The sequence below is a fragment of the Dermacentor silvarum genome, chromosome 1 (genome assembly GCF_013339745.2).
Source record: "Dermacentor silvarum isolate Dsil-2018 chromosome 1, BIME_Dsil_1.4, whole genome shotgun sequence".
Classification (NCBI taxonomy): domain Eukaryota; kingdom Metazoa; phylum Arthropoda; class Arachnida; order Ixodida; family Ixodidae; genus Dermacentor; species Dermacentor silvarum.
In genome coordinates this window covers 336,709,637-336,781,725 of record NC_051154.1, presented here as the reverse complement: position 1 = coordinate 336,781,725, position 72,089 = coordinate 336,709,637, and the positions used below count along the sequence as shown (strand labels likewise).

Here is a 72,089-nt window from a genome sequence, read left to right as displayed (position 1 = left end):
TACTAAGTAAACTTCCTAGATAAGGCATACGAAGGCAAGCCCTTCAGCTCATAGAAAGGTACCTAAAAGATAAAAAACTGTGTGGCATATGACTCAGCCTTCTGAAACATAGAGCCTACCGTGTGGTCAAAATAAGATTTACGAAAATTTTAAAAATCGCCTTTGGCAGGTACCATAATTCTTATCGTTAAGCTCGGTTATTCGAAGAGGCGGACAATAGTAGCACGAAAATTCGAAACATATTTTCAACTCATTGCCAAAAGTTGTCTAATGAACTTCTTATTTAATTATTTTACGACACATATTGCAGTTTACGAATTGTAGCCGGTGAGGTTGCAAGACGCGTCCACTTGAAATGAATTTCCAGAATAACACCAGTTTCGAGATAATATTTCTCAAATTGTGGGACTAAATACATGGCCGACCCGCCGTGGTTGCTCAGTGGCTATGGTGTGGGCTGCTGATCGAACACGAGGTCGCGGGATCGAATCCCGGCCACGGTGGCCGCATTTCGATGGGGGCGAAATGCCAAAACATCCGTGTACTTAGATTTAGTTGCACGTTAAAGGGCCCCAGGTGGTCCAAATTTCCGGAGTCCCCCACTACGGCGTGCCTCATAATCAGATCCTGATTTTAGCACGTAAAACCCCATAATTTATTTTAAATACATGGGCCTCCCACTTTTTTTTTCAATGTATAAAACAACACATTGGTATAAAAGTAAGTGGAACAACAGTGCATTTTTACGTCGAGTTTGAAGGAGCATATCTCCAAAGTGGTGTCATTCGGGAAATTCATTCCAAGTGGATACGCGTGACAAGCTCACCGGCTACAATTCGTAAATTGCAATATGTGTCTCGAACTAATTAACTAAGAAGATAGTTAGTGAATTTTTCTGAATTAGTTGAACTTGTTTTTTGATTTTTCGTGCTACTAATGTCTGCTTTATCTAATTAGCGAGCTAAATGATAGGAATTACGCTATCTGCCACAGGCGAGTTTTAAAAATTCCGTAAAGCTTAATTTTGAACACCCGGTATATTAACGCGCGTGCCCCAGGGTTCGATCTTAGGACCACTTTATTTCAGTACATAATTAATAAAGCCTCTATCCCACGTACACACAAAAAACACTCCTAAACGCAGCGCTAACTCTCTGAATGGCTAGATAGAAATGAACTAAAATGTAATACACATAAAACAAAGCACGTCCTTTTTAAAGCTCGTAAAACCATCGCTAAGAATGTTTCCTTACATTTTCGCAACAACGTGATAGAGCCGTATTGATTCTATTAAATTCCTAGGCATTTTTTTCAAGAAAGCCTGAAAGGATAACACAAATTACCTGAAATTAAAACTCTGCAGAGTAATAGCAGCATAGTGGAAAATAAGAAATTTAATCCCTAGGTAATTCAGATGAATTCTTTACTTTTCAATGATTGATTCTGATATTTACTTTTGTCTTGTAATGGGGTACTACTACTGCTTAAAGATTGCAAACATTTTTATCTCACAAAAAACTAATTTAGAGCTCTAGTCAGCTTAAAACATAGCGAAAGCACACCGTCGTTCCGAGACTGCCACGGAATATTGAGGGTAGACATGCTTTACAAACTCAAGCTTCCGACCTACATGCATACAGAAATAAAAATGACCGTCAAAGTCGGAAAGTATCGTTCATGGTAATGAATTGGAATTTCGATCTTAGAACAATAACATATCGAGTACCAAAACTGAGAGCAAATAACGATGAACAAAGTTTAAAATATAAATACCTATACCTTCGAACGAGAATAAGAATCTTAAAATAATTGAACCACACTCGTCAGTAGCTGCTTCGAAGGGTGCTTTGAATGAAGTAACGCTTCTGTAAGATAACTGAACAATGAGTTTTAGACATACCCTTTTGTTTTCATTTTTATTGCGACAGATGCATTTTTGGCTTAATTTTTTTTGTTCCTCATATGCAATTGTGAATTTTTTCCTCATGTTCCTTTGTTCCTCATGTGCAATTAACTGTGCCTGTGTTGCCGGGCGTCTTAAGCACTGATTCGGATTGATACCACGTTTCTACCACCATAAGTTTGTCAGGAGCAAAGCCAAACCTATAGTGTTGAGTGAAAAAAATATGTTCTTCTTTTTTTCGGGCTGACTGCATTAAGACGGATAAAAGATAGCCAGCTCTTATTTTTGCCATATAGGCTGCCAACTTCATGTATTGCAAGATATGATGCATGAATAGCGCTTCTATACATAACGCCATCATTAGCAGCCTTATTACCCCATATCAGCCAATACCCCGTGGTCGCCACCACTGGTGGAATGTCTCCGAAGGAAGCTTCCAATTATTTCAAAACAGCGATTTCTTTAATATTACTTGAAGTCTCCGTAGTAATACCCCGTATAAATAGCAAGCGGACTCGACCCGTTGATCAGGTTTCGACGATCCACGACTGTGCTCGCCACAGGTGTTGTGCTTTAAGGAGGAGGAATAAACTTTTATTGCGGAACCAGCACTTTAAGATGGCCGGGCATAAGCCTTCTATGAGGGGACGTCGAGGGTTGTGCTTTGAGTGTAACTTTCTTTTTTTGGACACACGTTCGCCCAATAAAGAGTTAGATTCATGACGCACAGTTTTGGCTCGACATTGATCTACATAGTCATCACGACATGATAATATGGAGCTGTACGGAAGTGGCTTTAGCACTAACGTTTGTGAAAATTCCCATTTATTTGGTCTAGACTATTGCTTTGTCGCAGACGACGAAAAGCACTGATGTGATTTTCGCATACCGCAAGCTGACTTAAAAATACAGTATGCAGCATCAACATGCCATGCAACATACCACGTGCTGTTACATCTTTATCTTTATGTTTAGGCTAAGAAAACCAGTGTTTACAATAAGGATAACAGAAGGCAATTACTTTCCCCACTTATATGAAGATTCTGACTTCGCCATGTAACTTGGTTATTTAAACAGAAAATGACATTCATGTTCGTTAGATACCAGTCACAATGTTACGAATAATAAAAATCGACCCGACAAGCAATTATATCCCTAAGTGGTCTGTCTATGTGTGGGAGGCTAAGCTGAACACAAATTCACTGCCCGAAAATTTTGAAGCACACATACAATTATTGCAGTCCATCTAAATGTTAACCCCCACACCACCGGTGAAAGATATTTGTGCTACATTAATCTCTGATTGACACAGCCTACCTTGCATACATAAAATTTGTCGCAGATGAAATTATCTTTATAAACAACCTGCCTATACCTATGCCCATAGGTATACGTATATAGCTATAGGTAAATAGGTATAGGTATAGCAGATACCTATAAATGCTTATACGGCATTCCACAAGCTCCATAGCATGCGTTACATCCACCCGCCAGGTACTAAGGAAAAGTTTGCAGAGCGAACAAGTACATGGAAATGAAGGAAGAATACACAAGACAAAGCGTTATCTTCCAAACAGCACTTTATTACAGGAAACAACGACTTGTACAACTCGACGGCAATATGTTACATGTATGCATGGCCTTCCAAGAAATTGATCCTATTTATTGTTCAGAAACACAAAATTGGTGTACACACAATCTGATATAAGTTTCAAAATCGTATCGGCCATGTTTTTTTTATTCCGTCTGTAAGTACGTTACTTTTTACTTAGAATGGTAAATGCATTAAAGGGCCACAGACTTCAACCTTGCTACATTTACTGCAATGGCATGCACGTTTCATTCCGCGCTAGTAGTTTTTATTTTATAAATCCCGAACAACCCGGCGACCTAAGAAGCCACCAAGTCATCCGACTCCAGAAGCCAATGGCGGAGCGCCGCGTGGTCCTCACGGTGCCGACCCCAAAACACTGTCATCTCCTCCCCTGTCGTTTACGTCAGCGCACGGGAAGAAGACGGCGCCCCCACCGCCACCGCCCAGCGGCAAGGACACCTGCCACTTCCCGGCGCTCAAGACAGATGGCGCTGCCGGCGCCCGGGCATCAACGCCTCAACACGGCAAACAGGTGAGCAGCTGGGCTAGGGTTGTCTCCTCCTCCCACCGCCCTTCCTCCTCCCCTCCCACCGTCTCCCAGCTCGACGCGGAATACAAAAAACAGATCGACGTGCTCCGGGCACAAAATGAGCTTTTACTCAACAAAATTAAAAATTTAGAATCAAAATTGTCGCCCGCTGCTCCGAGCCCGCAGAACTCTTACGCTATGGAGAGCGACGCGGAGCTCTCGCCTGCCCTGGTGGCAACCATCTCCGCGATGGAGGAGCGCCTTACCTCCAAACTGGGATCTATCTATGATCGAGACCGCCATGGACCAGATCTTGATTAAGGTCATGACTGCCGTCCCCGCGATGATCTCAAAACACATCATGCACAACCCCCGCCTCCTCCGCCGGTTGGGGCCCGTTAAGGACGTATCGCGTCCTTCAAAATTCAACTGTCTGATCAACGAGTCGAAGAATGAGGACAACTGCCCCACTCATTCTGTCATCACCACCTTGGTGGCGCAGAGAGCTGGCTCTGGGGCAGTCACTTCCTCCTCCTCCTTACAAAATTCTAACCATGGCGAGACACCTTAATCAAAGGCGTTCCCCCACCTCCAATTCGGCCATTTCAACATCAATAACACAATGGAATTATAGAGGTTTTAAGAACCGTACTAAGCGGGCCAATTTCCGCCTCTACCTTGAAACCTTCGAGTCTTTACCAGCCGTGATTGCCCTCCAGGAGCCAGGACTGGGCACCGCACTTCCAAACTACACGACGTTCCAACAGGATCCCGCGTCTTGTCTTCTCGTACACAAAGCATACACAGACAACTTAGTGGATCTCGACCTACAGCTCGAGTATTCCTATGTAATGGTGACTATCCTGCCACTCCGCCGTAGGGACCCTCCACTGCATGTGCTCAACGTGTATTGCTCTCCCAAACTCAAGCGAGTGACTTTTGCGTACCTCTTTTGCCGTGCGCTAAGAGTAACGGGTCGCGATCCTCTCCTGATTGTGGGCGATTTTAACGCTCCCAGTCAGCTGTGGGGGTATCGCAGAGAGGAGTTGCGCGGACGTAAGCTGGCGGAGCTTGCGTCTACGTTGGGCCTCACCCTCCACACGGACCCCGTCCACCCAACCCGGCTAGGAAACTCCGTGACGCGAGATACGTGCCCGGACTTGACCTTCACTCGCAACATAAGACACGCAGACTGGCTCAACACCGAGGAAACCCTCGGTAGCGACCACTGCATCCTTAACACTACCCTATACACACGCCCCCTCAAGCGTTCCAAAACACAAGCCCGTATCCCAGATTTGACCACATTTAGGCAAAACTTTGACACATTAGATAACACACCCATTTCCGAGCAGGGTTACTCAGCATGGTCCCAACACCTGCTGAAACACCTTCACTCACATGAAACTCAGATCCAGCTGTCAGATGCAGCCACGGACGTGGATAACCACCTCCTACACCTCTGGGAAGCCCGTCGCAGCCTCGTCCGCCGCTGGCGACGCCAGAAACATAACACAAAGCTTAAAGCTCCAATTTCCGAGCTCACCCAGAGAGCGCCCGAGTACGCGGCCCAACTCGCCGACTCCAACTGGGTGGATAGATGCAACACGGCCGCGCGACAAATGTCCAGCCGCAACACATGGCGCCTCTTTCGAGCCCTCATCGACCCAACTCAAACACGTACCGAAACACAGAAACATTTGCAGAGAGCCGTGCACGCTTTCCCAGGCAACACAACTCAACTGGCACAGAAACTCCGGGACCAGTATTTGTGCACAGCCCAAGACTCCCGTGGGTCCGCGTACTCTTATGCTGGCAAAGAGAACACGGAACTGGATCAACCGTTCCAGCTCCATGATCTGCGGGCGGCCCTTACCAAAATGAAACGAGGCACTGCCCCGGGAAGGGATAAGGTCACCGTGAAATTTCTGGCGAACCTGCCCGACACGGCATACCAGTCCCTCCTCGACTACATCAATGCAATTTGGCGCGGGGACACCCCCCTGCCAATAGACTGGAAAACGGCTCTCGTAACCTTTATTCCTAAAGCAGGCAAACCAATTGACATAGATAACCTCTGCCCCATCTCTCTCACCTCCTGTGTGGGCAAACTAATGGAGACAATGGTGCGCGACCGGCTATCTGCATATCTTGAACACAAAAATGTGTTTGCGGACACCATGTTCGGATTTCGCCCACACAGATCCGCACAGGATGTCCTCCTGCAACTCAATCGGGAAGTCCTTGACCCCCTCGAATGCCCCTCTAATGACTGAGCAGTACTCGCCTTGGATCTTAAGGGGGCATTCGACAACGTAACACATGACATCATACTCACTCACCTAAATCAGACCGACTGTGGCCTCACCACATTCCGATACATACGCCCATTTCTCACGGATCGACATTCCTACATCCGCATTCAAGACAGAGAGCACGGTCCTTATCTACTCGGCACGCGGGGAACCCCCCAGGGCGCGGTACTTTCCCCACTTCTTTTCAATCTGGCCATGATGCACCTGCCGGCCCAGCTGGGTGGTGTCGCCGGCGTACAGCACGCCCTGTACGCCGATGACATCACCCTGTGGGCCACGCAGGGCAGCATAGCGGGCATTGAAACCAGCCTGCAAACAGCGGCGACGATAGTAGACCACTTCGCTCGCCGCTGCGGTCTTCTATGTTCCCCTAAAAGAATCAGAATTTGTGCACCTCCGACCCTCGCCGAAGTGCACAACTAAAATCTCTCTGTCTCTTGACAGAGGTCCCATACACGAAGCTGAAGAGATCCGGGTACTCGGACTCTAGATCCACAAACACATACGGCCAGATACTACATTGGCCAAACTCCGTAAGGTGGGCGACCAGGTGGGCCGCATGGTCCGCTGTGTTTCCAATAAACGCGGGGGGTTACCAAGTAAGGATGCCTTGCGGCTGGCAAACGCCTTCGTGACCAGTCGAATTCTCTATTCGACTCCTTACCTTCACCTACGGAAGCAAGAGGAGGAGGCCCTTGAGGTCATCCTCCGCAAAATTGTTAAGCGTGCCCTGGACCTCCCCGTCACCACGTCCAACAGCCGTCTTATGGCCCTTGGGGTGGTGAACACTTTCCGGGAGCTCCGGGAAGCGCACCTCACAAACCAATACACACGCCTGTCGCAAACGGAGTCAGGTCGCCGCCTTCTTGCCCGACTCCATATCCAACACACCATTCCCATGGATGATAGATTTCGCATCCCAGAACTCTGGAGACGCGCCCTCCACGTGCGACCTGTTCCAAATAACATGTCACATGAAGATCATAATGGCCGGCGCCTGGCGCGCGCGGAGGCTCTAGCCCAACATTATGGCAACAAAATAGGTGTCTACTACGTGGATGCCTCCGGTCCTCACCACGGGGGATGGTACACGGCGGCGGTAGTTCACAACAGCAACAGAGTTAACGGCCTCACCTGTAGAGCCCGCAATGCAATACACGCGGAAGAAGTCGCCATCGCTCTCGCGGCCTCACATTCCGATTCGAAATACATAATCACCGACTCGCGAGGGGCCTGTCGGAACGTCGAACAAGGTTGGACCCCCTCTCTAGCCTATCATATCTAGAAAAATTGCATACGGGATACGGACCCCGCACACCGTTACCTTATAGGGTGCCCTGCTCATCAGGGGTTAGCAGGAAACGAGGCAGCAGACGCAGCCGCCCGCGCGCTCTTTTACCGGGCAGTTTTCTCCTCCCCACCCGATCAGGAACCCGATTTCAATCCCGCCTATACCTTTAAAGATATTACAATATACTATCAAGATAGTCATCGCCTTTACCCCCGCCCATGTAAAGGCCTTAGGAAGGAGGATGAGCGGCTAATTCTCCGCCTTCTAAATAACACTTTGCTGTGCCCGGCAGTTCTAAAACATTTTGACCCCTCCTTTACTGGCAACTGCCCACACTGTGGTGCGGTGTCATCAGACACCTATCACATGGTGTGGGCCTGCCCCTTCAACCCGGCCATCCCCCCCATCCCCAACCCAACCCGGGAAGACTGGGAGGCGACCCTGCTCGGCTGCCACGACTTACAGGCCCAAGAAGCCTTAGTTGGGCGCGCCCGGGCGGCGGCTGCCGCCACTGGGGTCCCGAACTAGGGACCTCCACCCAGTATTTGTAAGGACCAGTCCCTTATGGGCTGGTCCAAGCATACTGCGAAATAAATGTTTTCACCACCACCCTAGGCCAACGCGTAATGTAACAACATCGGCGTTACGCAACTGCTGATTATCGATACTAAGGACTTCAAAAGCATGTTTCCATTCCTTTCGAGCACAAGAATATTGACACGTATACATGTTTATCTTTCACCGGTGGCCGCTTTCCACCGGCTAACAAATGTTAAACGTTATCGCTCGGCGCAGGACGCGCCTGTATCGGAAGTTTCTAGAACGTTATCGATGCAATCTTTCCATTGCCTGTTTTCACCGACGCTTATGTTATCTGATTGCATCACTGACGCGAATTGTCTAAAACTTTCTGGAAGACATGCGGGCATCAGGGATTAATCTAGAACCTTCGATGACTCAGGTATAAAAGCCGACGCGTTTCGCCGCTGATCAGATTTTCGACGATCGCCGACTGTGTTCGCCGCCCTCGTTGTGCTTTGAGTGTACCTTGCTTTTGTGGGCACAGGTTCGCCCAATAAACAACCAGTTTCGTCGTACACAGTTTTACGACTGTTTTCTTCAGCGTCACTGCTACGTGACATCTGGTGGAGGTGCTAGTGCGTTCATGCAGCGAACGCCCCCGCAAAGCCGCGACCCAAGCCCGAAACCGGAGAACGAGACCAACGTCGCCAAGGACCAGCGAGCTAGCCGTAGGCAGCAAGGACTTGTGCCGGAGTTCGGACTTCTTCCCGAAAAGACCACTGCAATCAAGGCCAAGTCAACGACCAAAATGGCAGCACCAGCGTCCCCCATCCTGCTGCAACAACCTCGGGAGCCCCTGACCTTCCGTGGATCATCGGCTGAAGACCCTGAAACCTGGCTGGAGACATACGAGCGGACCGCGACGTTCAACAAATGGAGCGACGACGACAAGCTGCGCCATGTCTATTTTTCGTTGGATGACGCTGCTCGGACCTGGTTTGAGAACAGAGAGACCACCCTGGTTACGTGGGACCTTTTTCGTGAAAACTTCGTGAGGACCTTCACGAGTGTCGTACGAAAGGAGAGGGCAGAGGTTCTCTTAGAAACCAGAGTGCAATTGCCGAACGAGAACATCGCGATCTTCGCGGAGGAGATGACTCGCCTCTTCCGCCACGCCGACCCCGACTTGTCTGAAGAAAAGAAAGTTCGGTTCTTGATGCGGGGTGTCAAAGACCAACTATTCGCCGGATTGATGCGCAACCCGCCCAAGACTGTCATCGAATTTCTTTCCGAGGCTACAACGATCGAGAAGACGCTTGAAATGCGCGTCAGGCAATACAACCGCCGTGCCCCGACCAACTACGCCGACGCTCAAGCGCTAGGCGCCGACGACCTGCGCGAGACCATCAGAGCGGTCGTTCGCGAGGAGCTGCATAAGCTCTTTCCCAGGTCGCAGCCTCACGTGGCATCTATCGCCGACGTCGTCAAAGACGAAGTTCAGCGCTCACTTGGAGTTCCCGATGTGCAGCCACAATCGCCGCAACCCCAGCCGGAAGCGCTGACCTACGCCGCCGTCGCCCGTCGTCAAGGCCCCCCTCCGCGCTCGCGCCAGGGCCCCGTAACGCCGCAGTTCCGTCGTCCACCGCCGCCGCCGCCAGCACGCCCGCCCGTCGCCCAGTACAGCTACCAGAGGAAGACGGACATTTGGCGCGCCCCCGACCACCGCCCGCTCTGCTATCACTGCGGGGAAGCCGGCCATGTCTACCGCCGATGCCCATACCGCGAGATGGGCCTACGAGGGTTCCCCGTCAACGCGCCGCGTCCCGATAGAGGTGAACGACCGCGCGACATCGCCGACTACCTCGCCGGAGTCCAGTGGCAACCACGACCATCCTCACGCTCGCCGTCACCAGGCCGCTACATCTCGCCGCATCGCTGTCAGTACAACGGTCCCACCCGGGGCCGATCTCCCAGCCCTTACCCGGGAAACTAAAGGCAGCAACCGATGGAGGTGCGGTTGCTGTACGACGCAATGCCGTAGATCCTCCGACGCCGCCGACGACGACGATTCGCGATTCATCACGACGAGATATCAGCACGCCGCCTAGCAACAGCCTTGACAACACTTCGCCGCCGAAAGAAGACCTTCCGACGCGACGTAGCAGCAGCAGAGCAAGCCGACGCAGCCGTGATCCGACGCCACGAATTAACCGCAACGCCAGACGCCGGTCTACCTATCTAGACGTGCTCATCGATGGCCATAACATCACCGCTCTCGTCGACACTGGAGCCGACTATTCCGTCTTCAGTGGCCCGTTCGCCGCCAAGTTGAAGAAGGTCAAAACAGCCTGGCAAGGACCCGATATCCGGACAGCGGGAGGCCACCTAATAACGCCGACTGGAATCTGCACAGCGCGAGTCACGGTAAACAACCGCATTTACCCGGCGAGCTTCGTAATCCTGCAGCACTGCTCCAGGGATGTCATCCTTGGCATGGACTTTCTAAATCAACACGGTGCAGTCATCGACTTAAGGTCCAAGTCGATGACACTTTCAACGCACAACGCGATACCACCGGATACACGCATAAGTTACCATGCCTTGAATGTGCTTGAAGAACAAGTCACCGTTCCGCCTCGCTCCAGCGTAATGATTTCCGTCGGTACCGAAGTGCCTGCAGACATGGACGGCGTCATCGAGGGCGATCATCACTTACTGCTCGACCGTGAAATTTGCGTCCCTAGAGGCATAGCTGAGCTACGTGCAGGGAAAGCAAGGGTGATGCTCACTAACTTCAGCCCCGAATACAAGCACATTAACAAAGGCACCACGGTCGCCTACATCGACGAAATAGTACAAGCCAGCAGTGCTTTCGCCTTCACGGATTCCAGTGCACCTACAACGACGACTATAGCACCTGAACCAACTTTCGACGTCAATCAGAACCTTCCCAGGCATAAGAAAGAACAACTAAAGGCTCTGCTCCTGCAATACGAGGACTGCTTATCGTCGTCGTCAAAAGTTCGACACACCCCTGTCGCCAAGCACCGCATCATAACCGACGAAAATGACCGGCCACTCAGTCAGAGCCCGTACCGAGTTTCGGCGCGCGAACGCGGGGCCATAAGGCAACAAGTCGACGAAATGCTACGCGACGACATCATCCAGCCGTCCAAGAGTCCGTGGGCGTCCCCCGTGGTGTTAGTGAAGAAGAAGGATGGAACCCTACGTTTCTGCCTCGATTATCGTCGCCTCAACAAAATCACGAAGAAGGACGTATACCCCCTCCCACGGATTGACGACGCCTTGGATCGACTCTACAATGCAAAGTATTTTTCGTCGATGGACCTCAAAACCGGCTACTGGCAAATCGAAGTCGACGAGAGGGACCGGGAGAAGACTGCCTTTATAACACCAGACGGACTGTTCGAGTTCAAGGTCATGCCGTTTGGTCTTTGCTCGGCACCTGCGACTTTCCAACGCGTCATGGATACAGTACTGGCAGGCTTGAAGTGGCAAACTTGCCTCGTCTATTTAGACGACGTCGTTGTGTTTGCCTCAAGCTTCGAGGAACACCTCCGGCGCCTTGAAACAGTTCTTCAAGCAATCAAGACCTCCGGACTCACGTTGAAGCCAGAAAAGTGCCGCTTCGCATATGAGGAGCTCTTGTTTTTGGGCCACGTCATCAACAAGTCTGGAGTGCGCCCCGACCCTCAGAAAACTGCGGCCATCTCCAACTTTCCTCCGCCCGCTGACAAGAAGGCAGTGCGTAGATTTCTTGGACTGTGCGCCTATTACAGGCACTTCGTCAAGAATTTTTCACGGATCGCTGAGCCACTGACGTATCTCACGAAGGCCGACGTCGAGTTCAAGTGGGAGACGCCGCAAGTCGAAGCATTTGAAGAACTAAAGCGACGCCTGCAATCGCCGCCAATACTTGCGCATTTCGACGAAAATGCCGATACCGAAGTCCACACCGACGCAAGCAGCGTAGGACTCGGCGCCGTGCTTGTGCAGAGGACTGACGGACTAGAAAGGGTTGTAAGTTACGCTAGCCGGTCGCTATCGAAGGCGGAAGCAAATTATTCCACAACAGAAAAGGAGTGCCTCGCCATCATCTGGGCTACATCAAAGTTTCGCCCCTGCCTCTATGGCAGGCCCTTTAAAGTTGTGAGCGACCACCACGCCTTGTGTTGACTAGCTAACTTGAAGGATCCTTCAGGTCGCCTCGCACGATGGAGCCTGAGACTTCAAGCATTCGACATCACCGTCGTTTACAAATCCGGGCGAAAGCACGCTGACGCCGATTGTTTGTCTCGCGCCCCCGTCGAACCGCCGCCACAAGACGACAAGGATGACGACACTTTCTTGGGACCCATCAGTGCCGACGAATTCGCCGAACAACAGCGAGCCGACCCGGAACTAAGGAGCCTTGTAGACTACCTGGAAGGCAAGACCGTCATTGTGCCGAAGGCGTTCAGGCGAGGATTGGCGTCGTTCTTCTTGCAAAACGACATTCTCCTAAAGAAGAACTTCTCGCCTCTCCGAGCCAACTACCTCCTCGTGGTACCCTCAGCATTGCGTCCAGAGGTTCTGCAAGCTCTCCATGACGACCCAACGGCTGGACATCTCGGTTTTTCCCGCACTCTCGCGAGGATACAAGAAAAATACTACTGGCCTCGCCTCTCTGCTGACGTCGCCCGAGACTGTCAGCGACGCAAAACACCGCCGACAAGGCCAGCCGGGCTTCTACAGCCGATCGAGCCACCTCACCGACCGTTCCAGCAGATCGGGATGGACTTACTGGGGCCTTTTCCGACGTCGATGTCCGCGAATAAATGGATCGTCGTAGCTACGAACTACCTCACCCGCTACGCTGAAACAAAAGCCTTGCCCAAAGGCAGTGCCGCCGAGGTAGCCCGATTCTTCGTTGAGAACATCCTCCTGCGTCACGGTGCCCCGGAAGTCCTCATCACCGACAGAGGTACGGCCTTCACGGCTGAACTAACTCAAGCCATCCTGCGATACAGCCAGACAAGCCATCGCCGCACCACCGCCTACCACCCGCAGACGAATGGCCTCACCGAGCGCCTAAATAAGACCATCGCCGACATGCTGGCAATGTACGTCGACGTCGAACACAAGACGTGGGATGCCATCCTTCCGTACGTGACCTTCGCATACAACACGGCCGTGCAAGAAACGACGCACATGGCGCCGTTCAACCTGGTCTACGGAAGGAACCCGGCAACGACGCTTGACGCCATGCTACCGGACGTCGCTGACGAAGAAAATTTCGACGTTGCCAACTATTTGCAGCGTGCCGAAGAAGGTCGACAGCTCGCCCGCCTGCGCATCAAGAACCAGCAGAGAACCGACAGCCGACACTACAATCTTCGACTACGCTACGTCGAGTACCAGCCCGGAGACCGTGTTTGGGTCTGGACTCCGATACGCCGACGAGGACTTAGCGAGAAACTCTTACGTCGCTATTTCGGACCATATAAGATCATCCGACGTATTGGCGCACTGGACTATCAGGTCGTGCCAGACGGCATTTCGCAATCACAGCGGCGCCGGGCACGACCTGAAGTCATCCACGTGGTGCGTCTTAAGCCTTTCTACGCCCGCTGACGAACTTAGGTACTTTCTTACTTTATTTTTTTTCGTTATTACGCGTGGTTTTGTTTTCGCTTTCACATTTGTTTGTAGCATCGGGACGATGCTTTTTAAGGGGAGGGTATTGACACGTATACATGTTCATCTTTCACCGGTGGCCGCTTTCCACCGGCTAACAAATGGTAAACGTTATCGCTCGGCGCAGGACGCGCCTGTATCGGAAGTTTCTAGAACGTTATCGATGCAATCTTTCCATTGCCTGTTTTCACCGACGCTTATGCTATCTGATTGCATGACTGACGCGAATTGTCTAGAACTTTCTGGAAGACACGCGGGCATCAGGGATTAATCTAGAACCTTCGATGACTCAGGTATAAAAGCCGACGCGTTTCGCCGCTGATCAGATTTTCGACGATCGCCGACTGTGTTCGCCGCTATCGTTGTGCTTTGAGTGTACCTTGCTTTTGTGGGCACAGGTTCGCCCAATAAACAACCAGTTTCGTCGTACACAGTTTTACGACTGTTTTCTTCAGCGTCACTGCTACGTGACAATATATACATACAAGAGGTAGGGGCGTTGCCGCTCTCTTTATTAGGTGCAATGTTTTAGCAGACGATCGCATTGAGCCCGCTTATATATATATAATGGCCGTCGGAAGGCCTTTAGACGCCCGTTTCTGCGTTGAGCGTCGGCGTGCCTCGGCGACTTAACGGAGTGAACGAACACAGCGAGTGATGAAAGAATGTTTCCCGGTAAAGATTACGGTGGCATAAGCTGCAGTTGGCGATAACCGGCAAATGTGTCGCCGGTCTATATGCTATCGTGTCGCGGCTCTGCCAGTCGGTGCGGTGATCGCTGCGAGGTCTCAATGTATCGCGAAATGAAGACACCTATAGTACTGTAGGAGGAACGTGACGGCGGCCGTACGGGTCGTGCCGTCGGGCCCTGCTCAGAAGGGCGAAGGCGGCGAGCCGAGCGGCGGCTGCGACGACCAGCGTGGATAGCTTTGAAAACGACAATGCGCGTGCCGAGCTGGCGTTTCGAGTACGCGCTGCGTTTCTTTATTTTTTCTCTTTGCAGCGCCGACCATAGCGCTCCGCGCTGCGGCGTTGGTGGACGCTACAGTACCGCGCGCATATTTCGCATTAGGGAGTTTCGTAATCGTCGGTGATTTTTTTAAAGAAACATGTCCGTGCAAATTTGTGTAGCTTCACACTACTTCTCTGTTCATAATTTATTTCACCTAATTTAATTTCAGTGAATCGCGAAAATTCTTTACTTTTTTCTTTTTTATTCTCTTCATAAAAAGGTATTTAATAACCTTGTTTTAATTAGTCAGACTGCTCACTTATGTACTACACTCGTTTCTCCTTTCTTTCGTATAGTCCGACTTTTTTCGTTTCTGTTCTTAGAATAACATTTAAAATAATTCCTCTTAATATTGGCATATTTCCTTAGTAAGTACACGCCATAAATGGCGAGCTTCATCGTCGTTACCATCATCATTATCATCCCTATTACGCACGCTCCTGCACGAAACAAAGAAGACGCCGACTCCTTCTGGGCAGCTCATTCTTCGACAACGGCTGATTTCGGGACGCTGTCGGCTCCGCAGAGTGAAGTCGCAGCAAAGGCCAGCCATCGTCGGTGCCCCTGGCTCCGCTTCGGCCAAGCAGGGCCATTCCGTGCCTACGAGGAATTCAGGGCCTGTTCGTACAGGCTGCACACCAGCAGCAGAAGCAGCGATGGCAGTTCCCGAAGAGGCCTCGCATCCCGGCATGGCGGGTGCATCGTTGAGCAGCGAGGTGCAACACTGCTACAAGCGGCGATCGCACGTTCCGCCACCGCCAAGTGCTTTGATGCCGTTCGCACAGGAAAAGAGGCGTTCGGTGGCCGCCATGAACGCGAACGAAAACAACCGGTGCGTTAGCAGCCGCCTGGCAAAGCTGCGGCGTCCTCTGCGCGCCGCCGACAAGGAGCCCCTCCAGCGCAAGGTAGCCAAAGCAGTCGCCGTCCACCGAAGGAAGTAGCCGGACTACGCGCACCACCCGTGTGAGGCCCACCGGCGCAAGGAGCAGGAACGCATTGCCAAGCAGGTTACCAGCAAGCTGAGGAACGCCAGTTCCTGGGACAAGGAGCAGCAGCCGACAACTTGCACAGTCGCGGCCCAGGGTCGAAGCAGCCCGAAGTTCCAGCAGCAGCTGCATCCGCCATCACTGCCACCGACGCCAAGCAGCAAACACCGTGGCACCATCAGTGCTGCTCGAATCGGCCCTTCGGGCGCAGGTCAGGGAACTGTGGCTTCTATGACGACGGACAATGTTCCGGCCACGACCAAGGATCTCGAAGGACAAGTGGTGCCTGTAAAAGTGGCTGCCTTAAGAGCCTTGGCTCAATTGTTGAAGAGGCAGCCACAACACTTCCACAATTATGCTGAGCTGACCTTGATCAAGATCTTCGGAGCATTCAAGCAGCCTGAGGAGAGCCGTGCTGCCGAGCTGTGTTCTATGGAGGCTGCTGCTGCGCTACCACCCGAGCAAACAATGGGGCTCCTACACACGCTCATCGGGCAGTCGGACGACCGTCACTGCAATCAAGGTCATGTCTCGGCACGTGCAAGTGCATCCAAAAAAGGATAATTGTGGAACTTGTGCCTCAGATGATGTCCGTTTTGGTGAAGGCATAGTATGACGGCGAGAATTGTCTATGGAAGGCGGCAATATCTTGTAGGGTGACGTTGCATGGCGTGGTCGGCTCTGAATTGAAAAACTTGATTCCTGTGTTCAAGCGGTCAATATAAACCACCATTTCTCTATTTTTTGCATATTGGACTGCTGTGCGCGTCGCCGTGAATTGCAACCGTCCATTCGATAAAGACAAATTAACGAAGCAACAATAAATACCTTAATATCTCTGAATATGCACACTGACTGGTCTAAGGTGATTAGTGACAGTAATGTAGCATATTCGTTCTCTCGCTTTTAAAGAATATTGCTCGATTTCTACGATCGCGCGTTTCCGCTCCGCGTTTGCAAAAACAAGGCATAAAAAGGCAAGAAAGCCTTGGATATCTTCGGCACTTGATAGCAGCATACAAAAAAGAAAAAGGTTATACGTGTAGTTTCTGAAAAGAAAGGATGCTATAAATTAAAAAAATACAGGAAATTTCAAAATAAAGTGAATTCGAAAATCGTAAAGGCTAAAGATGCCTAATATTTGCAAAAGTTTGACAATACTCTTGATCAACATAGATTTTGGAAAGCCTCATTGTATACAATGAGGTTAGCGGTACAAGCAGCATTGATATGCTCCGGGAAGAATTCACTATAGACGAAGTGACCCTTTCTATAACTGAGCTGCCGGATAATTTTAATGAGCACTTCTTATCTTCCGATAAATAAAGAACCTTATGACAAGAGCAAGTGATCACGTGTATTACGTTCATTTACAAGTAAGAGAGAGTTTTCTCAGAACTTACGAGTGAGGCGAAATTAATGGGCATTATCAAATCCTTCAACAACAGTAGTGCACCAGGTCTTGGTGAGATTAAAGCTGAACCAATTAAAGCGGTTGCTACCTTGATTGCTCTCCAGCTCACTAATGTATACAACTGCGTGCTTCAAGACGGGCGGTTCCCGGATGAGCTCAAATTAGCCCGGATAAGTGTTATTCGCAAGGGAGGCGCGTAGAATGATTTCGACAATTGCCGGCCGATATCACTGCTAGGTATTTTTTCGAAGTTTATTGAACATATTTTTTGTCATCTCTGTGACTATTTAGTGAAATTCAAGTTAATTTGACCATACCAGTTTGGATTCCAAAAAACGAAGTCCACAGAATTAGCACTTTTGTATGTTACAGAATGGCTTATAGGAAACACTGAACAAAAATTACTAAGAATTGGAATATTCCTCGATATGAAGAAAGCCTTTGATTCCGTCAAACATCACATCTTACCAAGTAATCTTCCTAGATAAGGCATACTACGGCAAGCCCTTCAGCTCATAGAAAGGTACCTAAAAGATCAAAAACTGTGTGACATATGACTCAGCCTTCTGAAACATAGAGCCTACCGTGTGGTCAAAATTAAGATTTACGAAAATTTTAAAAATCGCCTTTGGCAGGTACCATAATTCTTATCGTTAAGCTCGGTTATTCGAAGAGGCGGACAATAGTAGCAAGAAAATTCGAAACATATTTTCAACTCATTACCAAAAGTTGTCTAATGAACTTCTCATTTAATTATTTTACGACACATATTGCAGTTTACGAATTGTAGCCGGTGCGGTTGCAAGACGCGTCCACTTGAAATGAATTTCCAGAATAACACCAGTTTCGAGATATTATTTCCCAAAGTGTGGGACGAAATACATGGGCGACCCGCCGTGGTTGCTCAGTGGCTATGGTGATGGGCTGCTGTACACGAGGTCGCGGGATCGAATCCCTGCCACGGCGGCCGCATTTCGATGGGGGCGAAATGCGAAAACACCCGTGTACTTAGATTTAGGTGCACGTTAAAGAACCCCAGGTGGTCCAAATTCCCCCTCTACGGCGTGCCTCATTTTCAGATCCTGGTTTTGGCACGTAAAACCCCATAATTTATTTTAAATATATCGGCGTTCCAGTTTTTTTGTCTGCTTCAATGTATAAAACAGCATTTTGGTATAAAAGTAAGTGGAACAACAGTGCATCTTTACGTTGAGTTTGATGGAGCATATCTCCAAAGTTGAGTCATTCTGGAAATTCATTCCAAGTGGATACGCGTGACAAGGTCACCAGCTACAATTAGTAAATTGGTAAATGTGTTGCGAACTTATTAACAAAGAAGATAATTCATGAATTTTTGTGAATTAGTTGAACTTGTTTTTTATTTCTCGTGCTACTAATGTCTGCTTCATCTAATAACCCAGCTGAATGATAGTAATTATGCTATCTGCCACTGGCGATTTTTCGAAATTCCGGAAAGCTTTACTTTGAACACCCGGTATATTAGCGGGCGTGCCCCAGGGTTCGATCTTAGGACCACTGCTTTATTTCAGTACATCAATGATGTAGCGTCTATCCCACATACACACAAAAAAATACTCCTATACGCCGGCGACACCAACGGTATTTTTTTCTGGCACTAGTCTATCGAAAGTAGCAACAGGTCAGAATAACTGGCTGCATTAACTCTCTGAATGGCTACATAGAAACGAATTAGAGTGTAATGAAAATAAAACAAAGTACGTTCTTTTTAGAGCTCGTAAAACTATCGCTAACAATGTTTCCTTACATTTTCGTAACAACGTGTTGTACCCAGGTTGTTACAAAAATGTAAGGAAACATTGTTAGCGATGGTCTTACGAGATCTTTTTAGATCTCGTAACGTACGTTGTTTCATTTTTATTACTGCAATACTAGACCAATACTAACCAATACTAGACCAAAATTCAATACTAGACCAAAAGTTCGAGGTCGAAGAGGTGCGAACCGCACTACAAGAGCTCAACAGCAAATCAACCTCGGGCCCGGATGGTATTACTAATAAGATCCTAAAGAATCTAGAACCGGACTCAATCAAGTTCCTTACCTAGGAAATCAACACAGTCTGGAGGCAAGGCATCCTTCCCCCCACATGGAAAATGGCCCTAACAGTCTTAATACTAAAGCCCGGCAAATTTCCCAGCACAGATAACCAAAGACCAATCTCGCTCACATCATGCGTCGGCAAAGCTGCAGAACATGTTATCCTTAATCTCCTCACCAAATACCTTGAAGACAATGAAATTTACCCACATTCAATGATAGGCTTCAGAGCGGGGCTATCGACACAAGACGCAATGAAACCCATCAAACATCAGATCATCGAAAACAACTCCAGAGACCTGAAAGCCATCCTAGGACTCGACCTCGAAAAAGCATTGGATAACATATCACATGAGTTTATACTAGAGTTTACCTCGGACCTCAATCTCGGCCCTAGATTCCATGCATATGTCAGCTCTTTCTTAACCAACAGAACAGCTACGCTCAAGATAGGAGAGCTGACGTCGCAAATGCTCACCCAAGTAACAAGGGCACACCACAAGGAGCAGTCATTTCACCTACCCTCTTCAACCTAGCCCTGGTAGGACTAGGCACAAAACTCAGCACTAAGGAAGGCATCAAGTACACAATGTACGCAGAATAGATCACAATATGCATGGTGCACCGGTGGTAGCAACGGCTTTATTGAAACGACTTTACAGGATACCATCTATGCAATTCAAGAATATCTGGAATCAACAGGCCTGAGATGCTCCGCAGCAAAATCAGAACAACTCCTATACACCCCAACTAGGCCCAGACCCAAGCCAAAATTATGGTTCTTCGCTAAGGACCGTAAAATCAATATTCACACGAGAAATGGCGGCACAATTCCGATAGTGGAATCAAAGTTCTTGGCATGGTAATCGAAGCAAACGGAGCCAACACTAAGGCGTTGAACAGGCTAATCAACAAGACAGACAACGCTTTGAGACTCATCATAAGTGGGGCCAACAGACAACAGGGTCTCAAAGAAGACAACCTGCTGAGATTAATGCACGCCTTCGCTTTATGCCACTTCACATACGTAGCGGCAGAAAGAAAAGCTAAATGTCCAGCTCAGGAAGATAGCCAAACAAGCGCTAGGTATCCCTAACTGCACAAGCACGGAACGTCTAATGCAACTTGGCGTGCATAACACCCTAGAGGAGATTGCAGAAGCACAAGAAAGAAATCAAATCGCAAGACTCTCAAACACCAGATCGGGTCGAGCCTTACTCCAAGAACTAGACTTTGACGCAGCAATGATCAACTCCCTATATGCAGAAATATCACTGGACATTCGCAAACAATATGAAGTCAGACCATTGCCTCGCAACATGAACCCTGAACACAATGTAGAGAGAAGACTAGCCAGAGGAGCCTGCCTACTCCGGCCCATTCGCAAAGAAAACCAAAGAGTTTGCTTCGTAGACACCCCCCGACATGTGGACTGAAAAGCTTTCACTGTTGCGCTAGTAGACAACAAAGGCAAAACCATAAACTCAGCCACGGTCAAGACTGACAAACCAGAGATCGCGGAGCAAGTAGCGATCGCTCTAGCACTAACTGATAAAGTCGACCATATATTTATAGCGATTGACGAAGTGCAGTCCGAGCTTTTCAGAAAGGTACAATATCACAACAGGCATTACACATCATCAAAAAGAGCAAGATCTATTACCACTCCTTATGCTGGTTCCCAGCACACCTAGAAAATATAGAGAAGGCCCCCCGAATCTCAACGAGATGGCTCATAAGAGCGCGCGAGAACTGACCCTCCGCGATGCCACCCTCCAGCGTACAAACCATCTCCAAGAGAACAGGGATGCTCCTTCTACATACAACGAGCTCACAAAATATTTCTATCTCAGCCGAAGAGAATTTTGCACTCCACACCCCAGATTAAAAAGGCCACAGGCCTTTTTAATGTGGGGTTACTACTACAAAAAACACTTATCTCACACCAAAAGGACTGCTTTTCGACATCGCAGACGAATACCCCAATACACAGTGTGCAGACTGCAATGCACCACTTGACTTAGAACTTATGCTCTGGTCGTGCAACCGAACCAACGAAAATTTAGCCAAGGATTGCGACAGGCTAAAGGCCGCGATTCGCAGGCCGGACCTGACCGAGCAACTATGGGCCATCTAGCAAGCCCACGATGCGGCCAAAAGGCTCTGCGTGCCGGTCCCAACGTGGGAGCAGCCCACTTTCGGAAGCAACTCACAATTTACAGGACCTAATAAATGTTTCCTTCCTTCCCTCGTAACAACGTGATAGAGCGTGTGGATTCTATTAAATTCCTAGGTATTTTTTTTCATGAAAACTTGTGAAGGATAACACAAATGACCTGAAATTTATACTATGGTGAGTAATAGGAGCCTTATGGAACATAAGAAATTTAATTCTCAGGAAATTCATAGCTATTCTTTACTTTTCAATGATTCATTTTCTTATTTATTTTTCTGTCCTGATATGGGGTACGACTACTGCTTCAAAAACTGAAAACATTTTATTGAACGAAGCAGTAATTTAGAGCACTTGTAGGCTTAAAACATTGCGAAAGCACACCGTCGTTCCGAGACTGCACACGGAATATTGAGGGAAAGACCAGCTTTACAAACGCAAGCTTGCGACCTACATGCATACAGAAACAAAAAAAAATGCCTCAAAGTTTTGAACTATCGTTCATGTTATGAATCGGTATTTTGATCTTAGGACAATAAAATATAGAGTATCAAATTGAGAGCAAATAACGATGAACAAACTCTAAAATATAAAATACCTATACTTTCGAACGAGAATAATAATCTTAAAATAATTGAACCACACTCATCAGTAGCTGCTTTTAAGGGTACTTTGACTGAATTAATGCTTCTTTAAGCTTATTGAGCATTGTGTTTGAGTCATACTCTTTTATGTTCCTTTTTTTGCGAGAGATGCATTTTTGGCTTCATTTTTCTTTGTTCCTTATGTGCAATTGTAACTCTGTTGCCTGTGCCTTTGTTGCTCATGTTCTTTGTACCTTTGTTCCTCATGTGCAATTGTGCCTGTGTTGCCGGGCGACTTAAGCACTGATTCGGATTGATACCACGTTTCTGCCACCATAAGTTTGTCAGGAGCAAAGCCAAACCTAGCGTTGAGTGAAAAAATCTGTTCTTCTTTATTTCGGGCAGACTTCATTAAGACGGATAAAAGATAGCCAGCTCTTATTTTTGCCATACAGGCTGCCAACTTGATGTGGTGCCAGTGTTGCCAGGTTTGGCTATATATAGCCAAATTGGGCTACGGGAACATTTTTTTGGCGTCGACTTGGACGAGTTGGCTATGTCGCTACATTTGTGCTACTGAAAATTTCCGACTTGGAGGTGTTTGGGCTATAAGTGGCGCCCTAATACACACTCCAGAGCTGGCTCTGATCGGGTAGAAACAAATCTCTAAGGCTGTGTTTTAGTTGACTGAGCCGGCCAAGCGGCTGTGCGTGTGTGCGTGCGCGAAATGACCCCCACCCCACCTTCCCTTCCCTCTCTGCGCCGTTGTCTGAGCCGGTGGCTTTGATCTTTGATGCACTTAAACTTGCATCCCGCTTGACCCTTATGCACCCGATCCCCTGGCATCGGGATGAACCTGGGAGTAGTAGGGAGAGCAATAACATAGTGTCGGGGCTGTCGGGCGATCGTGGTACCGACATGAAAGAAGGGAAACATGGGTGGGTGACACGCTCCAGTGTGTTCATGGGCATGTCTAAATTCTGGGGGAAGTATCGCGCCGGGCACAGCTTTCGACCTACTCCAAGTATCTCGCACGAAGCTTTACTGCCATCTTCCTTCTCCTACCAGATGAATTTTATTCGTGTTTACATTCGAGATTTATTTCAATAGGTTGGACGTAAGATCGAATCCTCCTCACAGAGGAGAATCCAAACATAGGGAAGTGGGCCAAGTTTGCGAGAACATATAGACCGTTTTTTCATGGGCGCCGCCATTGCGTATGCAGTGGCGCCATCTATGGGCAGTTGGCATGCTGGCTTGGGCGAACGCCCGTGTTGTATGATGTGGTATACGCTCGGTGGTAGTTTCTGGTGGACTTTTTCGCACTCGCTCGGTGTATTTATCATGAAATGGCGTCTTCTACGTGGGGAATGGTCCTGTGAGGCGTAGTGAAGGAATTTAAGTCTGAAGTAATTAAGCGGCTGGAGTAACTGCTGGTGTTAGGGCGGACGGAGCACCCAGCGCGAGGTGTGGGCGTTTGTTTAAGCTTACAATCAGCCTCGGATATCAGCTAGTATTTCTGAAAACTCCTTTGATGGTTGTTACCTTACTGCAGCATTCTCCGCACTGTAATTCTAAGCTCTGGTTTTGGTGCAACGAGTAGTTACGAAACATTTGACGATCCTAACAGCGTGGGTACTTTTCTGCTGGAGAATAAGTCGTGCTGTTTACTTGGACAAGCGTTCAAGTTGTTAAGTGTAGATAGACTGGGCGACTGCCTTGTTTGCTTTGCAAGGTTTCCACCCACAAATAAAATGGTTTGGTTAATACTGCAATAACCGCATACCGTACAGTGTGAATCACACTTTTCGAGTGGTCGAACGACCAGCTGCAGACTGTGCGAGCGCCCGAGGCAGTACTAAATGTTGTTTGTACTATGTAGCGTATGGTCGAAGTGGTCCAAGCAAGCGGCACGACTAGGCGGAGTCTTATTGCGTCATTAGCCAGTGTTCTGGTTTATTTTGTCGCAAAAGCAGGAGATATGAACTTTTGTTTTTCAGTCTCGTAAGTTGAGTCATTTAGGACGCATTCACCCACGTTACGGAAATTGTCCTTACAAATAGCTATTGGATGCTCTTTATGCGATCCCCTTTGTATATTCTGCCTTACAGGGCAAAAAGGCAATGCCGATCTAAGCACGAAGCATGTGTGTATCATGTTGGCTTGCTAGCCGCAGTGCTCACTGTGTTGAGCAAAGCCTTCGGCCTCTTGCAGGAGGCAAACGTAGACATAGTGATTTGAACTCTACTAGACTTAAAATGCATTAAAACCATGCCGGTGGCTGATGCAAATGTTTTACAACAACTCTTCGTCGAGTGAAAACCGATACCTCCAACACAGTTGACAACACATACACACACCGCGGCTGATGATGCGCGTCGCATTTTTGCACATGCAAGAGAAATTTCCAGATACTGTAGCTACTGCTGCACCTGAAGGCTACACAGTGGTTGTTCGATGGCCTCGTAAGAACTGACATCCCGTAAATTGCACTCGGAACTAGCTAAAACACCTACGAATCGTTCCGCAGCGCGCGACCGGCAACACATTCAAGCCGCGCCGCGCCGGCTCGCCCAAGCCAGAGAGGAGGAAAGGCTTGTCGCGCGCCCTTTCCTCCTCGCCCGATGAAAAGGTCTCTAAAACAGAATGGGAACAAGACCCCGAGCCAAAGGTGAGTTCTGGTGCTTTTACTTCTAGATGCTTTGCCCGTAACATCATGGATGCAGATACTCATTCTGCCAATATCGAAACATGTTTGCCACGGTGACATCAGTGCACCACGTCACATGAACTTCACCCACCGTGTTAGCTTAGCTTGTGAGGTGTCGTGCTGCTGGATCGAGGACGCGGGTTTGATTCCCGGCCACGGCGGCCGCATTTCGTTCAAGGCGAAATGCAGGAACACCCGTGTACTTAGATTTAGGTGTACATTAAAGAAACCTAGGCGGCCAAAACTAATCCGGAGTCCCCCACTGCGTCATGCCTACCAATCATATCGTGGTTTTGACACGTAAAACCCCAGCAATTATTAGAGTTTTTTAATTGGGGCCTCAAACGTATTGGTGCCCCAAAGAAATAGCGTCGAAGCCACTGCGCATGCGCACGACGGAAACTGTGTTTGGGTATAGCGTCGGGCACGCTATTTCATCGATTTAGCGGGAGCCCCAAAAGCTACCCCAAAAGCTTTGGTCAACAAACATGGTGGCGCCCATCGAAGCGACGGATCCAACCTAGCACAAAACTGGGCCGCGATTTTTTAGCGAGGCATTATGACTTATTCTACTCTAGTCTTATCATCCACCGCTCACGGCCGGCTGATCCCGTTGATAACGTGAGCGGACCGTCGCTCCGACAACTGACAAAGCGCGATAAGCGCGAAAAGGCATTATTACCTGAAAGGCATCGCCACAAAATACCGGCCCTGTGCTCGATTCGTGGTAACGCGTGAAGTTCGTAAGCTAGAAGTGATTGCGGTTATCGCTTTCTCTCATCTAACATATGTAATGAAGATTGATTCATTATATGCCGATGATTCCGAATTCAATTGTCGATTTCATGGCTTGTAGTCCTATCACGGATTGACATGGCTGGGTGAAGGTGTGTAAAGTTGGTTACCCAAATCTAAGCGCTACAAGTTGCAAGTTGCTAATAGAATAAGTTATAAATTGAAATTAAAGGCGAAAACACGAAAGTCTAAATTATTTTTCTTATCATAAAATGGTATATTTTATTTTAATATTTATAACAGCTTTTTTTGAAGCCGCAGTGACGCTGGAAACGCAATACGCTATCCGCAAGCGCAAAACGCCTATTCCCAACTCTTCATTCCTGCATGCCCCAACGCTAACACCTGCAAAGCTCTTTGCCCCTATTCTAAAACGTTATTAGCCATCAATATGGTTTGTTTTTTGACAGTAACCGGTTTTCACAGCATTACCACTGTTATCAATTAAAAGCCGTCGCGGCTTTTACCATTCTGAGTGAGTTAGTTCCGGACGTGCTCGTCGCCGAAAACGACTGCGCGCTTCTTACACTAGTGTGCCGGTTTGCGCAGTAATCTTTTAAGGCTCCGCTTAAATGGATTCAGACAGTGAATGGCATCTGTTGCCTGTCCCTTTTCTTAACGCATGTTCTTGGAGTGCTAGAGACCTATGATGGCGGCCAGGTTGATGTGATTGACACTACATAGGTAGTGTGTGTCCCAGGTAAACCGGGCCAAGCTAATTGAAAAACAAACACAAAAAAATAAGAAAACAAGATAGGACGATCAGACAACGCGAGATATCATAACGCGAAAGACTTGTGTCACAAAAGAGCGCGTAATCCAAGCGTGCACCGCGTGTTACGTAAGCCAGCGAAAGAACACGCCGGTCCCGCGGCAACTTCAACAGAGGGGGAGAGCGCATACGCCTCAAGCAACAACGCTAACAACGGCGCCGAAACGTCTGGAACTTGGAAGAGACTCGACGGAGCGACGTTAACCGGAGAGAGAGAGAGGAGACACTCGCGCGCCGAGACACCTTCTCACCCGGCGGGTCGAGAGAGAGATAACTACAGCGTGTACGCGCGCGCGCGCCAACAGCATGAGTCATCATCAACCCCCCCCCCTCCTCGGCAACACTCAGACGGCGGTCGAAGGTACGAGAAAAGAGTAGAAGCTTCCCAAGCTTTGGCCATGCTACGAGATCACGACACCGATAGGAAGGTTCGAGAACGCCTGTGGAAGCTATATAACCGCCGTGCGAGAATCGTCTAGTGGATATCCGGGAATCCAAGGAATCCAGGAATTCAGGAGTTCAGTCCGCACCGGTGAAGTGATGTAACGTGAAGACCGAGCGTCTGCGGAAGAAGGGGATTCCCCGGCAAGCTAGTCGACGAGTTCATCGAGCGTCTGCATTTCCGGAAGAAGTTCTTTCTTCGAGATTTGCCCCCAAGTTACGCCGAGATCGTCTGACTTCCAAGACCAACACTGGTGAATACGATTGGACACTTAGTGTTCCTTTTTATTTTGTGTTTTACGTGTTGGACTCTCAGTGCTTGTCGTTATTTTCTTGTGTTTGTTAATACCCATCTGATTTGTATTGTGTTGTGTCTAGCCTAAGTGTGCAAATGTGTGTGTAACTGCCTTGCGTGAAGAATATATTTTGTTGTGTTTTGACAACTCTGGGCTCTGACTCGGTCTTTGGACAGCAACCGGCGTTCGCTGGCGCACCAGAGGGCCCACTCTTAATTGTCCTTGCTTTCGTGGGATTATTTTCGGAAGCTGACAAGTCGGCTTTGTAATTTAGTCCGGCGTCTGCGCCTCGTTCACCGGGGTCTGTGACAACTTGTTTTAGCTCACAAAAAAGAAGCTGTGGGCACGTCGCCGTCGCAGATCGCTGGACAGCTGAACGTTTACGCCGTAGGCATGAGATAACGTGAGATGAATGACGCTGAACATAATTTTGTGTTCACGACAGCTAAAAAGCAGAGATCGCAGTTAATATTACTGTAAATAACTAAAAATAATAACTTAGTACTATTTGTCATAAAATAAAAATAATTATTTCGCCCTCTGCAGCGATTCGCTCGAACTTAGGAGCTTCTTGGCCCAACCAAAAAGTGTTCTGTGCAAGCATGATGTCGCTGTTGTTGATGTAAAGGGCCGACCGTCACGGCAGCAAGGACATTTTCTAACGACTGGTTGTGCAAAACAGGATTGCCGTAGTCGAATGCGAAAAGTTTTACACAAATAATATTGGAAAAAAAATGGCTATATTTGGCTACGAAATATTTTGCACTTTTTTTCTGTTTGGCTACATTTGGGCTACAACTTCTCTAGCTTTTGGCTACGCCGCCTCGTCAGACCTGGCAACACTGTGTGGTGCATGACTAGCGCTTCCATACATAACGTCATCATTAACAGCCCTATTACCGCATATCAGCCATCAACCTGTGGTCGCCACCACTGGCAGCATATCTCCCAAGGAAGCTTCCAATTATTTCAAAACGGCGATTTCTTTAATATTACTTGATGTCTCCGTAGAAATACCCTGTATAAATCGCCAGCGGACTTGACCCGTTGGTCAGGTTTTGACGATCCACGACTGTGCTCGCCGCAGACGTTATGCTTTGAGTGTAATTTTTTTTTCTGGGCACATGTTCGCCCAACAAAGAGTTAGATTGATGACGGACAGTTTTGGCTCGACATTCATCTACGCTTAGTCATCACGACATGATAATATGGAGCAGTACGGAAGTGGCTTTAGCGCTAAAGTTTGTGAAAATTCCCACTTATTTGTTCCAGACGGTTGCTTTGTCGCCGACGACGAAAAGCACTCGTCAAGTGATTTTCGAGTACCACGAGCTGACCTAAAGAATCCGGGATGCAGCATCAACATGCCATGCAACATACCACGCGCTGTTACATCTTCATCTCTATGTTTAGACTAAGAAAAACAGTGTTTACGAAAAGGATAACAGAAGACAGTTACTTTCTCCACTTATATGAAGATTCTGACTTCGCCATCTAACCTGGTTATTTAAACAGAAAATGACATTCGTGTTCGTTCGATACCAGTCACAATGTTACGAATAATAAAAATCGACAGACAAGCAAATATGTCCCTAAGTGGTCTGTCTATGTGTGGGAGGCTAAGCCTGAACACAAATTCACTGCCCGCAAATTTTGAAGCACACATGCAATTTTTGCAGTCCACCTAAATGTTAACCTCACTAAATGTTAACCTTGTGCTAGATCAATCTTCGATTGACACAGCCTACCTTGCATACATAGAATTGCTCGCAGATGAAATTATCTTTATAAACAACCTGCCTATACCTATGCCTATAGGTATAAGTATATAGGTATAGGTATATAGGTATAGTTATATAGGTATAGGTATATAGGTATAGGAATTGCATATACTTATAAATGCGTATACGGCATTCTACAAGCTCCATAGCATGCGTTACATACACCCGCCAGGTACTAAGGAAAAGTTTGCAGAGCGAACAAGTACATGGAAACGAAGGAAGAATACACAAAACAGAGCGTTATTATTCAACAGCACTTTATTACAGGAAACAACGACTTGTACAACTCGGCGACAATCTGTTACATGTATGCATGCCCTTCCAAGAAATTCATCCTATTTATTGCTCAGAAACACAAACTGGGTGTACGAACAATCTGACATAAGTTTCAAAATCGTATCGGCCATGTTCAATAATTATGTCTGTAAGTACGTTACTTTTTACTTACAATGGTAAATGCATTAAAGGGCCACACGCTTCAACCTTGGTACATTTCGTGCAATGGCATGCACGTTTTATTGCGCGCTAGGTGTTTTTTTAATTATTGCCGTGTTAGGCTATCGCCCATTTTGGCAACTGCACGCGCGCGGCTCCAACATGTGGTGTCAAAATCCAGAAACAGAAACCTATCAAAGTAACAAAAACCGATATCTAAAGTCTTTTGGTAAATGCATGCGCTTGAAGAGATTCTGGAGCGGGAAAGACGCCATTGAGGCCATGTTTCGGGCACCACCTATAGTTAGTACGTAATCTTTTTCCCGACTACAGTTTATGGAATCACGCGAGAATCAGTTTAGTGCAAGCTGAAAATATTTCGGCAGTTTAGGCATACCGATTGCCCAAAGCACTGATGGCACCTATCCTCTTCCCCGTAAAGTACTCACATCTGCTCTTTCCATAAAAAATATAAAAAGCATAAAAATCCAAGTATAGTTTCATTGACTCAGTACGTGCTGATTTTCAAGCCGACATCCAAGCAATCTTGGTACACGTGGGTGCATGCATAGGTCTTGTATGGTGCCGGTCCTCCTATGCATTCCACACGTTGCGAATATTGCGAACAGACTATTTATTCTTGCGGTGATCAAGTACAAAGACGCACACTCAAAACATACAGCGCTATGCCACGTTTCCTTCACTGCGTAAGCGTTCTTGAGCGATTTATCCCCAACCAGCCCATAAGGCGCTGCACTTGAAAGACATGATTGGAGGAGTACTGTGACCTTGTGCTCAATTAGATTTCACATGCCTAATCGAAAAGCGCACTTTCATCTGAAGCAGGCGGCATAGTTGAAGGTGTACTTCCCATTGTTGGGCTATTTGTGTCTTTCGCTTTCGAAAGGTATCTTTGCCGCTGGAAACAGCGCAGAGCTCGCCCTCTAAGCTTAAGGCACCTGAGACCCCATAAGTCACACACTAACCAAGCCGCGGTTCACCACCCGAAGTTTCACACAGTTCATTCACCGCACCACACACCACACGAAGTCAGGAGTGCCATATTTCAAATCTCTGCAGAGCTAAACGGAACTGAAAATTCATTTTCTTCGGCAGAGTTTCTCAGCTGGGCTCGTTCACTCACCGGTTACGAACTCGACGGACGCGCTAGGCCAACGCGTAATGTAAACAACATCGGCGTTACGCAAGTGCTGATTATCCAGACTAAGGACTTCAAAAGCATGTTTCCATTCCTTTCGAGCACAAGAATATATACATACAAGAGGTACGGGCGTTGCCGCTCTCATTATTAGGTGCAATATTTTAGCAGACGATCGCATTGAGCCCGCTTATATATATAATGGCAGTCGGAAGGCCTTTCGGCGCCCGTTCCTGCGTTGAGCGTCGGCGTGCCTCGGCGACTTAACGGAGCGAACGAACACAACGAGTGATGAAAGAGTGTTTCCCGGTAAAGATTACGGTGGCATAAGCTGCAGTTGCCGATAACCGGAAACTGTGTGGCCGGTCTATATGGTATTGCGTCGCGGCTCTGCCAGTCGGTGATCGCTGTGAGGTCTCAAAGTCTCGCGAAATGAAGACACGTATAGTACTGTAGGAGGAACGTGATGGCGGCCGTACGGGTCGTGCCGTCGTGCCCTACTCAGAAGGGCGAAGGCGGCGACCCGAGCGGCGGCTGCGTCGACCAGCGTGGATATCTTTGAAAACGACAATGCGCGTGCCGAGCTGGCGTTTCGAGCATGCGCTGCGCTTCTTCATTTTTTCTCTTTGCAGCGCCGACCATAGCGCTCCGCGCTGCGGCGTTGGTGGACGCTACAGTACAGCGCTCATATTTCGCATTAGGGAGTTTCGTAATCGTCGGTGATTTTTTTAAAGAAACATGTCCGTGAAAATTTGTGTAGCTTCACACTACTTCTCTGCTGATAATTTATTTCACCTAATTTAATTTCAGTGAATCGCTGAATTTCTTTACTGTTCTGTTTTTTTATTTTCTTCATACATGGGTATTAGATAACTTTGTTTCAAATAGTCAGACTGATCACTTATGTACTACACTCGTTTCTCCTGTCTTTCGTATAGTCCGCCTTTTTTCGTTTCTGTTCTTAGAATAACATTTAAAATAATTCCTCTTAATATTGGCATATTTCCTTAGTAAGTACACGCCATAAATGGCGATCTTCATCGTCTTTACCATGATCATTATCATCCCTATTACATACGCCCCTGCACGAGACAAAGACGACGACTGTTTTCTGGGGAGCTTTTTTTGCGACAAAGGCTGATTCCTGGACGCTGTCGGCTCCGCAGAGTGAAGTCGCAGGAAAGGCCAGCCGTCGTCGGTGCCCCTGGCTCCGCTTCAGCAAAGCACCGCCATTAAGTGCCTAGGAAGCATTCAGGGCCTGTTCGTACAGGCTGCGCACCAGCAGCAGAAGCAGCGATGGCAGTTCCCGATGAGGCCTCGCATCGCGGCATGGTGGGTGCATCGTTGAGCAGCGAGGTGCAACACTGCTACCAGCGGCGATCGCACGTTCCGCCACCGCCAAGTGCCTTGATGCCGTTCGCACAAGAAAAGAGGCGTTCGGTGGCCGCCATGAATGCGAACGAAAACAACCAGCGCATTAGCAGCCGCCTGGCAAAGCTGCGGCTTCCTCTCCGCGCCGCCGACAAGGAGCCCCTCCAGCGCAAGGTAGCCGAAGCAGTCGCCGTCCACCGAAGAAAGTACCCGGACTACGCGCACCACCCGCGTGAGGCCCGCCGGCGCAAGGAGCAGGAACGCATTGCCAAGCAGGTTACCAGCAAGCTGAACAACGACAGATCCTGGGTCAAGGAGCAGCAGCCGCTTACTTCCTTGGTCACGGCCCAGGGTCCAGGCAGCCCGAAGTTCCAGCAGCAGCTACATCCGCCACCATTGCCACCGACGCCAAGAAGCACACACGGTGCTATCAGCGGTGCTGCTCGAGTCAGCACTTTGGGCTCCTGTCAGGGAACGGTGGCCTGTATGCCGACGGCCACTGTCCCGGCCACGACCAAGGATCCCGAAGAACAAATGGTGCCTGTAAAAGTGACTGCTTTAAGAGCTTTGGCTGAATTTTCGAAGAGGCAGTCGAAACATTTCCACAATTATGCCGAGCTCACCTTGATCAACATCTTCAGAACATTAAAGCAGCCCGAGAGACAGAGGTGAGCCGTGCAGCCAAGCTGTGTTCTATCGAGGCTGCTGCTGCGCTACCCCCCGCGCAAACAATGCGTATCCTGCACTTGCTCATCGGGGAGTCGGGTGACCAAGACGTTGTCATCGCTGCAATCAAGGGGATGTCGCCGACTCATGGAAGTGCATCCTAAAGGATAATTGTGCAGCTTCTGCGTTAGATGATGCCGGTTTTGCTGAAGGCATATGATCACAGTGAGAGTTCTGTACGGAAGCGGCAGTATTTTGATGGTGACGCTGCATGGCGTGGTCGGCGGTGAAGTGATGAAGCCATACTTTGCTTCCCTTATGTGATGCAAGAGGGCACAGGGCAACAGCAACGGAAGCACACCTGGCTCCCCTACACATAAAGAATCTTCCTCCAGATACCACTTAAGTGCGTGTGGGGGTCGGGAGGGGGGGGGGGGCAAGCAGCACCTCCCAAGCCATTCTTCCAGTTGGGCTGCCACCATTGCTGCGCTGCTGCTTTGCCAATAACTGTGGCCCTATGCTTTAATTCTTGAAGCAACTCCAACGCGTACCTGTTAGTAAAACGTACCGATTTATTCTGCAATCAAAAACGTACTATACGCTTAGCGCACGAGTGTCGCTCTTCATGTAGTCCTCAGATCAAACATTCAACATTTAAGAGTTCGTAAGAATATAATATTCACATGAAACTTATTACCTTCCTGTATGCAAAGGAATGCCGTACTGCTGTCAAAAGAGATGTCTGTCTGGCCGGACATGACCATGGACACGGCATTTTCATTAAAAAGAATCAGGCAGAAACGCCTGTGGGAGTTAACCTAAAGTATGCGTAGGCATTTGCTACTTAAGCAAGCGTTTGTGTGTCTGCTATAATGACGAGAAACGCCGCGAAAGTCTTACAGGCAAACGGAGAAACGCGGTTGCAACGCGTTTGTTGCTCTTAGTCACTATCATCGTCACCATAATTCATGACTCCTGGTGCTGCTGTTTCTCGCTCATCCCTGGTGCCTCCTTGAGTTGTTTCTGTCGTAACCTAAACTTCCGGTGACGCTCTGCATGCTTGCTACGGTAGCGAAACACGATAGCCGTGTGGTTTTGCACCCCCCTGGGAGAACGGAGGGGCCGGCAAATTGTTTCTCGCCTGTTTTTCTTTCGAGACAGTGACCGTTCGTTTGTGCATGAAATGTTGCAGCTCCGATTCGTTAATTTTCTTCCTAATATGGTGGTGTCACATGCTAAAGATCTCCCACAAGTTCCATGGGGCTTTCTCGAGGAGGTAGTTGACTCATGTCTTTTCTTGAAGGATAGGTTCAGCCGGGATTACATTTTGGCTACGAGTCGAAAGCAATTTCTGCTGCACTGGCAGAGTTGATTTTCGCAGATTCTTTGTATTGGGCACCTTATTTAATTCGTCCTTCGGAAATTGCCTTCGGAAACATTACCTGTTAGAACCAGGTTGAACTCGAGGACCTGCTTTGTGCCGTTGTGCACGAGCTCTAGACTCTGTCCACGTGCTGAAACCATAGATTACTGCTTCATAGATTGCACGGATGCTTTATTTTCGGGGGATATTCTTCCACGTACACTGAAAAAGGACATTGACATCAGAGGCGGGCCTCCTTATGAAATGTTCATAGTACTGGCTTTATACAACCCATGGAGATCTAGACTATGTCATCGTCATGAACAAATAACGCGATCTAGAAGTTACTTCTATCGTAAAAGTGCAGCTTATATGATAAGTCTGTACGCTGCGCCGGAACCTCCGCTTGACTGGATGCACTTGTTGGACGTATGTGTGTGCTTGCCCGGATTTTAAGTGTGTAGCTATGTCCACTCTGTTATATCTTCAGTTTTGTTTTCCATGTAATGAGCAAAGAGAAGGAAAAAAGAATAGGTAGCGCAGTGATTAAGACAGCTGTATTTGAATAAAAATGTCGCCTGTTCAAAGCTCACGGCACCAGATTCTTAAGACGGTGACAAGAACTTTTATTGGTCCTGAGAAACTGTGGCCAGGGGGTTATGTTTATATTAATTTATTGTATATGTTTCCATGTTTTATTAACCTAATTTTTTCATTTATGTAAATTTTGTTTTATTTTATTAATACACGATTTTCTTTCTGCTGTGAAAGCGTCACGGCGTTACTGACGGTTTCCTTTAGTGAGTCGACATAGAAATGCTTACGTATATAAGATTGCGCAGATCGCACGCGCACTGTGGGAAGCTATGTTGTGCGAAGCATTTTGCAGGTACCTGGCTGTCCAGCATTGTTTCGGTTTCCGCAGTGCGATTCCAGGTGGAATAGCGTGTTCCTGCAATTGAGTAGTGATGTGTGTGAGCAGCGAGTATATGTCTGTGTGACGGCAGTGGCACGATGACAACAACGTTGTAGTCGATCCTATGACAGGAATAACATGAGCTGTGTGCCGGCCGTTCGATGTGATCCTACGAAAGATGTGGTCGTTGGGTTCTGCATAAATATTAGACGAACGCAAACGTGAGAAATTCAGAATGGCACGTGGTTGTTTCATGTGGCTGTTTCAACATGTGGCTGTTTCATGTGGTGCGCGTTAAAACAACGATCGCATTGTACTTTGGCGAAGAAACGTTAAAAATTTATTAATTTGCGCAATGATGAAGTCGGTACAACATCGTGTAGTTTGTGCGCAACGTAAAATGATAGGGGGAATTTACTGTAAAAAGTGGGCGGGTCCATGCGATACTGGAGTCTAAGACGGCGCCTCAAAGCGCGAGCTGTCACAAGGAAAGAAGACGACAAAGTGGCGCGGGGTGCATGCGCCGAGTGTTTCAAAGAGATGGCCGGCTTTGGAACGCGAAAAACACGCTTGTTATCTTGGCTACGAGGAAAGACAAAGCAAAGAAAAAGATCGAGGCCACATGGATGCAGCACTCGGCTGGCGTGCTCGTCGGCAGAGGTTCGATTCCCACGTCGGTCCTACAAAATTAATATTTCATTTTTCTTAATGGGAGGCGAAACAGGAACCTACTTATCGCAAAGTGCCAAAATGAGCCAAAGAATGCTTCAAATTGCAGTAACGTCGATCTAAGTCGCTTAACTTGATAAAGCCCTTCTAACGCGTACATCTCCAACGTTGAACTGATATCTTGGAAACTTGTATTTGCAATATTAAAAAATTCGTCGACGATTACGCTACTCGCTAGTGCGAAATTTGAGCGCAGCTCGATAAGTGTTTTCAATTCGCGATATTTTGGCTGCCGCGGACAATCTGTCTCATGCGGCACGTTGCAAACGGAGCGAAGTGTGGCGCGACGGCCTCGCAAATGTGGAGATCGTGAGAGCCAGCGCATGGGTGACGCGTGGCCGCGATTCACAGCAACCGCCGACAGACCTCCCAGACGAGGCGCGCCATTGTGGCGCCATCTCGCAGCCATCGTCGCCGCACTACTGTTTTCTTCTCACGCTTTCGCCATACACTCCTCCGCTTTCCACCTCATGGTTCCGCTGCACCTTTTTTCAACGCATCAAGGAAACGTTGCTGATCTGTAGAAGAGGCTGCTGTAAATATGTGAGCAAAATGTTATTCAACGCAATGCAGCAGATAATTCACAATGTCGTGACAAACACAGTGAAAAGTCGCTTGCAATCTCCATGGCAATCTCGTCAGCAGCTACGTTGGAAGCAACCAAGCAGCCAACCAACCGGTATTCGCGGAGCAATGGCGTGATTTTTGTCGTGTCTGAAAGTGTAACAACCTGCGGTATTCAATCAGACAATGTACAAAACTGCCCGTAGTGTGTTGAAGCGTGACACAGAAGCCCCTGAAAAAGAAACCTCTTTCTTTCGGGGGCTTTCAACTGACAGGTTTCTGCTGATGGTGCGGTTACCACTTGTTCACTCAGTTAGGGGTATAGACCGTGTCATGGAAGTTCTTTATAGACGATTTAAGTCAGCAAAACGTTTTCAGTGGCAAACACTATTCACGCGATCAAGCAGGGTCGGACACGAATGCATTTGCATGCAAACGCGCTCAGCGTTGACGCTCGAGAAGTCAGCGCCACTTCGCTGGCAATGGACATCCGTGTAAGCTTGGCGGCGCTGACAAATCGCAAGTTTTCAAACGGGACGCACTACGTTTTTAGAAGGTCGAGCAAAAGCTATTTTCAATGTCCACTCGATTTCGCATTTTTATTTGATCGGTGCACGGGGTCGTCCTTGGTGTTCTCGACGCCTCGCGCAAACGGCTTGCTAAAAAGTCGCAGTTTCGGCCGAAAGGCGAAGCATCGATTGCGATAGCAAATTAGTAGACAGCTATACGAAGTAAAGATAGTAGTTCTATCAGCCGTATAAAGTTGTAAATATTCGCTTACTAACTAAATGAACAAGCACGGTGTCACGCGCGCACAGGTAAACATGAACACATCTTCAGCACACCTCTACCGCACACCTCTACCGGCCACGCAGCACACGCGCCGAGGCTAGGGTGACGAAGTCTGGGACGATGGGCGCCGAAGACGCAGCTCCCGCGACAGCGAATGCGTGCTAGTTGTGCCCGGCCGTGCCCGTGGCTCTCGCGTCCGTAGTTTCCTTGTGTACAACATAGAGGCGTTGCTGCAGCTGCTGGGAGAGGAGGCGGCGGGGCCCACTTGGTGCTAGCTTATTTTAATGCGATCACGTATCGCAGAAAATCCGGCGTCAGCGTCGGCGTGGATGTCGGCGTCCATGGCGGAGAAAATCATCCCCAACTACGCGGACCGCGCAGGCCTTCCGCGTGGAGCAAGGTGTTAGTGAACAAAAATTAAATTTTCACAGTGAAATCCGTCAGAAAAATGGTGAAGTACGACTTAACCACAACCTACAGACATAGTGGCGTCGGATTGTAATTTGAATGTACGAGAAAACATAATGCTGTTACGAGGAAAATCAAACACCAACCCCCTTTTCCTGCATTTATACCATACCAACAACGGCGCGCTCGGGTACATTGCTTGCCAAAATCATATCCAGATAGCGCTCGCATTCTGGGCAGGTCAAATTGGGACTTCACCTGCCTAAAGGCCGTTTCACATGGTGCGACTTCAACAATGCGACTGATGCGACGCCCAGGGTTGCTTGCTCCCAGATTTTGTCGCACACGCCGAATAAATTCCTTTAATGTAATGAAAAAGACATGCACGTTATAATATAATTGACCTCTCTTTATTAGGACCAAGTAATACGTGCGTTTATAATTTAAAAACGCTTAAAAGTTTAATTTCGATTGGAGTGCGCAATTGCAGTTTATGAAGTTCAATGCTAGGAGAAATGGCGGACGTAAACAGCTGTTCGCAGGTGGTCGTTCAGCTGTTCAGCGCTGTGTGCTGTCTCGTGTGTGTTTGATGCCCGTGTCGTTCTTCCTGCGGTACACCAAATTAGAAGAGGACCTATCAATAAGCCCCTATAGCTGTTGTCATCGCATAGGCAGTACTCGGAATTCGGCTACAGCGAAGTCGTCATGCCAACGCAGAGACCCCCAACATTACCTGTGCTTAACGTCAGCTTCTGAAAAAAAGATGTGTGTGTATTGCTCGTGATTGCGCATAAACAGTTCCTGCTCCTAGCAATACTCTAGCACCAAACTTAGCAGCAAGCACCAACCCAAAAGCTCACGTCTGCCCCTGAAGGAAGCCGAAAATGATCTGTGTGTAATTACTGAACTTGCAATGAAATTTCTGTTGTGAACGTTAACCTTAGCGCCAGCCTGGTTCGTCCGTCTCGGCGCGTGTGCTGTAACTATTCATACAAGTGCTCTCTGAATATTTCGAAAGGCGTAAAAGCTGACACCACATTTTTCTAGGAGCTGCAGTCAGTTGTTTACGTAGTATCATATCATTGTGACAGACATGGGCGTCGTCTACTTTCTCGTCCTGTTTCTCGCGCTGTAATGTGATGTGAATGTGAATCAAGAAGCTTAAGTCAATATGCTGCAGTACGTAGTGCAGCCGCGTAGCCCCACGGCTAACATTAAAATACCTTGTTAGGAGTAGGTTTGTTTGTTTAATGACAAAATTTTGTATTCATAGTGGCAAGTGTAAAGTAAGAAGCTATCGAAACTTTCCGCTAATAGCATACGTGTGATTCTACCTCCCTCAGCACATCTTAAAAGTGAGGCTGAAACCCCAGATAACCAAAAACATATGCAACTGGAGCACGTTCTATGGTTCCTTTCCTGGAAATGCAAGCCAGCATCTCAGTCTGTTAAGCTACTCATGTACTTAACCTGTATTAGACCAATGTTAGAGATTGCTAATTGGAGCCATTTGAAACTAGATTTGACCAAAATGAGAAAGTGCAAGGAAAGCGTCAAGGTACAATCCAGTCTGGTATTCCCAAACCGATTGTATTAGCAACTCTTTATGCCTCCCTGAATTGCCTGCGTTAACCCAATGCTGAAAACAGGGGAAGCTGACTCCGTTTGTTGCTGTTGAAAAGCTGCTAGAATCTCAATAGCAGACTACTTATGTTATGAGGGAAAGTGAGGGGCACTGACAATATCTCTAAGCTTTTGTATGAGCTTTCACCTTGAACGAGAATGGAATAAAAATATTTACCTTTGGAAGTCTCAGAATTCAAACACTCTGAAAATTTTGAGGAGCCACTATAAATTTTTGAGATATCGACAGTAAGGAGTGTGCTGAAGTACAAGTACACACTCAACACACTTGGTTAGCGTGGTTGCGTGGCCAGCTGCGAATGCAAAAGCGTCCACAGCTGCTACCTCGAGGTAACTGCTAGGTTGCACGAGTGTTTCTCCTATAGCCCATGTACCTGGCAAGGGGAATGGTTATGCGTAGTCCCATTGCAGCATTGGCCTGTGCTTTTTCTTTTTTTTTCAATAGGTGGTGGCAAGCTTATTCCGTCTGTTTATGTATTTATCATTTTCGTGCAACCTATGTGCATGTGTTTGTATCATATTCTGATTGTTATACGTGCTGCGATGCAAGCATATTTTTTAAAAAATAAATTGCACCACAGTCATTTATTATGCTTTGTGTTGAAATGTACAAAATGTGGCACCCCAGTAATGGCCAGGACAGCCAGCAGGATTGGCAAAAAATATGATGTAGATGCAATGCACTTGCTTGAATCGACATGAGGCGAAGCTTTCACGCAACGGTCAGTTCAACACTAGAAAACGAACTGCAGTGTGTACAGTTGTCCTCATTTCACCCGATGCAACACGTACTCTTATGCAATGTTTCCTTATTCACCGCACAGGTCATATTAGTGTAATGGATACATAGCACGGTGAACACACTCAAACGTCGGTTCACTAAGACTTCGAACTAACCACGAGTCTTGAGTTCGTGTGAGCCTGACTGAGTAGAATTTTGGTGAATACGGGTAAAAGCAAGCTCGGTTGGGTAAACTTTTAGTGAATATTGTCATGTGGTAGTTAGGGGAAGCTCATCTGAGGATAATTTTAGTGAATATGAGTCCAAGCAAGCTCGGCAAGTAGATTTTTGGTGAATGTGAGTCGGAGCAAGCTCGGATAAGTAGAATTTTGGTGAATATGACTCTTAGCAAGCTCGACTGAGTAATGATGGCATATGGTTATACGAGTTTATGCAGTAATACATGAAAGTGGAGATTCATTGGCAACATTTCCTCCATCTTTGTGGGCAATACCTATGCCTCGTGATGAGTCTGCACACTTTATGAGCTGTGGACATGCAAGACCCACCCACACTTGAAAAGATGCTATCTTTCACACAAAGGAATGCAACCGACTGACTTCACTGCACAATTTTGATCTGCTTTTGTTTAATGAGTTATCTACTGCTTATAAAAACCAGGTGTTTGCCTGCTTTTCGCACTATTGCATGTGTTATACAGGAAGTAGAGACAGAGAAACAAGAAAAGGCAAGGATGTTTATGGCGACGTAGTTTCTTAGAGTACTGCGATATGTTACAACCAGCCTAAACAAAAGTAATTCGATGCACTGAAGTAACCGAAATATGCAATTACATTTTAATGTGAGGATTAATACAGATGCAGTAAGGATACAAAGTCTGCTACACACTGAAGGTTTATTGGTTACTGTGCAGGAGAAAAATGATACATCATAAAAAATGAGAAAAGAACTGTTTAAATATTGCTTCGAAAACAAATTGACAATACTGTTTATTCCCAGTCAAAGCGTTAAATATGCTATTGTAGAACATTCACTGCGATATATACTTTGCACGTTCGCTTTGCGCGCTTGAAAAGCAGTCGCGTCTCGCAGCGGAAGTAACAGAACCTTGAAATGAGATAATTTATTGGGGAAAATGCTCATGAAAGCCCAAACCAACCGACTGCAACTATATGGTCGAGCGTATAGCGTGACCTATTGACCGTAGCATTTGTCCGTAGTTGCATATTCTTTAAATTATTCCGTCCGTAAAAGCATACCACGCTAAAACTGTGGCGTTTTTGTATATCGCGAGTTGTCTTTACAACCAGAAAATTAGGACGACATCCGAAGGCCATGCCTTCTCGTGAGGGACACCTCGTAGTATTTACCAACTCGCAGTGCCTGTGAATAACGGGAAATCACGCAGAAGTACGTACCATCAGCACCCGAAGCCAACATAAAAAACAGCGTCGCGTGATTAGCAACGTAGCGTGTCAACAAATGCATAGAAATCACAGAACCGAATCCGACCTACGAGTTTTTATCTGCACTCTTCGCGTGTCGGTGGTGATAATACGAGCCGATTGCGCAATCCACGGCTCCACTCAAATAATTCCACTGTTCGAGGCTTGTTGAGCCAACATTTAGAGACAAAAAAGTATCTATAAACGTTGTGTCGTGCGACCGACGCCATTTTCCAAAACAGACCGCGAAATAGCTCTCGGCGCAATTTCGACGGAAAATCACAGCGATCACTGCGACCTTGCGACGCTGCTACCAACCGTTTCGTCACAGCCGAAAATCAAAGAATGGGCCCTGCGACTGCGATTTTCATCGCATGCGACGGAAATAGCTCCATGTGAAACTGCCTTAATGCGTTTTTGACACGCACGCGCGTCGGGGCAGGAGCAAACAATTGATAAAAAAATTAAAAAAGGTGCTAGGGCCTTCACATTTTAATATAAGGCAACTTATATTGCACCTGGAAAAACCTCTTTCCAGCAATACATTTCTGTTTAAAAGTGAAGCCGACTTTAAGAGTATCGGTGTAAGCTTGGTCTTCGTAAGCTGGCTTTCCCACGTTCTCTGTTGCAGTGAAAATGACTTAAAGAAAAATGCGATGCGAATGGGACCCGATAACGCTATCGCGAAGCTTCAGCGTCCTCCAGTTCTTTTTTCAGGGGCTATATCTGGCCGCTCGACAACAGCGTGCTCGGCTTTGCCTCTGCAAGTGACGTCACTCCAGGGGCGTTGCGACGAGAGGTAAAGTCCCTAGAAAAGCACCGCCATCTACTCTTTCCTCCGCCGCCTCCTCTCCTAAAGCGCTTGGTTTTTTCTTTACTTTTTGCTTGCGAAAGCCAAGTCGACGGTGGCGCACCTAGAAAGTCCACGTTCAAGCTTTCAGTCCGGGCGCGCGCCGCCGCCGCCGCCGGCGACTGCGGCTGCGCAGAGGACTTTCAACATGGCTCTGAGGCGGAAATAGAAAATATAAAGAATTGAAAAGCGCGCGCTATCATCGTCCAATCGGAGATACAGGAGAGAGAGAAGCGGCGTTTATCAAAGGATGGCGGTACTTTTCTTATATAGGGACTTTAACGAGAGGCAGCCCGAGTGCCCATGTGGCGTCGGGTGAGCGATGCACACGCCTGAACGGGAAGCAGCGCCGTAAAGAGAGAAAAAACAAACGAGAACGACCGATATTTAGGCGCGGCCTTGCACCCTTGCCAACCCCTTGTGTAATTTCCAGCGCGCCATTGGAGCTGTTTGGTGTGACAGCTAACTCTATCTGCGGTTATAATAGAGGCATCGAAAAATTTTTGCGAAAGCTTTTTCACGTACGTGGAATGTGCGACAGGCGTTTTATACTATAGATACCACTGAAACGTGGGCCAAACGGGATGTGTAAATGTCTGGGCACGGGAGCATACTTTGTCTATATAAAGAACAAAAGGTATGCGCATTTACCTGCGCATTGCATGGTTTGTTTGGCCGGCAGACGTGAGTCACTACTACATGAGATTAAGATAATTTGGAGAAGTGGTGATACGTTAGCAAGAGAACTTTTGGAGGCTTATCACATAAAAGAGAGAGGCATGATTTGAATAAGTGATACGTCGGTTTTTCTGTTTGACAACGAGATGCAGCTGATAAAAACGTCACGGTAATCGCTCGAGGCGACATAAATGCAGGTATGTAGCATTTGTTGAATTTCAGCGGTCTGCTGTAAGTTTACTGCCCCACCTTTCTTTTCCTACATTTCTTTCTAAGTCTTTATTTACTGTTTGCGCAACAATGTGTTCCTCATAAACCGGAGTACCTAAAATTTAAATATCCCCGTCTTGAAATAATAGGAAGGTTCCTTTGGAGACATGCCATCAGTGGTGGCGACCACGGGATGGCGGCTGCTATGGGGTAATGAGTCGCTAAAAGAGAAAGATCTATTAATGAACTTTTAAACTATTAGTTCCAGTGGGCTCATCGTAATTGCGAAATTGAAGCGAGTTCTCCGTACCAGTCATCGACTTTCGGATCTGGAAAAATGCGATTACCCGCTGGACTGTGGCACGACGAATTTCGGCTCTTCACGCGCGCGACACCGAAACCGGGAGGCTGCCGCGAGTGCAGAGCCGCGCCCCTCGAGACGGCGTTCTGTGAATCTCACCCAGCAGTGGGCAGCCAGTGCTCTGCGACAGCGAGGATCCGCACCGCGCTGGACGATTCTTCGGCCCCGAAAAACACCGCAACCAACGGCTTTAAAAGGCGAAGCAACAAAGATATATTTCTTCGAAGCAATACCTGTGTAGTGAAGAAGAGGAATAAGAAGCGCTCTTGCATCTGCCGCTGTGCACGCGAAGCCTTGGCATGGACTTAACAGAACCTAATATTCTTTCGTTCGGGGCGTCCACTTTGGGATTCAGCCACAGGCATGCTTGCTTCGCCGTCCAAACGTTCCTTACAGACTCCAAACGAATACCCTGCTGAATTCTATCCTTTTTTTGTACTTTCAAATTAATGATTACTCATTCGATATGACTTTCTTGATTTACTTTAACATATAACTCTACGCTATTCAATAGTAATTTCATAGATATTCGGAAATGTATCCTCCATATTAATTTGGAATAATCCACCCATTTCTTGGCCAATCCCCCTCCGTGGGTAGGAGCCACAGGTGTGATAGGCTACAACAACAACAACAACACGCGATCAGCGTTCGTGGACTATCTCGATTGTGTGAGACGTCAATGCCGTCTAATAAATCGTCGCACTACATTTGGTGGAAGGTGCTGTAATCCCCGACCTCACCCTGGAACTTCGCAGCCGAACGTTGCCGACTGCTTCAGTCGCTACCATGCTCGAGCCTACCGACCATCAGCCTGCAGCTTCCGCCACTCCCATCATCTGCGGCGCCGTCCAGCGGCAGCGGGACCCTCCTGTCTTTAGCGGAGCCGGTGAGACTGACGTGGAAGATTGGCTCTCTACCTACGAGCGCGTCAGCGACCACAACAAGTGGGATGACCGACGAAGTTACGTAGCGTCATCTTCTATCTTGCTGACGTTGGGAACCTCTGGTTCCACAATCATGAGCGGGAACTCCAAACCTTGTCCGCTTTCAAGACAGCTTTCGCGGAAGTCTTCGGCCGTCCAGCCTTGCGAAAGCTTCGTGCTGAACAGCGGCTACGCCAGCGCGCTCAACAGCCCGGCGAGACGTACACCAGCTACATAGAGGATGTCGTGGATATTTGCGCCCGCGTCGATTCCACCATGAGTGAAGAGGACAAGGTGAAGCGCATCCTCAATGGCATCGAGTACGATGGATTTCAAATGCTTCTCGCACGAAACCCTTCATCTGTCGCTGCTGTCGTCACTCTTTGCCCGAGCTTCGATGAGCTGCGTCGACAAAGGGTCCTTGCGCGCAGCGCTGTTGCACCTGGCCACTCTCTCTCGGGCCTCACGCTTCCCTCCAACAAAACGCCCGAGTCCTCACTCTCCGTTCAGATTAAGGATTTTATTCGTGAGGAGGTGGCACGCCAACTGTCTATGCTGCCTCTCAGCGATCGCCCTCTAAAGCCTGACACATCTCTGGCTGCTCCCATTAGAAGAGCCATTCGCGAGGAACTTGCCGAATCGCTACCTTTGGCTCAACCCTGTCCTCCCGTGGCTGCACCTCTGACCTATGCCGCTGTCGCAGCGTGACCTGCTCCGCCGACATTCGCGTTTCCTGCGACCATGCGACCTCAACCAGTGCCTACTCCCGCGTCGCCTCCTATTCCGCCTCGAAGCCAAGTTCTGAACCTTTGGCACACTCGACAACCGACCAATTTGTTTCGCTTGTGGTTTCGCCGGCCATGTCGCGCGCTTCTGCCATCGTCGCATGCCACCTGCTAACCCTGCTGTCGCAACACCTTGGTATGGCTATCCCCATGATGCTACCGGGCATTCCATGCATCCCAACCCCGAGTATTCGCCGTCTCCTCGACGTCCTTTCGGCAACCATCGTTCTCCGTCACCGCGTCGTCTCTCGCTTTCCCCCTAACGTCATCGCCAGTCACCTAGCGAGGGGAACTAGTTGCTGCAGTTCTGCAGGCAGGAACTGCCAACTTCGCGACTTCTACAAGGCCTGCACAGGCGCCACGCAATTTACTGGACGTTTTGGTTGAAGGAACAGCCACAATTGCGCTTATTTATACTGGGGTTGCACTTTCTGTAATGGACGAAAAGCTTTGTCGTAAGCTCCGCAAGGTCACCACGCCGTTGTCTGGTTTGCAACTGCGCACCGCGAGTGCGCAGCATGTAGCACCGCTTGCTCAATGTACCGCAAGGGTGGTCATTGCCGGCATTGTTTGTGTGTAACCCGTATCAATCCCCTGTGACCTTACTGCGCGGAGAATCACTTGGTCGTGTTCAGCCCCTTGACCAGCTTCACATTCTCGATACTTCCAACGACACGGCCTGTTATGAGCTCGACGCCCTCACTTCTCCCTTGCTGTGCGAATCATCAACATCATTGTCGCCATCTTCGTCATCAGACGTTCTTGAATCTGCCTTGGACGCCGATCTGCCACCTCCGTACCGCCAGCAAGTTCTCGCGCTACTTCAGAATTTTCGTTCATCGTTTGATTGCGACCAACCATCCCTGGGACGTACGGCGACCGTTACTCACAGCGTCCACACTGGTTCCCATCCACCATTACGCCAGCGACCATACCGCGTGTCGGCAATTTACCGTAATGCCGCTCGGGCTCTGCAACGCGCCTGCTACTTTCGAGCGTATGATGGACACCATCCTTGGTAACTACAAGTGGAAAACATGTCTGTGCTACCTTGATTATATCGTCGTGTTTTCGCCCGATTTCCCGACGCACCTCGTTGGCTTGCGTGATATACTTACCTGCCTCACCTCTGCTGGCCTCCAACGCCACATCAAAAAGTGCCGTTTTGCTGCCCGCAAGTTAACAATATTGGAACACGTTGTTTCGAAGGACGGTGTGCTTCCGGACCCAGCCAAACTTGGCGCGGTCGCAGAATTTCCGATGCCCACTACTCTTAAGGCACTCCGCAGCTTTATAGGGCTCTGCTCTTATTTTCTGCGTTTTGTGTGCAATTTTGCAACTATCATCGCACCACTGACCAATTTGCTTACCGCTAGCGGAGGCATCTCCGCGTGTTCAAATTCGTGTGACGAAGCCTTTAAGCAACTACGCCGCCTACTTACTTCGCCGCGGCGTGCCTCATAATCAGAACTGGTTTTGGCACGTAAAACCCCAGAAAGAAGAAGTACTTACTTCGCCGCCGATTCTTCGGCACTACGATCCCACAGCGCCCACAGAGCTACACACGGACGCCAGCGGCATCGGACTTGGTGCAGTCCTAGCCCAACGGAAAGATGGCTACGATGAGTACGTCGTCGCATATGCGAGCCGCACTTTAAAGAAGGCAGAAGCCAACTACTCTGTGACAGAAAAGGAGTGCTTGGCCATTATTTGGGCTCTCGTCAAATTTCGTCCATACCTATATGGTCGCCCTTTTGACATTGTTACCGACCACCACCCCCTTTGCTGGATGTCTTCGTTGAAAGATCCGTCAGGTCGCCTCGGCCGCTGGGCACTTCGCTTACAAGAATATGACATCCGCGTTGTCTACAGATCAGGCAGAAAGCACTCTGACGCCGATGCGCTGTCCAGATCGCCGACACTTTCCGATGTGGCTTCAGTGTCAACGCCTTTCGCATCCATGTCGACCATCAACATCGCTGATATGCCGGACGAAAAGCGTAAGGATCCCCTGCTTTCCGCTATGCTGAATTTCCTCCACGATCCATCCGTCACACCCTCTTCTCGAACACTTCGTCGCCAAGCCGCTCACTTTGCTGTTCGCGACAACGTTCTTTACCGCAGAAACTATTTGCCTGATGGTCATAAATGACTGCTTGTGATACCACGACACATGCGTACCGACATATGCGCTTATTTCCATGCTGCTCCTCATAATGGTCACGGCGGCGTTCTGAAAACGTATACTCGGCTGAGGCAGCGTTTCTACTGGCACGGCATGTATCACTTCGTGCGCCAGTACGTGCGCGCTTGCACGGCGTGCCAACGGCGTAAAATTCAACAGCGCCCTCCTGGCGAGTTACAGCCGCTCCCCTGCCCGGCCCGGCCATTGATCGCGTCGGCATAGACCTATACAGACCACTTCCCTGCAGTTCCTCGGGTAACCGACGGATAATTGTAGGTGTCGAACACTTGACGCGCAACGCCGAGACTGCCGCACTCCCGGCGGCCTCTGCGCGCGAAGTTGCCTTCTTCATCTTGCGGAACTTCGTTCTTCGACATGGAGCACCACGCGAACTGCTCAGCGACCGGGGGCGTCTGTTCCTGTCCGAAGTAATACAAGCCCTTCTTGCTGCATGCAACATCGTTCACCGCAAGTCTACCTCCTACCATCCGCAAACGAACGGCTTGACAGAGAGGTTCAACCGCACACTCGGTGACATGTTGACTATGTACGTTGCCTCGGATCACAGTAACTGGGACACTGTTTTGCCGTTCGTAACGTATGCCTATAATACGGCCACACAAGCTACCACTGGCTTTTCGCCATTCTTTCGGTTATATGGCCGCGAGCCTTCGTGTACAATGGACGCGCTGCTCCCATACCGACCCGACGCTTCTGAATGTACGCCATTGTCTGAAGCTGCCAAATACGCAGAGGACTGTAGGCAGCTCGCTCGTACCCTTACGATCGCCGCTCAAGGCCGCCAAAAGCTGAGGCATGACAGTAACGTGCCTACACCACATTTTCCGCTTGGTTCCCTTGTTTGGTTGTGGATCCCGCCTCACAGTCCTGGCCTTTCAGCCAAACTTCTTGGACGCTATGATGGCCCTTACCACGTCATCGACCATACCTCCGCTGTCAACTACGTTGTCGATCCTGTGACGCCATCACACGACCTTAGACATCGCGGGCGTCACACGGTTCATGTCAGCCGACTTAAGCCATACTATGACCCCCTGATCATTCCTACGCCGTAAGTCGCCAGGATGGCTAATCTTCTCTCCCGTGGGCCATTGTAGTGAAGAAGAGGAAGAAGAAGCGCTCTTGCATCTGCCGCTGTGCACGCGATCAGCGTTCGTGGACCATCTCGATTGTGTGAGACGTGATTACCATCTAATAAATCGTCGCACTACACCTGGAATAAGCTTCAAACGGCGGGCCAGTTTTTTTTTTATTTATTTATTCTGCCGACGATATTGAAACCAGAGAAGGAAGATGCTCGAAGCTCGACATTTACAGATTGGAGTACGAATAAATATTCTGGCAATACTGTCATATATATGAGTGCCCGCGGTCATCGAGTGTGATTGGATCATGTCTGCCTGTGCGCGCTCGCACCGTGCTGGTTAAATTACGTTGCAAGTTTATACGGCCGATAAAACTACTATCCTTACTTCATATGGCTCTCAACGCATTTGCTATCGCAATCGTTAGATCGCCTGCGAAACTGTGGCTTTTTAAGAGGTGGCCGCGGAAAAAAATTCGCTCAAAATTTCACCCCGCGTAATAAACGCACCCCCCCCCCCCAACTTCAAGCATATTCTTCCGCAAGAAAGTATATGCTCATTATTTGAGTAAATACAGTATATAGCACAGGCCTCCTCTGATAGAAGAGGAAGTGAAAAATGCCTTCTTTCTACTGACGCGCCGTACTTCAAGCTCCCCTGTACGCTGGCGCCGGAGTTCAATCTAGATGGAAACGCGTCTATAACTATTTTACGGCTATTACTCGCATGTAATTTCGTTCCCATAACGCGTAAATATATGCTTACGAAAATACTTGGGAATTGAAGTATGGCAACACTGCCACATTCAAGTGAAAGTCTGTGTGCAATTAAACGTGAAGTTGGGAGTACTGGGACTAGAAATATATATCTCCTGAGCATTTTATTGTTTGTGTGAATGCGTACATTTGGGACAAGGTTGTACCACACGTATTCAGGCAGAAGCGATGCGAATTACGGTGGAAAGAATCAGAAGTTGCGATCATTCAAGTGGTGGTGCAAAAAGGGAAAACAAAACGCACAGCGCACGCTCGACTTCGTCTTTTGTTTTCAATTCGTTTTTTTTTTGGAGCCCTTGCATTTGCGGTAAGCTCTATAAGTAATATGTGGTGTCCAAATCCGAGCCCCCAGTGAACGGTACTTTCCAGCAGCGTAACCTAGTGTTAAGGCATTGCTATTGCAGACAGCATATGCAAAAAGCAAATGCAAGAGGCGGAAACAAATCATGATAACCATGTTTTGCAGAATAAATGTTAATGGCAACCATGCCGTGTTTCTGGCCCTTCCATTTGCTTTCGGTGCTTTCAAAACACAGACGCATAGCCTTCGAGGTTGCATGGTTTCCGCTATTCCACGAGAGCTGTCGCAGGAGTTGCGATTTGGACACCACCTGTTTCTCCAGAGCTAGTTGTTTAATGTCGACGCCCTGTAAAGTATGCCATTTGTAATTTCTGAGATGGCAACCAAGGCTATTACGCTCTAAATTCATTTCATTAGATCGAACTCTGCTATTTTGATGCACTTAGTCTTGGGTGCAGTGCCTTTCGCTTTTCGGACAAATGAACATTACCAGAATCGGTCTACTAACTTTGGAAACAACGGCGAAATTCCGGCCTCCCAAAAGGAAAGGCTCAGAGATAGCGTCGTATTGCGTTGTATGTGGCAACCTCGGGACGGCGCGATCTCAGAATCCATGCACCGTCTAACGAACACGCAGCTATTTTCCGCAATTTTATTAGGTTGGACACCACCTAACGGATATATCAATTTTGCCTATCATTCCATCTCTTCTTTCATTACTGCGAGCAAGCCACATAGACAACGAAGCAGAGCTCATACATTTGAGGGCAGAGCGGGAAAGAAAAAAGTAAACCCATTTCCACTCAATGTGAAATCTGCTGAAACAGCGGATCTGTGGTTCTCTTGTGTTTCTCTGATTTTGTGGGATTTTCTGTCATTACCTGGGAGTTTCTGTGAGTTTGTGGGGGTTTCAGTGATTATGTTTGTTTTCTAGTGGTTTTCGTGCGATTATGGGTGATGTTAGAGATGGATGATGCGTGACAGCGGTGGACAGACGGACGGCGCAGCCTCGACCTAGAACAGCTCCGCTCTTAGAAGTACCAGAAAGCTCGCCTTCCCGCATAGCGTTCGCGGCTTATTAAGGTGGCATAAGCTCGGCAACTGTGTGGTCGGTCTACATAGTATTGCTTCGCGCGTCGCCGGTCTGCCAGTCGGTGCGGTGATCGGTGCGATGCCTCAATGTATCGCGTAATGAAGACACTTATAGAATTACGCTCAAATTTCGCATTAGGGAGTTTCGTAATCGTCGGTAATTTTTTAAAGAAGCAAGTCCGTGCAAATCTGTGTAGCTTCACATTAGTTCTCTGTTCATAATTTATTTCACTGAATTTAATTTCAGCGAATCTCTTACAGTATTTACTGTTTAGTTTTTTATTCCCTTCATAAAAAGGTATTTATAACTTTGTTTCAATTAGACTGCTCACGTATGTACTACGCTCCTTTCACCTGTCTTTCGTATAGTCTTCCTTTTTTTCGTTTCTGTTCTTAGAACAACATTTTAATTACTTCATCGTAAACTTCGTCCTGCCGCCCAAATATTTGCACATTTCGTTGGTGAGCACGCGCCATAAATGGGGATCTTCATCGTCGTTACCATCATCATTATTATTATTATTACGTACGCTTCTGCGCGAGACAGAGAAGACGACGACTCCTATCTGGGCAGCTCGTTCTTCGAGAATGGTCAGCTCACGTTGATTTAGAAAGCCGCATTCGACTCGCAGGACAATCAGGAGATATATCGGCATTGGTAACTTTAGATATTGCAAAAGCATATGACAGTGTCGAACATGAAATTTTAATTTCTCGATTAGTTAGCTGTTCTGTTCCAGACTATTTAGTAGCCTGGATACAAGAGTTCCTTTTCGATAGAGAATTTTTTTGTTTCAAGGATGGGGTGACATCGGATACGTATAAACAGACGAGAGGCGTACCACAGGGATCAGTTCTTTCGCCACTTTTGTTCAATATTTTGTTATCTTCTGTGCCAATCCATCAGGATGTACAACTCTATCTCTATGCTGATGACATTGCATTTTTCTCATCAGCAAGGGATATTAATACGTTATACCAAATTTTGCAATCTTACTTGTCTGAACTCGAGTCCTGGCTGGACGGCATGTCTTTTTCGCATAACGTAAAGAAATGCGCTCTACTGGTGTTTCCATTGTCAAATCCTGTCTCTATTTCTCTTCATTATCGTAATCAGCCGATTCCGCAAGTTCCAACTTTGAAGTACTTAGGGATAACTTATGATGGTAAGCTAAACTGGCAGCAGCAAATAGAAGCAAATGCTAATAAAGGAGAACGTGCAATGGCATTGTTGCGCCGGTTCAGCAATAAAAACACAGGGATGCGTAGATCCACGTTGCTGATGATTTATAAGCTTTACGTCCGCCCCATTCTAGAATTTGGTTGTGTTCTTTTTTCAGGATGTGCAGCATACAAGCTAAGACCTTTAATTCTACTGGAAAGGCAAGCGCTGCGTCTCTGCCTCGGGCTGCCAAGTTTTGTGGCTAATAATGTTCTTTATCTGGAGTCTGGAATTATTCCGCTTGATTCCAGATTTAAGCAACTTACTGTCCTGACTTTCCTGAAGCTTTATGATACACCCTTTTCCAATTTGCAACCCGTTTTCATCAATTCACCAGAATCATTTTTCAGAACAGTATGGCGGCGTTACCGACAGCCACAAGTTATTTTTGTTCAATCGCTGGTTATCAAAACTTCAAGTTAGCCTACCGCGCCTGATTTCTCCAAAATCTAATTCATTCAAAATAAAACTCACTTTTGATGATATTTTTCCAAAACACGTGAAACTTCTTCCTGCGCGCATACTTGAAGGTCTCCTTCAAGACCATCTTAGTCAATTTCCGTCTCATTTGGTTATTTCTACGGACGCATCACAAAATCAACTCAACTGGTCTTCTGCTCTCCGTCTCGCTGATTACACTCCAATATTTCTTGCAGAATTTCTGGCAGTTATTCTTGCCATCCGAAAATTGGGTCCACAGAATTCTAAGGTAATAGTTGTTACAGATGCGCTTTCGGTCTGTACACATTTAACTTCCAATTATCAGTCACACCTACTGAGTATATTTTCGACTCTTGCCCCAGAAAATTTATCCGAAGTCCGCTTTCTCTGCGTCCCCGGACATAGTGGAATCTTTTTAAATGAATCAGCTGACTCGCTCGCTTCGACATCACTAAATGGTCCGGTCATAAATATTCTTCCTGATTTCTCTTTTATAACAGGAGCTAGATTTAAACGCCTTTTATTGCTGAGTTGCCATGACTCGTCCATACTTTCTTCAGACGATTTTCAACATTTAAAATTTCGGTGGAACACGAGCAAGTGCCTTTCACGCCAATGTGAGGTGACGCTGTCACGCCAATGTGAGGTGACGCCTAAATGTTTATCTTCATAGATCCGGTTTATCAATCACTGACCTCTGCTCGTTTTGTAATCAACCGGAGACTATTGACCATTTCTTTCTTTCTTGCCACCGCTTCTCCTCCCTCCGTAGAATGTTTCTGTTATTTCCAAGCAGTAATCTGGGTTTGGCACTTACAACGCCAAACATTTTGTCTTTTGGGCCTGTCAATTAGGCACAAGTGAGGGTTCTATGATCACGGCTGTACACAAACTTATTGAAGCATCCGGAAGGTTACGCTGCTAGGGTACCGACTGTGGGACATGTTATTTTATGTTTATTTTTGTAGTTAGTTTTCTCTTAATTTTTATTTAGTTAATGTATGCATAGGAAATCTTAAAATCTGTGTTAAGTAGTTGCCAAAATCTTAATTTTGATTATGCACTTTTACCCCTTTGTTCGTTGTTAGGTGTATGTTTTATTTTATCCAGTGTGGCCAATCCCCCTCGTGGGTACGAGCCATGTTTTGAGGCAACAACAACAACAACGAGACACTCCTGCTCCACAGACCTGCAAAGGCCAGCCATCGTCGCTTGCCCCTGGGTCCGCTGCAGCAAAGAACCGCCGCAACGTGACCGAGGCTGTGCAGCAGCAGCAGCAGCGATGACCGTTCCTGTGGCCTCTCATTACGGCATGGTGGGTGCATCGTTGCGCAGCGAGGTGCAACGCTGCTACAAGCTGCGATCACGTGTTCCCCCGCCACCTAACGCCTTCATGCAGTTCACGCAGGAGAAAAGGCGTTCGGTGGCCGCCACGCACGCGAACGAAGACAACGGGCGCCTTAGCAGCCGCCTGGCAAAGCTGTGGCTTCCTCTCCGCGCCGCCGACAAGGAGCCCTTCCAGCGCAAGGTGGCCGAAGCTGTCACCAGCCACCGAAGCAAGTACTCGGACTACGCGCACAACCCGCGTGAGGCCAGCCGGTGCATGGAGCAGGAGCGCATTGCCAAGCAGGTTACCAGCAAGCTGAAGAACGGCAGTTCCTGGGACAAGGAGCAGCAGCCGAGAACTTCCACGGTGGCGGCCCACGGCCGAGGCAGCCCGGAGTTCCAGCAGCAGCTGCATCCGCCGCCATTGCCGCCGACGCCAAGGAGCAAACACCGTGGTACCATCAATGCTTCTCCAGATGGCGCTTCGGGCGCAGGTCAGAAAACTGTGGCTTGTATGCCGACGGCCCCTGTCCCGGCCACGACCAAGGATCTTGAAGGACACGTGGTGCCTGTAAAAGCGGCTGCCTTAAGACCCTTGGCTGAATTGTTGAAGAGCCAGCGCAACACTTCCACAATTATGCTGAGCGGGCCTTGATCAAGATCTTTGGAACATTCAAGCAGCTTGAGCGAGAGGTGAGCTGTGCTGCCGAGCTGTGTTCTATGGAGGCTGCTGCTGCGCTACCCCCCGAACAGACAATGCGGCTCCTCCACTCGCTTACCGGGGAGTCGGATGACCATCTCTGCAATCAAGGTTATGTCCCGGCGTGTGGAAGGGATCCAAAAAAGGATAATTGTGGAGCTTGTGCCTCAGATGATGCTTGTTTTGCTGAAGGCGTGTGATCACGGCGAGCGTTGTCTACTGAAGGCGGCAGTATTTTGTAGGGTGACGTTGCATGGCGTGGTTGGCCCTGAATTGAAAAACGTGATTCCGGCGTTCTAGTGGTCGATGTAAACGACCATTTACCTATTTTTTGCATCTTGGACTGCTGTGTGAGTCGCGGCGTATCGCAAACGTCGATTCGATCAAGAAAAGGTAACGAATCAACAATAAATACGTTTATATCTCTGATTATGCGCACTGACCGGTCTGAGGCGATTAGTGACAGTAATGCAGCATCTTATTTTTCTGGCTTTCACAAAATGATGGTCGATTTCTGTGATCGCGCAATTCCACTCCGTATTTGGAAAAAGCATAAAAAGGCAAGAAAGCCTTGGATATCTTCGGCACTTTATAGAAGCATAGAAAAATAAAATGTTATACTTGGAGTTTCTGAAAACAAAGGATGCTGACAAATTCAAATACGAGAAATTTCAAAATAAATTGTATTCCAAAATCAGAAAGGCTAAAGATGCCTGTTATTTGCACAATTTTAACAATATTACTGATCAACATACATTCTGGAAAGCCGACAATGACGTTCGGGGTACATGCGACATTGATACGTTACCGGAAGAATTCACTATCGACGAAGTAACCCTTTATATAACTGAGCTGCTGGATAGGTTTAATGAGTACTTCTTATCTTCCGGTAAATTAAAGAACCTGACGACACGAGCAAGTGCATGATCACATGTATTACGTTCATATACGAGTAAGAGAGAGCGCTTTCGCAGAACCTACGAGTTAGGCGAAAATGATGTTCGTTATTAGCTCCTTGAACAATAGCAGTGCTGCAGATCTTGAGTTTAAAGCTGAATCAATTAAAGCGGTTGCTACCATGATTGCTCTCCCACTCACTCATGTATGCAACTGCGTGCTTCAAGACGGGCGGTTCCCGGATGAGCTCGAATTAGCCCGGAAAAGTGTTATTCGCAAGGGAGGCGCGAAGAATGATTTCCACAATTGCCGGCCGATATCAGTGCTAGGTATTTTTTCGAAAGTTATTGAACGTGTTTTTTTGTCATCTGTATGACTATTTAGTGAAATTCTAGTTAATTTCAGCATACCACTTTGGATTCCCAAAAAGAAATCGACAGAATTAGCACTTTTTATGTTACAGAATGACTTAAAGAAAAGACTGAAAAAATAAATAATAATTGGAATATTCCTTAATATGAAGAAAGCATTTGATTCCATTAAACATCACATCTTACTAAGTAAACTTCCTAGATAAGGCATACGAGGGCGAGCCCTTCAACTTATAGAAAAGTACCTAAAAGATCGAAAACTGTGTGACATATGACTCAGCCTTCTGAAACATAGAGCCTACCGTGTGGTCAAAACTAAGATTTATGAAATTTCTAAAAATTGCCTGTGGCAGGTAGCATAGTTCTTATTGTTGAGCTCGGTTATTCGAAGAGGCGGACAATAGTAGCACGAAAATTCGAAACATGTTTTCAACTCATTACCAAAAATTGACTAATGAACTTCTTAGTTAATTATTTTGCGACACATATCGCAGTTTACGAATTGTAGCTGGGGAGGTTGCAAGACGCATTCACTTGAAATTAATTTCCAAGAATAACATCAGTTTCGAGATATTATTTCCCAATGTTTGAGACGAAATACATTGGCGTTCCAGTTTTTTTTTTGTGCTTCACTGTATAAACCAGCATTTTGGTATAAAAGTAAGGGGAACAACAGTGCATTTTTACGGCGAGTTTGATGGAGCATATCTCCAAATGGTGCCATTCCGGAAATTCATTTCAAGTGGTTACGCGTGACAAGCTCACCGGCTGCAATTCGTAAATTGGAATATGTGTCGTAAACTAATTAACTAAGCAAATAATTACTGAATTTTTGTCATTTAGTTGAATTTGTTTTTTTTTATTTCTCACGTGCTACTACTGTCTGCTCCATCTAATAACCCAGGTCAATGATAGGAATTATGCTATCTGCCACAGGCGACTTTTAAAAATTCTGTAAAGCTTAATTTTGAACACCTGGTATATTAACGGGCGTGCCCCAGGGTTCGCTTATAGGACCAGTGCTTTTTCTTCAGTACATAAATGATATAGCCTCTATCCCACATACACACACAAAAACTCCTATACGCAGCGTTAATTTTCGGAATGGCTAGATAAAAATGAATTAGAGTGTAATACAAATACAAAGTACGTCCTTTTTAGAGCTCGTAAAACCACCGCTAACAATGTTTCCTTACATTTTCGTAACAACGTGATAGAGCGTGTGGATTCTATTAAATTCCTAGGTATTTTTTTCAAGAAAACTTGTCAATGGTAACCCAAATTACCTGAAATTAATACCATGCAGAGTAATAGGAGCATTATGGAAAATGATAAATTTAATTCCCAGGAAATTGAGATTGAGCAAATTACTGTGAACAAAGTCTAAAATACCTATACTTTCGAGCGAGAATAAGGATTTTATCAAAATAATTGAACGACACTCGTCAGTAGCTGCTTTTAAACGTGGTTTGACTGAAGCAATGCTTCTGTAAGCTTACTGAGCGTTGTGTTTTAGACATACCATTTTATTTTCCTTTTTTTGCAACAGACGCATTTTTGGCTTCATTTTTCTTTGTTCCTCATGTGAAATTGTGCCTGTGTTGCAAGGCGACTTAAGCACTGATTCGGATTGATGCCACGTTTCTGCCACCATAAGTTTGTCAGGAGCAAAGCCACATCTAGCGTTGAGGGAAAAAATCTGTTCTTTATTTAGGTAGACTGCATTAAGGTGGATAAAACATAGCCAGCTCTTATTTTTGCCATACAGGCTTCCAACTTCATGTGGTGCAAGATATGATGCATGAATAGCGGTTCCATAAATAACGTCATCATTAGCGGGCTTATTACCCCATATCAGCCACCACCCCGTGGTCGCCACCACTGGTGGCATGTCTCCGAAGGAAGTTTCGAATTATTTCAAAACGGTGGTTTCTTTAATATTACTTGAAGTCTCCATAGAAATACCCTGTATAAATAGCCAGCGGACTCGACCCGTTGGTCAGGTTTCGACGATCCACGACTGTGCTCGCCGCAGACGTTGTGCTTTGAGTGTAACTTTTTTGGGGGGGCACACGTTCGCCCAATAAAGAGTTAGATTCATGACGGACAGTTTTGGCTCGACAATGATCTACGTAGTCATCACGACATAATATGGAGCTGTACGAAGTGGATTCAGTGCTAACGTTCGGGAATTTCCCACTTATTTGGTCTAGACGGTTGCTTTGTCGCAGATGACGATAAGCAATCGTGAAGTGATTTTCGCATACCACGAGCTGACTTAAAAAATCGAGGATGCAGCATCAACATGCCATGCAACATACCACGTGATGTTACATCTTCATCTCTGTGCTTAGGCTAAGAAAAAACAGTGTTTACGAAAAGGATAACGAGAAAGCAGTTACTTTCTCCACTGATATGAAGATTCTGACTTCGCCATATAACCTGCTTATTTAAGTAGAAAATGACATTCGTGTTTGTTAGGTAACAGAAATAATCAGTGTCTTCGGGTCCGACGAGGCGGCGTAGCCAAAAGCTAGAGAAGTTGTAGCCCAAATGTAGCCAAACACAAAAAAGTGCAAACAATTTCGTAGCCACATATAGCCATTTTCATGTCCGTGTCGCCGTGACAGTCGGCCCTTGACATCAACAGCGACATCATGCTTGCACAGAACAATTTTGGTTGGCCCCGGAAGCTCTTAAGTTCCAGCTAACCGCTGCAGAGGACGAAATCAGTGTCCTTATTTTATGACATAGTAATAAGTTATTATTTTTAGTTATTTACAATAATATTAACTACGAACGCTGCTTTTTAGCTGTCGTGAACGCAAAATAATGTTTAGCATCATCGATCTCTGACGTCATCTCTGCCTACGGCGTAGAAGTTCAGCTGTCCAGCTATCTGTGACGGCGATGTGCTCGGGTCTTCTTTTTTTATGAGCTAAAACAAGTCTTTCGCGCTACGATATTTCGCACTCATCGTCCTATCTTGTCTTCTTGATTTTTTTTTCGTTTTTTTTCAATTATCTTGGCCCGGATTAGCTGGGACACACACTACCTATATAGTTTCGATTTACATCAACCTGGCCGCCATCTTAGGTATCTAGCACGCCAAGAACATGCGTTAAGAAAAGTGACAGGCAACAGATGCCACTCACTGTCTGAATCGGTGTAAGCGAAGCTTTAAAGATTACTGCGCAAAACGGCACACCAGTGTAAGAAGCGCGCAGTCGTGTTCGGCGACCAGCACGTCCCCAACGTAATTCGCTGGAAATGGGGAATGGCGCGACGGATCACAAAGAGCAAAGGTAAACAACAAATTGATAACAGTGGTAATGCTGTTAAAATCAGTTTTGGTCAAAACCCAAATCATGTTGATGTGCGAATAAAGTTTTAGAATAGGGGCTCCTAAAGTTTGGGGCCCCAAATAGCTTTGCGGGTGTTAGCGTTGGGGCTTGCAGGAGTGAAGAGTTTTATAATAGGTGGTTTGCGTTTGCGTATAGCGTACGTGTTGCGCTTGCAGCGTCACTACGGTGTCAAAGAAAAGCTGCTATGAATAATGAAATAAAATATACCATTTTATGATTAGAAGTAATTTAGACTTTCGTGTTTTCTCGTTTAATTACAATTTAGAACTTATTATATTAGCAGCAACCAACTTGTTGCGCTTAGTTTTGACTAACCAACTTTACGTACCTTCACCCAGCCAAGTAAATCCGTGTTAGGCCTACGAGCCATGAAATTGACAATTGAATTCGGAATCACTGGCGTCTAATGAATCAATCTTCTTTACACATGTTAGTTGAGAAAAAGCGATAACCGCAATCACGTCTCCTATAGTTTACAAATTTCACGTGTTACCACAAATCGATCCCAGTTTGGTGCTAGGTTAGAGCCGTCGCTTCGACGGGCGCCGCCTTGTTTGTTAACTAAAGCTTTTGGGGCAGCTTTTGGTGCTCCCGCTAAATTATGGTGGCTACCATACGCTAAATCGATGAAATAGCGTGCCCGACGGAAAACCCAAAACCAGTTTGCCTCTTGCGCACGCACAGTGGCTTCGACGTTATTTCTTTGGGACCCCAAAAGCTTTGAGCCTCCTATTCTAAAACTCTCTAATATTTGCTGGTGTTTTACAAGCCAAAACCACGACATGATTGGGAGTCATGACGCAGTGGTCTACTCCGGATTAATTTTCGCCGCCTCGGGTTCTCTAACATACATCTAGATCTAAGTACACGGGTGTTCCTGCATTTCGCCTTGATCGAAATGCGGCCGCCGTGGCCGAGAATCGAACCCGCATCCTCGAGCCAGCAGTGCGACACCTCACAAGCTAAGATAACGCGGTGTGTGAAGTTCATGTGACGTGGTGTACTGATGTCATCGTAGCAAACATGTTTCGATATTAGGAGAATGAGTATCTGCATCCGTGATGTTATGGGCAAACCATCTAGAAGTAAAAGTACCAGAACTCACCTTTGGCTCGGGGTCTTGTTCAAATTCTGTTTTAGAGACCTTTTCATCGGGCGAGGAGGAAAGGGCGTGCGACGAGCCTTTCCTCCTCTCTGGCTTGGGCGAGCCGGCGCGGCGCGGCTTGAACGTGTTTGGCCCACTTGTGTTGTGTGTGAATGTGTTTGGCATACTTGGCCCACTTCCCCATGTTTGTATTCTCCTCTCTGAGGAGGATTCAATCTTACGTCTAACCTATCGAAATGAATCTCGAATGTAAGCACGAACAAAAATTCATCTAGCAGGAAAAGGAAAATTGGCAGTAAAGCTTCGCGCGAGAAACGTGGAGTAGTTTGATTTGATTGATTTGATTTGTTTATTTGTTTACATCAGGATGATGCGGGATGGCCCATGCAAAAGCTGTGCCCGGCAAAAGGTCGAAAGCTGAGCCAGGCGCGATACTTCACCCAGAAGACATGGCCATGAACACACTGGAGCGTGTCATCCACCCTTGTTTCCTTCTTTCACGTCGGCGCCACCATCGCCCGACGGCCCCGACCCTATGTTATTGCTCTCCCATCCTGAGTAACTCCATGTACTGCGAAAAACCCACTCGTCCCAGGTTCATCCCGATGCAGGGGAATCGGGTGCCCAACGGTCAAGCGGGGTGTAAGTTTAACTGCAGCAAAGATCAAAGCCACCAGCTCAGACAAAGGCGCGGAGTGGGAAGGGAGGGGGGGGGGGGGAATCATTTCGCGCTGCACACACGCACGCCACGCGGCCGTCTCAGCTAGCTAAAACATAAACTTCGAGATTTGCTTCGACATGATCAGAGCCACCTCTGGAGCGTGGATTAGGGCACCACTTATAGCCCAAACAAAGCCGAGTCGCAGATTTTCAGTAGCCCAAATATAGCCACATAGCCAACTCGTCCAAGACGACGCCGAAATTTTTTCCTATAGCCCAATTTGGCTATATATAGACAAACCTGGCAACACTGGTCACAATGTAACGAATAATAAAAATCGACATGACAAGCAATTATGTCCCTAAGTGGTCTGTCTATGTGTGGGAGGCTATGTCTGAACACAAATTCACTGCCTGCAAATTTTGGAGCTCACATACTGTTACGTTCTACCGGCCCCTGGCCGGCAGCTACGTGATGAACCTCAGAGCAGTATCGCAGGCACCAAAATAACACCGTTTATTTCAAGCTCGGAAATATATGCAAACTAAGGTAGAGAAGCGGGAAGAGAGAGAGAACAGACGCATGCGCAGAGGCGTCAACCGGCCCAGACTTGTTATCTGCAGCATTCCTTTCCCCTAGTAGCCGTAGCGTTCCACTGGCTTTCGGATTCTTGTGGACCTACGTAGCTCGGGGGGGTACAGGGCTTTCGGAAAGGTCGCTAGCCTCGTATTTCGGTGCCTCTTCGGTTATACAAGGCGATTCTTCTGCGGTAGGTACTCCTCTGCTTGAATATGCGTTCGGTGAACGTTTGCGCATGTCGTCGACATGACGTCGAACGACGCCATCCTCGATTTCCAGTGACGAGACTGGCTCCACTCGTCGATTTCACCTTGCCTGGTGACCATTTGTCTCCTACGCCGTAGTTGCGCACGTAGACGGCCTCTCCAGGGGCGAAGTATCAACTGGCGGAATCAATAGCTAGATTCGTCCGCATCTCGTGGCTCCTGGAAGGAAAAAACATATCCCGTCCAGTGCGCAGCCGGTAGCCTAGAAGCAGTTCGGACGGTGAAAACCCGTAAGCCTGTGGTGAATTTCTGTAGTTGCAAAGAATTCTGGCCAGAGTAGTTGCTACCTCTACTCGAGGCATTCTCTTCATTCCATCCTTGATAGTTCTTACGGCGCGTTCTGCTAGTCCATTGCAGTGAGGGTGGTAAGGCGGGGTACGAACATGCTCGATTCCATTTTTCTGCACAAATTGAGCAAAATCTGATCCGGTAAATGGCGCCCCATTGTCCGTAACTATGGTTCAGGGTAATCCAAACCGGCTGAAAGAGGTTCGCATAGAATCTACAGTAGCATTAACTGTCGCGCGATATACTGGAATGGCTTCTATCCAGTTGCTGTGTGCATCGACAATTACTAACACCATCTTGTTTTCGAAAGGCCCCGCGTAATCTGCATGCAACTGTGACCACTTCTCCCGAGAAATCGGCCAACTGACGGGGTTCCGTGCAGGGGGCATAGGCAAAGCTTGAACACAGTCTCGACAGTCTAAAGGGATTCTATGAATGTCTTGATCTAGACCGGGCCACCAAAAACTAGCCCTCACCCTTGTCTTCATTGTAGACGCACCCTGATGAGACTCATGCAACATCTTCAACAGTTTCTCACGCGCCGCCCTTGGTATCACTACACGATGGCCCCAGAACAACAACCCCTGCTCCGCGGACAGCTCATGTCGCCTTTTCCAATATTCCGCCATTTCTCTGCTGTCCCCTTCAACGACCGAGGGCCATGCTTCAGTCACGTACCTGCATATCGCTTGCATAACACCGTCGGCTGCTGTGAGTGCTTGAAGTTCTTTGCAGGATACCGCTGGCGGGTCCCATTGGTCGATGACAAGCCCCATTTCCGTCACATCTTCTGTTTCTGCTTCGGGCTCTTGCAACGATTGAGGCAAGCGGCTTAGAGCATCCGAGATTAACATCGGTTTGCGAGGCTTACAGATAAGCTTGTATTTGCACGCCCCGAGCAAAAGCGCCCATCGCTGAATTCGGACGGCTGCCATGACAGAAGTTTGACGGTCCGGTCTGAGAAGACTCAACAACGGACGGTGATCTAGCTGTTACGAGTTTGGTACATGAGTTCACAAGGTTGTCGCGGAACCTTGTCACTCCGAACACTAGCGCTAACGCTTCTCGCTCAATTTAAAAGTACTTTCTTTCAGCAGAGGTGAGTATTCGCGACCTGAAACTAATTGGTCCGTCTTCGCCATTTATACGGTGAAAGAAGGTGGCACCGACACCGTAAGGCGAAGCGTCGCATTCCAAAAGCAACTCTAGCTCAGGATCGAAGTACGTTAGCACGGGAGCCGAACACAAAGCAGTTTTTGCCTTTTTAAATGCCGCGCGTCTTCTTTTGCGTTCCAAGTCCATTTCGCACCTTTTCAATATGGCTGTACAATGGTGCAAGCACCATGGATAGATTCGGCAAGAACTTATTGTAGAAAGTAACCATTCCGAAAAAGGATCTCAACTCGACATCATTTCGTGGCAAAGGAGCCAGTCTGATTGCATGAACGTTCTTCTCCAGCGGGTGCAGTCCTTCGGCATCAATGCGATGGCCAAAATACGTCACGGATGATTCACAAAACCTGCACTTGTCAGAACGAAGTTTGACACTCTTCTCGCGGAAACGCTGCAACACAGCTTGCAGATTTTCATTTAGAGCGTCGCCGCTCTCGGCTATCAACACATCATCTAAATATGCCTGGGTTCCTTTCAGGCCTTGCAACAATTATTCAATTTTCCGTTCAAATATCGCTCTGGCTGACGCGATGCCAAATGGCAATCGGTTGTAGCAGAACAGCCCTTTTTGTGAGTTTATCACGCCTAATTTCCGTGAGTCTTCATCCAATTCGACCTGATTGTAAGCATCGCGAAGGTCTAAAATACTGAATTTCTTTCATCAGCATAAATTTGCGAAAATGTCATCTATGACAGGCAAGGGCTAGTGTTTGACATCGCATACTGGGTTTAGTGTCACCTTGAAGTCGCCGCAAATGCGCACCGTTCCGTCCTTTTTCAAAACGGGAACCATGGGCGTCGCCCATTCGGAATGAGACACTGGAGATATTATGCCTGCCGAGACTAGTCTGTAAAGCTCCTTTGCCACTTTATCTCGAAGTGCAAAAGGAATTTTTCTTGCTTTGAAGAACTTGGGGCTTGATCTGGTCTTGATGTGCAGTCGGGCTAGCGGGCCTTTGATGAGACCAGTACCCTCAGTGAAAAGGCCAGCGTTTTGCTGCAGTAGCTTCGGCACATCCGTCAGGGCTTGGCTTGATACTGAAGACTGCGGTTACACGCTCAGCACCTGAATGCGTTCGTCTGCTAACTTTAGCAGTAGGTCCCGGCCGCAAAAACTGGGGCCATTGCAGTCTAAAAGAGTCCGATTACACTGCACTGTTGTACCTTGATATGAAACTGGCATTGCCAGTACACCGAGGAGCGGAAGCCTTCCAAGATAGCTTGAAAGCTGGATCTCCGACCTTTGTAGCTGCGGCCATTGATCCCAATATCTCTCGTAAATGCCTTTAGGAATGACGCAAACAGGAGAGCCAGTATCGACATCCATTTTCACTCCGAGGCCATTCCACGCGAATGATCTTCTGATTGGTTGTACGAGGGTGCGCTTAGTTGTCGATGACCAGATTTGCGATGCGCTGCTGTCATTATCTTCAGTTTCTACCGCTTGTGTCGTTACTGCAAGCATTCTGCCTGTTTTTTTCGTTTACCGCACACATTGTGCCTAAATGCCCTGGCCGTGCACATTTGAAGCATCTACTCTTGATTAGTCGACACGCCATCGTCACGTGACCCTGATTCCCACAACATTTGCATTGTTGCACGCCCGGCGACTTTGTGCGCGACTTATGTTGACATTTCAGCTTTAGCAGTCTCGCCTGTTCCGTGTCCGTAGCAATTCGTTGTGAATCGCGTTCAGCGCTCTCCGCGGCAAGGGCAAGAGCCTCCGCTTCTTGTCGATTCAGATCTTTCTTTGCTAGCAGCTGCTTCTGCACATTCTTGGACCTGACGCCGCACACAATACGGTCTCTAATCATTCTGTCCAGCATCGTAGAAAAATTGCAATTCTGTGCCATCTTCCAAATAGCCACTATAAATGCATGTACTGATTCTCCTTCTTGCTGACATCGATGAAAGAACTTGAAGCTTTCAGAAATTTCATTCGGCACCCGGTCGTAGTAGCTGTTTAAAGTCTGCACAACTTCTTCGTAGGTCAGGGCGTTAGGCTTCTGTGGATATACTTTGCCGGTGAAAATTGCTATTGTCTTTGTTCCAAGCACAGCTACCAGCAGGGCTCTTTTTTTAGCATCATCCTTCACATCATTCGCTTCAAAGCAAGCTTCAATCTTGACTAAGTACGATTGCCACTTGTTTTTTTCGTCTTCGAATTCGGGTAGCCTATGGGCCACTGCCGTGGTATGTTCAGGATCTGCCTGGCCGTCGTGTGTAGGCCTATGCTGGTCTCCTGCAGCAGCAGAATCCTCGTCGCCACTGTTACGTCCTACCAGCCCCTGGCCGGCAGCTACGAGATCAAACTCAGACCAGTATCGCAGGCACCAAAAGAACACCGTTTATTTCCAGCTCGGAAATATATGTAAACTAAGCGAGAGAAACAGGAAGAGAGAGAACAGACGCATGCGCAGAGGCCTCATCCGGCCTAGACTTGTTATCTGCAGCACATACAATTATTGCAGTCCATCTAAATGTTAACCCCACACCGCCGGTCAAAGATAGTTTGGGCTAGATGAATCTCCGATTGACACAGCCTACCTTGCATACATAAAATTCTCGCTGATGAAATTATCTTTATAAACAATGCCTGTATGGCATTCTTACAAGCTCGATAGCATGCGTTACATACACCCACCATGTACTAAGGAAAAGTTTGCAGACCAAAAAAGTGCATGGAAACGAAGAAAGAGTACACAAGACAGAGCGTTAACTTCCAACAGCACTTCATTACACGAAACAGAGACTTGTACAACTCGGCGACGATATGTCACATGTATGCATGGCCTTCAAAGAAATTCATCACATTTATTGCTCAGAAACACAAATGGGTGTACACACAATCTGAAATAAGTTTCAGAATCGTATCAGCCATGTTCATTAATTCCGCCTGTAAGTATGTTACCTTTTACTTACAATGGTAAATGCATTAAAGGGCACTGGCTTCCATCTTGCTACATTTAATGCAATGGTATGCACGTTTTATTTTGCGCTAGTAGTTGTTTTTTTAAGTTATTTCCGTGTTAGGCTATCGTCCATTTTGGCAAGAGAGAGAGAGAGAGAAAAGGTAAAGGAAGAACATGGAGGCTAACCAGAGATTATCTCCGGTTACTACCCTGTACCGGGGGAGGTGTAAAGGGATTCGACAGGAGAGAGAGAGAAAAAAAATAAGTATAAAAAAGGGGGAAAAAAGGAAAGAAAAGAAAATCACACACACACACAAAACAGAACTGTTTCTGTGGGCACTGTCACGCAGTCTTCGAAGGCGTTCTAGTGTTGCATAATGTCAACGTCCCATCCTCATCACACAATCTACAGTCACAATTTGTCACTTAGTCCGGTGTCTTTTAAGTAACGCACCAGTGCCTTCAGGGCGGCTCGCGCTGTTGTTCGTGAGGACAGTTTCCAAGGATGTTGATTTGCGTTTTTGGACGTTTGCCCAGGTTATCTATCGTGGCTGAGAGAGCTGCTCTCTGCGGGTTGAAACGAGGACACTCACAACGGCACGCGCGCGGCTCCATTAGGTGGTGTCAAAATCCGAAAACAGAAACCTATCAAAGTAACAAAAATCGATATCTAAGGTCTTTTGGTAAATACATGTGCCGGAAGTGATTGCGGACCGGGAAACACGCCATTGAGGCCATGTTTCGGCCACCACTTATGGTTAAGACGTAATCTTTTTCCCGACTACAGTGTATAGTATCACGTGAGAATCATTTTAGTGCAAGCTGAAAAGATTTCGGCAGTTTAGGCATAACGACTGCCCAAAGCACTCATGAGACCTCTCCTCTTCCTCGCAATGCACTTACATCTGCTCTTTCAATAAAAAAAAGATAAAAGATAAAAGCCAATTACCGTTTCATTGACTCAGTTCGTGCTGCTTTTCAAGCAAACATCGAAGCACTCCTGGTATACGCGGGTGCATGCATAGGTCTTGTATGATGGCGGTCCTTGGCGGTCTTGTAGGATGGCGTACGCATTGCACACGTTGCGAATATTGCGAACAGATCATTTCTTTTTGCGGTGCCTAAGTACAAAGACAGAAACTCAAACCTACAGCGCTGTGTCACGTTTCCTTCACTGCGTAAGTGTTCTAGAGCGATTTATCCCCAACTAGCATATAAGGCGCCTGTATTTGAAAGACATGAGTGAAGGAGTACTGTGACCTTGTGCTGAATAAGATTTCACATGCCTAATCGAAAAGCGCACTGTCATCTGAAGCGGACGGTTGAAGGTGTTCTGTCCATTGTTGGGGTATTTGTGTCTTTCGCTTTCGAAAGATACCTTTGCCGCTGGAAACAGCGCAGAGCTCGCCCGCTAAGCTTAAGACACCTGAGACCCCATAAGTCACACACGAACCACGCCGCGGTTTACCACCCGAAGTTTCACACAGTTCATTCACCGCACCACACACCACACGAAGTCAGGAGTGCCATATTTCAAATCTCTGCAGCGCTAAACGGAACAGAAGATTCATTTTCTTCGGCAGATTTTCTGAGCTGGGCTCTTTCACTCGCCGGTTACGAACTCGACGGACGCGCTAGGCCAAAGCGTAATGTAAACAACATCGGCGTTACGCAACTGCTGATTATCGAAAATAATACTTTAAAAGCATGTTTCCATTCCTTTCGAGCACAAGAATATATACATACAAGAGGTACGGGCGTCGCCGCTCTCATTATTAGCTGCAATGTTTTAGCAGACGATCCCATTGAGCCTGCTTATATATATAATGGCAGTCGGAAGGCCTTTAGGCGCGCGTTTCTGCGTTGAGCGTCGGCGTGCCTCGGCGACATACCGCAGCGAACGAGCACAGCGAGTGATGAAAGAGTGCTTCCCGGTAAAGATTACGGTGGCATAAGCTGCAGTTGCCGATAATCGGCAACTGTGTGGCCGGTCTATATGGTATAGCGTCGCGGCTCTGCCAGTCGGTGCGGTGGTCGGTGCGATGCCTCAATGTATCGCGAAATGAAGACACCTATAGTACTGTAGGAGGAACGTGACGGCGGCCGTACGGGTCGTGCTGTCGTGCCCTACTCAGAAGGGCGAAGGCGGCGAGCCGAGCGGCGGCTGCGACGACCAGCGTGGATAGCTTTGAAAACGACAATGCGCGTGCCGAGCTGGCGTTTCGAGCACGCGCTGCGCTTCTTTGTTTTTGCTCTTTGCAGCGTCGACCACAGCGGTCCGCGCTGCGGCGTGGTGGACGCTACAGTACTGCGCTCATATTTCGCATTAGGGAGTTTCGTAATCGTCGGTGATTTTTTTCAAGAAACATGTCCGTGCAAATTTGTGTAGCTTCACACTACTTCTCTGTTCATAATTTATTTCACCTAATTTAATTTCAGTGAATCGCGAAAATTCTTTACTGTTTTGTTTTTTATTCTCTTCATAAAAACGTATTTATTAACTTTGTTTCAATTAGTCATACTGCTCACTTATGTACTACACTCGTTTCTCCTGTCTTTCGTATAGTCCTGTTTTTTCGTTTCTGTTCTTAGAATAACATTTTAAATAATTGAACTTATTATTGGCATATTTCCTTAGTAAGCACACGCCATAAATGGCGATCTTCATCGTCGTTACCATCATCATTATAATCCCTATAACGCACGCTCCTGCACGAGACAAAGAAGACGACGACTCCTTTCTGGGCAGCTCATTCTTCGACAACGGCTGATTTCTGGACGCTGTCGGCCCCGCAGAGTGAAGTCGCAGCAAAGGGCAGCCATCGTCGGTGCCCCTGGCTCCGCTTCGGCCAAGCAGCGCCATTACGTGCCTACGAAGCATTCAGGGCCTGTTCGTACAGGCTGCACGCCAGAAGCAGAAGCAGCGATGGCAGTTCCCGATGAGGCCTCGCATCCCGGCGTGGCGGGTGCATCGTTGAACAGCGAGTTGCAACACTGCTACCAGCGGCGATCGCACGTTCCGCTACCGCCAAGTGCCTTGATGCCGTTCGCACAGGAAAAGAGGCGTTCGGTGGCCGCCATGAACGCGAACGAAAACAACCGGTGCGTTAGCAGCCGCCTGGCAAAGCTGCGGCGTCCTCTCCGCGCCGCCGACAAGGAGCCCCTCCAGCGCAAGGTAGCCGAAGCAGTCGCCGTCCACCGAAGGAAGTACCCGGACTACGCGCACCACCCGCATGAGGCCCGCCGGCGCAAGGAGCAGGAACGCATTGCCAAGCAGGTTACCAGCAAGCTTAAGAACGCTAGTTCCTGGAACAAGGAGCAGCAGCCGACAACTTGCACGGTCGCGGCCCAGGGTCGAAGCAGCCCGATGTTCCAGCAGCAGCTGCATCCGCCACCACTGCCGCCGACGCCAAGCAGCAAACACCGTGGTACCATCACTGCTGCTCGAGTCGGCGCTTCGGGCGCAGGTCAGGGAACTGTGGCTTGTATGACGACGGACAATGTCCCTGCCACGACCAAGGATCTCGAAGGACAAGTGGTGCCTATAAAAGTGGCTGCCTTAAGAGCCTTGGCTTAATTGTTGAAGAGGCAGCCACAACACTTCCACAATTATGCTGAGCTGACCTTGATCAAGATCTTCGGAGCATTCAAGCAGCGTGAGGAGAGCCGTGCTGCCCATCTGTGTTCTATGGAGGCTGCTGCTGGGCTACAACCCGAGCAAACAATGGGGCTCCTACACACGCTCATCGGGCAGTCGGGCGACCGTCACTGCAATCATGGTCATGTCTCGGCACGTGCAAGTGCATCCAAAAAAGGATAATTGTGGAACTTGTGCTTCAGATGATGTCCGTTTTGGTGAAGGCATAGGATTACGGCGTGAATTGTCTATCGAAGGCGGCAGTATTTTGTAGGGTGACGCTGCATGGCGTGGTCGGCTCTGAATTGAAAAACTTGATTCCGGTGTTCTAGTGGTCAATATAAACCACCATTTGTCTATTTTTCGCCGTGAATTGCAACCGTCCATTCGACAAAGACAAATTAACGAAGCAACAATAAATACCTTAATATCTCTGATTATGCACACTGACTGGTCCAAGGTGATTAGTGACAGTAATGTAGCATATTCGTTCTCTCGCTTTGAAAGACTAATGGTCGATTTCTACGATCGCGCGTTTCCGCTTCGCGAGTGAAAAAAAAGGCATAAAAGGCAAGAAAGCCTTGGATATCTTCGGCACTCTATAGCAGCATACAAAAAAAGAAAAACGTTATACGTGTAGTTTCTGAAAAGAAAGCATGCTATAAATTAAAAAAATACAGGAAATTTCAAAATAAAGTGAATTCGAAAATCGTAAAGGCTAAAGATGCCTAATATTTGCAAAAGTTTGACAATACTATTGATCAACATAGATTTTCGAAAGCCTACAATGAGGTTAGCGGTACACGCAGCATTGATATGTTCCTGGAAGAATTCACTATCGACGAAGTGATCCTTTCTATAACTGAGCTGCCGGATAATTTTAATGAGCACTTCTTATCTTCCTATAAATTAAAGAACCCCATGACAAGAGCAAGTGATCACGTGTATTACGTTCATTTACAAGTAAGGGAGAGTTTTCTCAGAGCTTGCGAGTGAGGCGAAATTAATGGGCATTATCAAATCCTTCAACAACAGTAGTGCAGCAGGTCTTGATGAGATTAAAGCTGAACCAATTAAAGCTGTTGCTACCGTGATTGCTCTCCAGCTCACTCATGTATACAACTGCGCGCTTCAAGACGGACGGTTCCCGGATGAGCTCAAATTAGCCCGGATAAGTGTTATTCGCAAGGGAGACGCGAAGAATGATTTCGACAATTGCCGGCCGATATCAGTGCTAGGTATTTTTTCGAAGTTTATTGAACATATTTTTTGTCATCTCTTTGACTATTTAGTGAAATTCAAGTTAATTTGACCATACCAGTTTGGATTCCAAAAAACGATGTCCACAGAATTAGCACTTTTGTATGTTACAGAATGGCTTATAGGAAACACTGAACAAAAATTACTAATAATTGGAATATTCCTCGATATGAAGAAAGCCATTGATTCCGTTAAACATCACATCTTACTAAGTAAACTTCCTAGATAGGGCATACGAGGGCGAGCCCTTAAACTTATAGAAAGGTGCCTAAAAGATCGAAAACTGTGTGACATATGACTCAGCCTTCTGAAACAAAGAGCCTACCGTGTGGTCAAAATTAAGACTTAGGAAATTTTTTAAAATCGCCTGTGGCAGGTAGCATAATTCTTATCATTGAGGTTGGTTATTCGAAGAGGTGGGCAATAGTACCAGGAAAATTCGAAACATATTTTCAACTCATTATCAAAAATTGTCTGATGAACTTCTTGGTTAATTATTTTACGACACATAATGCAGTTTACGAATTGTAGCCGGTGAGGTTGCAAGACGCGTCCATTTGAAATGAATTTCCAGAATAACACCAGTTTCGAGATATTATTTCCCAAAGTGTGGGACGAAATACATGGGCGACCCGCCGTGGTTGTTCAGTGGCTGTGGTGATGGGCTGCTGAACACGAAGTCGCGGGATCGATTCCCTGCCACGGCGGCCGCATTTCGATGGGGGCGAAATGCGAAAACACCCGGGTACTTAGATTTAGGTGCACGTTAAAGAACCCCAGGTGGTCCAAATTCCCCCTCTACGGCGTGCCTCATTATCAGATCCTGGTTTTGGCATGTAAAACCCCATAATTTATTTTAAATATATGGGCGTTCCAGTTTTTTTTGTCTGCTTCAATGTATAAAACAGCATTTTGGTATAAAAGTAAGTGGGACAACAGTGCATTTTTACGTTGAGTTTGATGGAGCAAATCTCCAAAGTGGAGTCATTCTGGAAATTCATTCCAAGTGGATACGCGTGACAAGCTCACCAGCTACAATTCGTAAATTGCTATATGTGTCGCGAACTAATTAACAAAGAAGATAATTCGTGAATTTTTGTGAATTAGTTGAACTTGTTTTTTTTTTATTTCTCGTGCTACTAATGTCTGCTTCATCTAATAACCCAGCTGAATGATAGTAATTATGCTATCTGCCACTGGCGATTTTTCGAAATTCCGGAAAGCTTAATTTTGAACACCCGGTATATTAGCGGGCGTGCCCCAGGGTTCGATCTTTGGACCACTGCTTTATTTCAGTACATAAATGATGTAGCGTCTATCCCCCATACACACAAAAATACGCCTATACGCCGGCGACACCAACGGTTTTTTTTTCTGGCACTAGTCTATCAATATTAGGAACAGGTGAGAATAACTGGCTGCATTAACTCTCTGAATGGCTAGATAGAAATGAATTAGAGTGTAATGAAAATAAAACAAAGTACGTCC

The 72,089-nt window shown here is 47.4% G+C and overlaps 3 protein-coding genes across 3 annotated transcripts; all 3 read left to right on the top strand.

Annotated features, from left to right (window-relative positions):
* Window positions 1-31,784: 31,784 nt before the first annotated feature.
* On the top strand, window positions 31,785-32,531 carry LOC119443823 (sex-determining region Y protein). The gene has a single exon (XM_037708475.1). It carries the CDS (start codon window positions 31,785-31,787, stop codon window positions 32,529-32,531), a length of 747 nt encoding a protein of 248 aa, XP_037564403.1.
* A 20,812-nt stretch (window positions 32,532-53,343) lies between these two features.
* On the top strand, window positions 53,344-54,042 carry LOC119443811 (transcription factor Sox-10). Its single transcript, XM_037708470.1, has one exon. The coding sequence runs from the start codon at window positions 53,344-53,346 to the stop codon at window positions 54,040-54,042; it is 699 nt and encodes a 232-aa protein (XP_037564398.1).
* Window positions 54,043-68,630: 14,588 nt separating this feature from the next.
* Window positions 68,631-69,281, top strand: LOC119443799 (sex-determining region Y protein). The gene has a single exon (XM_037708467.1). The coding sequence runs from the start codon at window positions 68,631-68,633 to the stop codon at window positions 69,279-69,281; it is 651 nt and encodes a 216-aa protein (XP_037564395.1).
* Window positions 69,282-72,089: the final 2,808 nt, after the last annotated feature.

Bases quoted from the DNA above. Each gene is read 5' to 3' on its own strand.
- LOC119443811 (XM_037708470.1), top strand. From the start codon at position 53,344: ATGACCGTTCCTGTGGCCTCTCATTACGGCATGGTGGGTGCATCGTTG.
- LOC119443823 (XM_037708475.1), top strand. From the start codon at position 31,785: ATGGCAGTTCCCGATGAGGCCTCGCATCGCGGCATGGTGGGTGCATCG.
- LOC119443799 (XM_037708467.1), top strand. From the start codon at position 68,631: ATGGCAGTTCCCGATGAGGCCTCGCATCCCGGCGTGGCGGGTGCATCG.